Consider the following 70,816-nt stretch of genomic DNA (forward strand, 5'->3'; position numbering starts at 1 on the left):
TGTGTCGTTCTTGTTCAGGAGACCTCGCACTGCACCCTGCAGGGAACAGCTGTGATTGGCTCGTGCAGGCGTGTGGTCAGGCCCTGATTTAGTTAGCGCTTCATTTGCTTTTGCATTCTGTTGGTGGAGTGGGAAATGCGCGAATCCAAAATCCCGATCGAGATTAAATTGGTGTTAATGGTGCGGCCCCAGTCTGCATGCAGCCTGCTTACAGCTGCCACACGGATAATCTGCATGTTTGTAACGTGCACTGAGGAACCGGCCAGCTCAGCCTGGCTTCCTCTGGAGAAATAACAGGTTTTAAAAGGAAAGTGCTGAACAGAGTAAACTGTATGTGTTTTGGTTCTGAGCTTCAGGCGATGAAGTTTATGTAAACTGATAAACCTCCTGAAAGAGCCCAGCGAGAGAGAGCGCCACAGAGAGGGAGGAGTGAAAGCAGATGAAAGTTTGAACTTGATGGAAGACGCTCCCGTTAATTGTCTCGAGCTCCTTCTTCTCTCTTTCAGTCTTCGTTCGTCTGATCTAAACGCCTTCGTCTTCGGCGTGTCGTGTGGAAGCGGTGACGGACTGGCTTCACCTCTCCGTACATGATGCACCTGAAGTTTACATCATCTGATGCAAAAGATTTCACACAGTAATGAACCCTAACGTCTTTGTTTCTGTGGCAACCGTGCGGCCAGAAAAAAACTCGCCTGCCACGCAGATATTTGTGCGTGCGTGTTTTGAATATCGGCGCGTGTAAATAGCGGTGACGTGCTTATATTTCTTTACATCATCTGACATTTGAAAGTAGGAGAAGATGAACTCGCTCAACCGAACTTTGTCTGCAATCTGTCAGGATGGAAATGTGGTGATCTCCGTCAGGCTGTGGTTACATAAAGGACTGCGAGGTTCAGTAATCACATGACCCTGGATGAACAGCTTAAAACAAAAGACAATAATTAAAGGGAAAAAATCTCTGTGTGTATTCAAACCAAGCTGGAACCTCCAGTGAGCACAGACGTGGATCAGTCCCCACAGACTTTGGGTTAACTGAAGGAGATTATCTGACAACCACAGTCAGATCAGGGGAGAAAGCCTCGCCCCTCAGGGTTCCTGGGGTCTCCTTTACAGACAGGGTGAGGACCTCGGCCATTCAGACTAAAGGTGGTTCGAGTAAAGATGAGATGCCTCCATGACACCTCCTGGGTTTGGTGCTTCAGTCACGCTGTACCAAGAAGAGTCCCGGGCACAGTGGAGACGACATCTTTAAAGAGGAGTTTATTCAGCTTACCAATCAAACTGTTAGCTGATAACTTGCTCTGCACCTTTTCCTCACCTGCTGGTGAGGTTTGAAAGGGCAGGTGGTTCGCTGTGGCTTCATCCATGTTTGATATAAAGTCTGTGGTCTTTGAGGTCAAAGGGCACCAGGACTACATATCCAGACATTGGCTAGTGTCATCAGCAGTGTCCCTGCTGTGGTTCATTGGTTACTTTCTTAGGCTAAAACTGTGCATGTGATAAAATGAACATGTTGAACACTAAAAATAAGCTCTAGGAAACTTGAATGAGCTTCAGCAGAGACTGCAGCAGCCTGATCGGGGAGATTGGTGGTTTGGCCGTGGCTCTGTTTTCTTTCCTCCCGCGGCGTGACTTTCAGGACTAAATGTTTATCCGAGGCGCTGATGTTCAGAGAGTTAAATGTGTTTTTGCTGCCTGCTGCTCTGCTCTCGTCTCCTGACAAATGGAAAGTCTGAAACAGCATGGAGCGCTCCTTATGCTCAGTTTATTATCTACCTGAACACCTCTCATCCTCCGGCTTCCCTCGCTCTCCATCTCTTCCTCTCCGGCACTCGGAAGCCTCCGTGAATTTCAGTTTGACAGCGTCGTGACGTCCGAGGCCCTCTGTCTTTTCATCTCTCTTCCCCTGTTTTCTCTCCCTCACAGGAGAAAACCTCATTTTCTGTGTCTGAGCTGCTCTGCTGGCTACCTCCAGGTTTCCCTCCGTCGCTTCATCTCTTTCCTCCCACTTTCAGCGGCTCTTTAACTTCGATTTTTGCCGTCTCCTGCTGTTCAGGGCAGCATTTCTTTTTTAACCGCACACCACTGTGGAGGATTTTCACCGAGATTAGCAGCTATTTCCACAGTTTCACCATCCGCCCACCATCCAGGGATACAGCATAGTACAAGATCCCAAATTATTTTTGGGTGTTGTTAATGCAAACATGCCCAGCCCACTTACCATGGTAGGACGGCAGCTGGTGTCTGTAAAGGCAGAAGGAAACCACACATACTTGCTGTCGAGATCCCGTGTCCGAGATCACGATTGATTGAGAAGTCTATTTTTGGTAAAGTTAAACAGCAAACATGAGGAAGACTCGGTTCTGTTTTCAGAGTGTTGATCCCAGTAAAGGAGTTTTTGGATGTGCCTCACACACCATCTGTCTGCTGTTTAATATCACCCCAAACAACAGCCTCCTAAATGAAAATCATTTTCTGTAGAAAAAGGTATAATGTTTATGAATGGTGGATTAACTGCAGGCTTCTCGTGGCTGTTTATTGTATATTTTAGGATAAAACCACAGGTTGTTTGACGTTTATTGGCTTTAACCTTCATAAATCAGACAGACATTTTTTTATCTCAGTGTTAGTTTTGCAACCAGCACATGGCTCTGTAGTGTGGTGGATTACACATTCGCTGAGCAAGCTCGTTCAATTCAAGGCAAGGACACAAATCCCCTCTATAGTTTGTGTCACGAAGGGCATTCGGTATAAAACTCCTGTAAACGCCAATATGCACATCTACCTGCTACAGCGACCACCACATAGACACCAACAGATTAGCCCGAAGTACCTTTGTTAGTTTTGCAACCAGCAGATTGAAAGTAATGCCAGGGTTATACTAGATGCCAACTTTAAAACAGCAACCTGCAAGACTTCTCTGCTAGGTTCAGACTCTGAAGAGTTCTCGGTTAATTTTAGACCCTGAAGAGCTTTCGGTTAATTTTAGACTGTGAAGAGTTTTCGGTTAATTTTAGACTGTGAAGAGTTCTCGGTTAATTTGAGACTCTGAAGAGTTCTCGGTTAATTTTAGACCCTGAAGAGCTTTCGGTTAATTTTAGACCCTGAAGAGCTTTCGGTTAATTTTAGACTGTGAAGAGTTTTTGGTTAATTTGAGACTGTGAAGAGTTCTCGGTTAATTTGAGACTCTGAAGAGTTCTCGGTTAATTTTAGACCCTGAAGAGCTTTCGGTTAATTTTAGACTGTGAAGAGTTCTCGGTTAATTTGAGACTGTGAAGAGTTCTCGGTTAATTTGAGACCCTGAAGAGCTTTCGGTTAATTTTAGACTGTGAAGAGTTTTCGGTTAATTTTAGACTGTGAAGAGTTTTCGGTTAATTTTAGACTGTGAAGAGTTCTCGGTTAATTTGAGACTCTGAAGAGTTCTCGGTTAATTTTAGACCCTGAAGAGCTTTCGGTTAATTTGAGACTCTGAAGAGTTCTCGGTTAATTTGAGACTCTGAAGAGTTCTCGGTTAATTTTAGACCCTGAAGAGCTTTCGGTTAATTTGAGACTCTGAAGAGTTCTTGGTTAATTTGAGACTCTGAAGAGTTCTCGGTTAATTTGAGACTCTGAAGAGTTCTCGGTTAATTTTAGACCCTGAAGAGTTCTCGGTTAATTTGAGACTCTGAAGAGTTCTCGGTTAATTTGAGACTCTGAAGAGTTCTCGGTTAATTTTAGACTGTGAAGAGTTCTCGGTTAATTTGAGACTCTGAAGAGTTCTCGGTTAATTTTAGACTCTGAAGAGTTTTCGGTTAATTTTAGACTCTGAAGAGTTTTCGGTTAATTTTAGACTCTGAAGAGTTTTCGGTTAATTTTAGACTCTGAAGAGTTCTCGGTTAATTTGAGACTGTGAAGAGTTTTCGGTTAATTTGAGACTGTGAAGAGTTTTCGGTTAATTTGAGACTCTGAAGAGTTCTCGGTTTGGTTTAGGTTTCAAAGACTTTTTTGGTTTTGTTAGTTAATTGGTTTGTTTTTGATTTGTTTTGTTAGGATAAGATGGGTTTTGGGTTCATCTTGTCTCATTTTGACAGTCTAACAGTTTTGTAGCAGGGCCTTCGCTGATTGTTACATGATGACAGGAGCCCCTGGGCTCTAAAACACATCTATTTAAATGATAGCTGGTACCATCTCAGTCAGCTCTTTAAAGATTAACATCATAGACACAATGTATTCATGTTTGTATTTAGCTCGTTGTTTCAGAACAACATATATTTTATTTAGTTTTACTGAATGATGTTTGTCGGTGCGTTTGAGATTTCTCACTCTGAGCCTTTTTCGTTGAATACGAATGAGAGAGATTTGTTGCACATTTGTCCCTGTGTGCAGCTTTGATGGTTAACTGCACCTTTCATAGACCGTTATGAATATGGATGTGGTTCCATTTGACTTGACGAGGCTCGATTAAGTTTAGAGCACATGTCTGGATTGCAGAGACGCTGTCAGAGCAGCAGCTGTGATATTTCAGACTTGGCATAAGGAGGCTCTTCATTCAGTCCTCCTCAGTCTGCCGTGCGAGCTGGATCGAGTGCAGCAGTGTGATGTTAATCTTACACCTCCTGCCTGGTGGGAGTGGGACTGAAGGTCAGCCAGTCACGACTCAGCAGGGAGAGAGGAGTGCGTGCTCATGGTTTCCATACAGCTCCCACTTGTTCTGTGTGAGCGGGTTTGAAGCTGAGCCGATGGATTTGAAGGTATATGAGGAAGGCTAAGTTTAGCTTCCCATTATAACTCTCATCACTGTGATTGTCTTTATGTAGGAGAGAGCTCTCAGGAGGCTTCGGCGTGCCAAGCCTCGCTGCATATGTTTTACAGAATCCTCATATCTTTCTAAATGAATGATAATGAAAACTCGAGTTCAGTTTTATTTAAATGTGGTGCTTCACAGTGAGACAAAGACCCTGAAGCATCAGAGACAGAACCCCGATGATCAGACGAGCCTCGTTAACAGGAGTAGACCTCCAACAGAACCGAGCTCAGGGAGGGGCGGCCTTCCACTGAGGCCGCTGTGGCAGGTCAGGGGGGAAGACGAGGAGCTTATCATAGTGGACAGATATCATAGATATCGGAGCTGGAGCTGTGGTTCGAACAGCACCAAGTCCGGGAACAGGAAGAGGAAACATACAAAAGTGCAGCCGTGCACACCTCTGGGAACCAAGCTGAGCTCCTTGGTAGTTAAAGGTGCAGGTGTGAGCGGTCCTGATTACAGCGGGACCCTTACATCAGTGTCTGACAACGGAAACACTTTCATGTCCTTAGGAAATATATTAAATACATCTCAGTGACTCATTCACTCTCAGGCTTCGCTGTCAGGCCGAGGATACTGTAATCTGGAGCAGCAACAGATCGAACCATCAACCTCCCAGAGAACGTTGGGATTGGAGGAGATGATGGGTCTGAACAGGCCAATCACAGGCGCTGTGGTCTGCATCGCTGTGATGTGTAGTTACATTTCTCTGAACAGTTTAGTTTCACGCAGAAGCTGAAATGTTCTGCTCGTGAAACACTTCCTGTTACAGACAGAGCGCCGCGGCACATCGTGTCATAACATCTCAGGATGACGGTTAACGGCAGATTAACGTTGGTTAAAAGCAGATTAACGCTGGTTAACGGCAGATTAACGCTGGTTAAAAGCAGATTAACGTTGGTTAAGAGCAGATTAACGCTGGTTAACGGCAGATTAACGCTGGTTAAAAGCAGATTAACGCTGGTTAAAAGCAGATTAACGTTGGTTAAGAGCAGATTAACGCTGGTTAACGGCAGATTAACGCTGGTTAAAAGCAGATTAACGCTGGTTAACGGCAGATTAACGTTGGTTAAAAGCAGATTAACGTTGGTTAAGAGCAGATTAACGCTGGTTAAAAGCAGATTAACGTTGGTTAAGAGCAGATTAACGCTGGTTAACGGCAGATTAACGCTGGTTAAAAGCAGATTAACGCTGGTTAACGGCAGATTAACGCTGGTTAAAAGCAGATTAACGTTGGTTAAGAGCAGATTAACGCTGGTTAACGGCAGATTAACGCTGGTTAACGGCAGATTAACAGTGGTGTGTAACTCTGATCTCTGAAATGTTGAAAAGTCGAGACCCAGAGTTACTGTAGTGTTCCTAATAAAGTGGCAATCAGCCATAAATGTCATTTCTGATGTGAGGTTAAGATCAGTGGAGGTGTGGCCTGATGGCCTTTCCCTCACCAGCAGCCTCTGAACTCAATCGTGAACCTGTTTGACTCGGAGCCTGAATTTCCCAGCATGCTCTGCTTTCATGAACCCTGCAGTTTGAACTGGGAGACAACGGTGAAGCATTACTGGGTTTACTGGTGTTTATTTGGAGCTGCTCTCCTTCTACTATTCATGAAGTGACGGCAGCTGGAGCAGAGAGACGGATGTGAGCAGATGTGAAACGCAGGAGAGCGAGCGGCTCAGACACGACGAGAGCGAGCAAGGCCGTCCCTTTGTTCGAGCTCAGCCGCAACAATTTACATGAGAGCCAAGCCTCCTCGCAGCCGATTGGCTCACAGAGCCTCCCGCCTCATCTCGCCTCACCACCACCACCACACTACCCTCCCTCCCTCCTACACCACGCTTCAGCCAATCAGGACCTCACACACTCTGACCGGGCGAGCGAGGGGCTCCTCTGATGGAGAGAAAGTAAAAGAGGTTTTTTTTTATTTGTGGTGTATGCGAGGGGGGGGGGCTAATAGATGAGCTGGAAGGAGGTGCAGGGGACAGTTGTCTGTGGAGTGATTGTGCCCCCTGGTGGTGCTGCAGAGAAATAACCACACACATAAACGATCCCATCACGGGAACGTCGTTGATCCTGTAAGCTTTAAACACGAGACGACGATCCATGAGCTCTTTAATCAATCAATCAATTAATCAATCAGCAGCACCTTCACAGATGGCAGACACAACATGTCCTGATAATCAATTTAAAGTCAGTCAGAAGGTGAAACATCAAAGTTTCACATCAGTTTTAATTAAAATCTTAAGTGATCAGTATTATAGATTATATAATTAATCTATAAATAGATCATTTATAAAATATAAACTAAATAAAATGAAACCATGTAAATGAAGAAATGACTTAAAGAATAAAAACCTGAAAGAAAGAATAACGTGGAATAAACTGAGTGATTCTAACATTCAAACAAAGTGAATCAGAGAAATATTTTTGTCGTTTCATAAATCTGCAGCCCGTCTTTCCTGCGCTGCACTCGCTCTTCAGTGCCCGGGGAGTGTGTGTGAGCTCGGTGACTGCGACAGGTCACGGCGCTGATCAAATGCAAACCGTTACAGCGTTCAGCGCGTTCTGCACTCAGCCTCACTGCGGTCCAGCTGTCGCTCAGGATCTGCTGTCCTCGAGCGTCCAGTGAACTCAGCGTTCAGGCGGAGGCAGCGAGAACGTCCAAGTGTTCTGGGCCACGCTGTGCCGCTCCGCCATGCTTCAGATAAACACAAAATCAATCATGAGCTGTTCCTCCAACACACACACACACACACACACACACACACACACACACACACACACACACGCTGCATTTGTACAGACAGTCCAGCTGTCCACACTCTATAATTGGCTCTTCTATTTGACAACAGAGTTCAGCTCAGCACTGTTGACATAACACAGCAATGAGGCTCTCTGGGCATGAGACACACACACACAGACACAGACACACACACACACACAGACAGACACACACAGACACACACAGACACACAGACACACACAGACACACACACACACAGACACAGACACACACACAGACACACACACACACACACACACAGACACACAGGCTCGCAGAGCTCGGTCTGTGGGTCTGACCCTGAGGGGATATTTCCACGTCTGCGTCGATGATTCAGACGAGGTTAATAACCATTAACAAGTTAAAATCCTTTGATGTTTGTGTGTGCGCAGGTCTCCATAGGGAAGATGTACGAGGCCCAGAAGACTGTGGTCGATTAACAGGAGGCGGAGTCAGACAGAATTGACATCAGCGAGCAGATCACTGCCCCGACCTCCAAAACCAAGAACGCCCAGCAGCTCCTCGTCTGGATTTAAACTCTTTAATGTCACTGTGAACGGGTGGGAGAGGGGAGATGCATTATGGGAGATGTAGGAGGGTAGAGGTGGAGTTTAGTGCTTGAGTTTTGTTTTCTGGGACACACCAATCAGAACGTTTGATGAGTCACGGGTCAGCGATGATGCGTTCACTGAGAAACTGAAACATTGGTAAATAAATTCACTTTAATCAGAGTTGGAGCAGATTTTCAGTTTAAAAGCCTCCAGATGAAATAAAGATGAATGAAGCGTTCGAGTGTTTGAGTCTGAATCACTGTGTTCAGCAGGTTGCTGGTTCTATGCCAGCTGTCGCAGGTGAGAGGCGGTACACCTGGACAGGTCGTCCTGCATGTCTGCAGGCTGCAGCAGGGAGGACATGCTCCACACAGAGAGGCCTCCACCTGCTGGGAGGTGATGGTGCTAACCTCTGCACCATCGCACCTCTTCAGCTGCTGCGAGGTTAATGATGCTAACACACCGCTGGAACCGGCCAATGAGCATGTTTGAACACACCTGAGTCCAGCTGTGAGCTGAAGCGTGGTCAGTGGGAGGAGGAGGTGGAGCGCTGCTAATAATAGAGCCTTGTTGGTTTAAGAGTGACCCAGTTCCACAGAAACGTGGTGTGAGAGATCACGTTGCTCAATCTGAGGCCGCCGTTTCATCAGACGAGCACAGGACGCTCCGCGGCGGTTCTGCAGAGACGCCACGTGCACGAGCTGCTTCCACACACAGGACCTCAGACCCACGGCACGTTCAGCCAAAATATACACATCAGAGCCCAGCACCACCTCTGTCATCCTCCACCTCAAGCTCAGGATTCACATACTCCCTCTGCTAAAGACAAAAAAGCAGCCATGATTAGCCAACCAATCACCTCTCAGCCTGAGAGAGCAAGCAGCATCAACGGCACTTCCTCTAATGACCACTAGAGGCTCCAGCAGTGGGTCAGCCCCACAGACTCCCAGGTTAAAATATACACGTTTACATCCTGATAAACTGTTTTGGTCTCTAGTGATCATTAAGGCTCAACGTTAGCATTATTAGGGGTCACATGTATTTCTGTAGCACATTTCCAGACGGACGATGCTGCACAAAGTGCTTAACAACATAAAAATGTGATTAAAAGGAAACGATATAAAACAGTGATAGGACACGAAAAGAATGAAAACAATAACTAAGACTATTAAAATAAGACCAAAATGTCTGGGTCAGTGTGTTAAAAGCCAGAGCATAAAAATGTCTCTTTAGTAGTGATTTAAAGTGATCAAGTGTTTGTGCAGATCTGATATTTAAAGAGAGACTGTTCCAAAGTCTGGGCCCTGCCACACAGAAGGCTCTATCACCACGAGATCTGAGATCAGTCCGAGCTGGACCTCGTGGTTTTTCCTGGAGCACGAACAGAGAGGAGCTCAGACAGGTACGAAGAGCTCGAGCGTTAAGAGACTTAAAAACAAAAAGTAAAAGTTTAAATTGTTTCCTGTAGGAGACAGAAGCGAACACTGGGGTTATAGGCTCTCTGTTTGGTACCAGTTAGCAGGCGAGCAGCTGCATTTTAGACCATCTGAAGACGATGGATGGAGGCCTGGTCGAGACCAAAGTACAATGAATTGCAGCAGTGCAATCTGCAGGTAAGGAAAAGGTGAATGACACGTTCGCAGACGTTAGCTGGGAGGTCCGGCTTTGCCTTGGCCAGCTGTCCTAACTGAAGGAAGCAGGACTTGAAATATTTTGGATGCCAAAAAAGTCGTAAAGGTAACGTTTGAGTTTAAAGTTGAAGCCTCGTGTCCACAGGCTGCAGCAGAGGCTCATGGGTACTGTAGTGTTTGGGGCCTTGCCAGCCTGACAGACTGAGACTAAATTCTTAAATTCGCTGATTTTCCAGTGGACTCTGGCAGCAGCAGATCCAGCTTCGACTGAAACCTTCCTCCATCGCTGGGCGCCTCCGTCCGTGTTGACAGACCAAACAGATGTGCTCAGGTTGGTCAACAGCAGCAGTTCGGGAGGACCTCTGGACTTTGACCCTCGAGGCCACGGCGAGCATCAGACGCTGCATGTTTGTGCAGCGTTGCTGTGTTCTCATCAGAGCGGTGAAAAAGAGCCAGCTCTGAATTTGTTCTTGGACCTTCCTCTGATATCTGAAGTGCTCTCCATCAATGGCGTATTTTAATATCTGATTTTAAATCTCCAGCCTGTAACAGTGATAATGAAAATGATGCATGCTGAGTAAATTTTCCAGCGTGCTGATGTTTAGTGAAACGTGCACAAAGCTCCAGTCTGGCTGGACATCGGGCCTCTTCAGGCAGCGGAGAGAGGAGAAAAACTCTTATTTGAACTTATCGAATGGAGTTTCTCTCCTCTGGCAGACTTCAACCTTCAGCGAGCGCCATGATAAGTTTACGGGGTCGAGGTCAGGACTGTGGAAACGCTGCTGAGTCATTCTGTCAGCGTGGGTCTGCTGCTCGACCGCCGTGTTTATATACCGAGAAGTTTATAACTATGTCTCAGTCCATCAACCTGTTTTCAGGATTTTTGTCTCACACATCAAAATCAGTGATCATTGTTTAACTATGTGAACTCAGGCCTGTGTAAGTATCCGAGTACTGACCAGTTCAAATATAAAGAAAGTAAAGACGTCCTGTTACGGCAGAAGATTATCAGAATGTTATTTGTTTGAATTTCACTGCAACATAAAGCATGCAGAAAACCTTTAACACTAAAATATAGAAAATGTTGTTTTCATGTCATTTTCATGCTGGACTGAGTGAATCTCACAGGCTGCAGCACAAACACAAAAATATCAGAAGTTTGAACTCGAGTCTGCAGATGGTGCTCGGATTTATGTTCATTTCAAGACCCGCTGCTCTGGCAGAGGCTGATGCTTCAGGTTAAAATGCACTAATCACAGTTATCCTCTAGATATATGTTGGGAAAGTATTTGATAAATGAAATTAAAAGCTGACTGCATTCATTATAAACATTCAAGCTTTTTGCCATAAAAACGAGCCGCTCCAAAATCCTGCAGCTGGACTGTAACCGGGAGCAAACTGGAATCATTTCATGGAAAAAGGAAACTTTCAGAGCTGCGCACATCAACCCTGCAGTCTGACCACGCCACTGATCTGTGACACGAGGAACTGAAGCCCAGACCTGCAGCTCCGTCACGGAGAACATCTGGTTGTAGGAGGAACTGAAGCCAAACACCAGCTTCAAGTGGGATCTGAACCTCTGAGAGGAGGCCCAGAGTTACCCAGCTGAGCCGGCTCACGCCGACCGAGCCTGTCGCGCACTAATGAAGAGCTGATCTGACTCTGAAGTGTGAAACATGGCTGCGTGTTTGAGCTCAAACACAGAAAAATGACTCAGTGAAACTCTGAATCCAGACCAACAGATAAGGGGGAGTTTACTTAAGCTGAACTTGAACCTCAGACCCTCATAGCTGTGACCCTTCTCCAAACCTGCTGAGCCGCTCGCCTGTGTCCACAGCGGTGTGGAGGTCCCACTGTGGCAGTGGTGGGAACCATTACAAACTCACTTTCTAGAAACAAGAAGCTGAAAGCTGGATTTGAACCTTCAACCTCTGCTCAGAGCCTCAAACTGATCTGCTCTGATGATGACCCTGACTGAAGCAGGCGGCTCTTGATTGGTCCAATCTGTGTAGAAGAAGACTGAAATGATGCAGGCAACGCCCACTTTAATGTGAGCGCGACAGACGGCGCGTTTGAGAGTCTGAACCGCCTCCTGCAGCTAATTTCCCTCGGGATGAATAAAGGATTCTGATTCTGATTCTGATTCTGATGGAGAAGCTTCTATGTGGACGATCTGCACACAAACACACACAACACAAAACTAACACACATGGAAACAGAAATAACGGCCTCAACAAAGGTTGTTGGGTCCAAATAAAGCACGATGAAACATTTATGTATGAAAGAAACTCTAAATGCAACCAAAGCACAAAAGTCCTGCTGAAATAAATCAGGATGAATCTCACACTGAAGAAAAACAGAAAGACTTCGGCTTCCAGCGTCACTTTTATTTGTTTCAAAGGACACATCGAGTAAAACGACAAAACTTGACATCCTGAACATGAGCAGCTTCATTTTTAATCAGGTCACAAAAATCAAACAGTTTCATTACACTGTGACGTCACACCAAGCCCAAGCGTGACAGAAAATGCACTCAGCAGTTAATCCATCTATTCTTCAAATCAAGAGCTGGAGTCCAAGAGCGGATAGTTGGGTTACCTGTAAAAACTGTCAGCAGTTTAAAGCGTCCTCTGAGAGAAACATCTGGAACTGTCTCTAAACACATCAAAGGCTCAGTGTCAGAGGTCGGTTTAAAAAAAGGCACTAAAGGTTTAAAACCAAGGAAACAGAGGTGAGGCGTGCTGGGCCTGCAGCCTGAGACTAACTCAGCTTCACTGATCTGAGCACGGGACAGAGAGAGACAGGTGCCCAGCAGCTGGTTTACGCAGGGGTGGAGAGGTTTTACGCAGAGATGGAGAGGTTTACGCAGAGATGGAGAGGTTTTACGCAGAGATGGAGAGGTTTATGCACGGCTCAGGGGACGTGGAAGGCGGCGCTGACAAAGGGCGCGTGGCCGGGCACGCAGCGGTACCTGACGGTGTAGTTCTGCCCCTCGTTGTTGTCCCAGAACTCCCCCTCCTCGCACTTCAGGTAAACGGCGAGGTGCACGGCGGAGCCGGGGTCTGCGAGCGGCGGGATGTACACGGTGAAGGCGAAGCGCTCCCCCACCAAACCCGGCTCGTTCGCAGCCACGGGCACCGCTTGCGCGTCCATGTGGGACAGCCAGCCGTTGAAGGTGTACCTCACTCCGACCTCCTTGCCGGCGCAGCCGCTCAAGACCCGCACGTGCCCCCGCACGTCCAGCTGCGTGGCGGCGAGCCTCTCTAGGCAGACCCGGTGCCGCTGGACTCTCCGCTCCGTGTCCCGGAGCTCCGGGAGGTCCGGGAGGTCCGCGCGCAGGCCGGCGGCGAAGCTGTGGCACAGGCTGCTCAGGAGGTCCTGCTGCTCCAGGGGGAAGCTCCTGTGCCGGGACAGGACCTTGCTGGGGATCTGCGGCTCTTCCAGGGAGCTGAAGTGCTTCACTCGGGCCAGGCTCAGCCCCATGGAGTCCGCGAACTTCACGCGCTTCCTGCCCTCCTCCGCTCCGTGGGGTCCGTTCAGCAGCGCCGGGTACGCCGGCAGGGACTTTGCTCTCCTCCGGTCCCGAATGAACCTCTCCAGCTGAGACGCGTCCAGCTCGTCGTCCAGGTCTTCCTCATCCGCCCCCTCCTCCTCCTCCTCCTGCTTCATTCCGTTCTCCGTGGGCTCTCCGCCGGCGTGGATCTGAGGGGGTGAGCGGGACATGGGTGCCCGGCAGCCAGGCGGCCTGTGAGCTGCGGGCGGGTCCGGAGTCCGGCAGCTTGTATAGAGCCCCCCGCCCCCTGTGACAGCAGAGCGCGTGCAGTCCTCGGGGCGTAGCAGCTGTCACAGAGACGGGCGCGACGTCACGTAACAGACCGTCAACCTTCACCTGTTTGTGCACAAAGAACAAAACAACAACACAGACCCTCTGACGCGCGAGGCTCCGCCCACAAACACCTTATCCAGCAGTCTCTGGACACACACACACACACACACACACATACCTGTCTGACGTCATGTGGCTCAGTCAGCAGCACTGTTACATAACAGTTGTGAGCGTGCGCAGAGGATATTATTGGACCACAGGCAGACCTCAGAGGTTCGTGGAAGTGGTGGAGGTCACGATGAGTGGGGCAGCTCTCTGGGGCAGAGCGGGTCATCATCACTTGGCAGGTCGATGATTCGATCCCCGGCTCCTCCGCTCTGAACCCTGGATGTGTGTGAGCGTTACAGGCACAGGGGAAAAGCCGGTGGGAGGTGAGGAACACCTGACCGGTCATTTCTTCATTAGCTGTGTGTCCTGATCGAACCCTCTGAGCTCTGAGGCAGATCCTGGTGTGATGGTGCTGCTCCAGCAGAACTCTGGCTGGTGCCGGAGGTTCGGTCTCCAAACGAACCAATCACAGTTGCCGGAAGGCTGAGGTCACCTGACCAGGGACAGAAAAAACAGTGGAGTTGCCTGAATCCTCTGTGGCGGCCAGTTGTGGCCCCAGAGCCACATGTTTGACACCATAAAGTTTAAAAGAGGTGAAAGCTGCTCGATGAGGTCACGGAGAGCTGAAGTCCAGCTGGTCCCGCTCTGTTATGTAACGACGCTCCACGTGACTCCACAGCTGCGTCATCCAGACGGCCAAAACAAACACGTGACATCATCACCACCATCATCCTGACATCATCCCATCGTTACCTTATTAGGAAGAGCAAACATGGAGGATTTAACCTCGTGTTTAGCTTCGCCACAAATCTCTCTGATCATTTCCACAGGCTGCAGGAGGAGGAGCCTGTGGAAGTGATCACGTCTGTTTCTATAGCGTTACACGCTTCGATTGACATTAGACGGTCAGATCATTAACTGGATCTTTCTGTGTTCAGATGAGCTCCTGAGGGTTTTTAATGCTCTGAGCCTCTTTACCTCACAGGAGGTCACCAGGTCATCCTGCAGCTCTGCAGAAACGCTGACAAAGCCAGGGCTCGGTTCCCGCTTGGGATGAGGTTAACGGGGTCAGGTGGGGGCTCGAGGCTGAGTGTCCAGTTTGGTGTGCTGTGGACTGGGTGGCAGAGACAGCAGAGGTCCTGTTGTTCATCACAGAGTCATCAGTTCCTTCATATTTCAGAGTTAGAGTGACAGTAAGCTTAAGATCAACCATAGTTTAAGAACAGACAGTATTTATGAATGGATGAGAGATTTTAAAGAGAGGTATGAAGATGACACAAGAACTGATCAGAGGAACAGGTCTGATGGAGAGATGGACCCACATCATGCTCAGTGTGTAGAAGGAGGTCCAATAGTGAGAGTCTGCAGCCATCTGTGAAGCACGACGGAGGCTCTGTCATGGCTTCACTCGAGTCTACACGCTGCCGGGGCAGTAAACGCTCACCTGGATAGAAACTCTGTCCGAGCCCGGACCTCAGCATGACTGTGGGATCATCCTCACAGAGAACAGAACAACAGAAACATCCAAAGAAGAGCTCCGAGTGTCCTTCCAGAGGCCCGGAGATCCTCACAGCTCAGAGGTCAGACGGAGCTGCAGACTCTTCTCCTGTCAGGATGTTTAGAAACTTTAAATAATGCTTCAGTTTTCGGATCAACTCAGGTAAACAGATTCAGAACGACTTCCTCACAGCTGCACAGGTTAGTGATGTGTTGGTCGCGAACGAAACGGCTCTTAGAGCCGGATCTTTGACGTGAACGACGCGAGCCGGCTCCTTATCGCGAGCCGTGGTTTTTTTTTTCTTTCTCTCTCTCTCTCGCACTTTTTTCCCGCTTCACTCCGCACGCGAGCCTTGTGCTTTACACTGGGCAGAGGGGGGAGGGGCGGTAGTTACACAGAGTAGCACAGGAACAGAGCGGAGAGAGAGAAAGAGAAAGAGCCAGGGACAACAACGTCACATTAGAAAGGTATAGTAATCATCCACAACTATTTTCAGTAGCAGATGATGAAAGATTCAGAAAGTTTATTCATGCAGGTCCATATGACAGAGAATATGCATGTTCTTTTAGTTTTCATATTTTAATTTATATTTAATTGTGTTGTGGTTTGCAGTGTTTTGTGTTGTTTCACTTTAAATTTGTTGAAAAGGAAAAAGCTGAAAATGTAAATAGTTAAAAGTTGAAATGTAAATAGTTGGTTTTTGTATTATATGATTTATTTATTACATTTTATGTGGAGTGAATAAATAAAAGTATATTTACGGTGGCCCCTACAGACAAAACACATACAAACTCAAAACACGTACAAAAGACAACAGAAGTGCTCCAGGATGCTAGGGGGCAGTGGTGAGCTTTTGTTACCTCATGGCTACACAAGCCAGGAAGTACCAATGACCGGATATGGTGTGTGGTAGTAACAGGTAAATGAACTTTTGCTTAATTGCTTAATTAAAGCAACAAAACAACCTGAAGAGCCGGTTGGGAGCCGAAATAGCCGGCTCTATTTAGTGAGTCGAGCCGAAAGAGTCGGTTCTCTAAAAAGAGCCGGAAATCCCATCACTAGTACAGGTGTATTTAGCGCTGTGACATACTCCCCCACGTTTTCCCGACTGCAGGACTGCGTCACCGGTTTGTTTACTATCCCCAGGAGTGACGCAGCTGTTACATAATGGAGTCTGACTGAGCTCGCGCAGTCACACCGGCGCGTGGCTCTGTTGTTGTTGTTGTTGTTGTTGTGCGCACGCAGGTGTTTACGCGACAGCAGCTGATGTGAGAACAGCGCACGCGCTCTGCTGTCATCGTGGGGCGGGAGTCTGAAGACAGGTGGAGACAAGACCAGCGCGAGGACTCCTACCGGATACGAGCCTCGGCACCCGGGCAACAGCTCTCCTCCACAGACCCGTGAAAGTGCCACGGAGAGAGGGATGGAGGAGCAAGAGGAGGAGGAAGACCTGGAGGACGAGCTGGACGCGTCTCAGCTAGAGAGGTTCTTGAAGGACGGGAGGAGAGCAAAGTCCCTGCCGGCCTGCCCGGGAGGAGCCCACGGAGCGGAGGAGGGCAGGAAGCGCGTGAAGTTCGCGGACTCCATGGGGCTGAGCCTGGCCCGAGTGAAGCACTTCAGCTCCCTGGAAGAGCCGCAGATCCCCAGCAAGGTCCTGTCCCGGCACAAGAGCTTCCCCCTGGAGCAGCGGGACCTCCTGAGCAGCCTGTGCCACAACTTCGCCGCCGGCTTGCACGCGGACCTCCCGGAGCTCCGGGACACGGAGCGGAGAGTCCGGCGGCTCCGGGTCTGTCTGGAACGGCTCGTCGCGACGCAGCTGGACGTGCGGGGGCACGTGCGGGTCCTGAGCGGCTGCGCCACCGGGAAGGAGGTCGGAGTGAGGTACACCTTCAACGGCTGGCTGTCCCACATGGACGCGCAGGCGGTGCCCGTGGCTGCCGTCGAGCCGGGTTTGGTGGGGGAGCGCTTCGCCTTCACCGTGTACATCCCGCCCCTCGCAGACCCCGGCTCCGCCGTGCACCTCGCCGTTTACCTGAAGTGCGAGGAGGGGGAGTTCTGGGACAACAACGAGGGGCAGAACTACACCGTCAGGTACCGCTGAGTGCCCGGCCTTTGTCAGCGCCGCCTTCCACGTCCCCTGAGCCGTGCGTAAAACCTCTCCATCCTGCGTAAAACCTCTGTATTTAAAGCTGTCCGTTCGTCGCAAAGCTCCTTCCTCGCTTCTGTCTCTGACCTTCAGCTCTGGTGTCCTGCTCTCTCTGGCTCACTGTGCTCAGTTCCTGAGGTCAGGACGCGTCAAAGTTTCAGATGTCACAGCAGGAAAAATGAAATCCTGGCAGAGAAGTTTCAACTTTTCTTTTTAACTGTGACGTGGACACTGCTCACTGATGGACAGTAAAGATTCCTGAATGTTGTCACATGATTCATGTTTAGTAAAAGTAACTGAATCACTTTGGCTGTTTGCCTGCTTCTCGTGACGTCATCACGCGCCGCACTGTAAAACGATGCTGAGCCGAACAGGAAGCAGATTCTGACATGTTGAAGGAGTGTGAGAGGAGTGAGCCTGTCCTCTGCCTTCGAAGCCAGATGTTTCCTCTGTGGTGTTTTTAAAGCTCCAGATGTTTTCAGTGGTGATGCCGTGTCCTCTTCAGCCTGGATTGGTCTGATTGGAGGGTGGTGGCGTGGATGCAGAGAGGAGGTTCCCTCCTGAGCCCATCAACCACAGAACCAGGTCCGACTGTAGAGCAGCGCTGCCTGAACACCAGCAGCGGTCAGTACTGGGTTCTTCTAATAAGAGGAACAACAAGTTCTTTATCATTTTATGGGAACCGTTCTCACGTTGCTGGGCAGAGGTGAAGAACCTGTCTCCGCCTCCACTCTGGGAGGATTTTTCTACAGCAGCATGTCAGTGAGGAGCTCATCACTGCTTCTCTTTTCTCTTACTGAACTTTTTAAAAGTTTAAAATCAGTAAAATATCAACATTTATGCAATAATTATGCAAAAGATATTTATAAGCTTAAGCTGGGTCTTTGTTACCTGACGCAGGAACAAATACTCCTGTTGTAGTCAATGGTTGTTTGACCTCTGTGACCTCAGGACCTGTGAGCATGAATGAAAGAGGAGCTGAGGAGCACTACAATGACCTCCTTGAGTTTCTCAGAGTAAAGCTGGAGCTCTCAGACGCTCTGTTGCTACAGCAACCTCACAGCAGCCATGTTATTGGTCACATGATGTCATTAAAAAGGCTCCAATAGCACAAACACGGCCCAGAGGTCCTGTGCTGAGCCTCTGCTGGATGTTAGAGGAACTGCAGGTACTTTCAGCTGGAGGGTGGGGGTGTATGGACGAGCCCGGGGTTCAGGCTCATCACAGAGGTCACAGCTGAGCCTGCAGCTACATGCTAAATGATGTCACACAGTCTGGTGATGGTAGAGCGAGGCGTGCACGTCGCTGTGTAGCTCCTGCAGCAGAGTCTGCAAACTGAAATCAGCAGGTGCAGCCGCACTGACTGAAGCAAGTATTAATCTTTGCTTTCAGCTGTTTTGTCACAGATTTGTGAAATGATTTTTGAAAGAGCTCACGGATCCGGGTGCGACGCTGTAACAGGAAGCCCTCGTTGGGGTTCCAACAGGGGTTCCAACAGGTTGTGAAATTTCTTCACTGCCAGATTTTCCACAACCAACCGTCAGCAGTATCACTGCAAAGTGGAGACATGAAGGTGCAGCACAGTGAGTGGAAGTCCCCAACCCTCCATCACCGCAGCGTCCACACAAGCCGCTCAGCAGCAGCTGCGCCTCAGCTGCCGTACGACACGTACTTTTAAAGCAAGCATGTTTTATAGCGTTATTTTATATCCTGGTCACATACAAGGTTCTGGTAGCTGATTGGCCAGACTGTCCTGTAGCCATTTTCTCACTTTGGCTCCACTGTACAAGCCGACACGTGTTTCTGTCATTGGATGGTTTCTCTACACCTCAGTGAGTCTGGAGCACATGAAGTCTGCGTCTGCACAGAAAGCTGTAACAACCCTTCACATCCTCCAGTGGACCAGACTGGAGCCATTACCAGGCCATTCCCTGCTCCCAGACCTTATGTTTGACACCTCTGTTTTACAGCACGACAGCACGTGTGTGTGTGTGTGTGTGTGTGTGTGTGTGCGTTTCATGAGCATCTCGTTTACCTTTAAACCTGCAGCCTCTGAGCGGCGCAGCCTGTAGTTGGTCTATTTCGCCTCTAGGTGGCAGCATTTGTCCTTTTCACCTCCCTCTGTGGGCGCATTCACTTCCATAAACTGTTTTTATTTTCATGGCACACATTTAGTTTCTGTCCAAATGATCTCCTCGTGTCCTTCTTGTGTTGTTTTTAGGTTCCCGAGCGCGTGACGGCGTGTGGCTGCGCGTCCTCCATGTGGCGCTGCAGAGCTGTCAGTTTATCAGTGCAGCTGCTTCCTCTCAGCCTCCATCTCTGAACGCTGATGAGCTCCAACCTCTCTGCTTCAGCCCAGAGGAATCCCAGCATTTCAACAGGAAGCGACACTTCAAAATAAAAGCCGCAGCCTTTTATAACTGAGAATGATTTAAAGTTGTGTTTTCTGACCTTACCTGTATTTCTACACGTTCATCCTCCAAACCATTTAAATATGTTTCTGTTTCGATTATCCTGCATCCACCATTTCCCACATTCCACAAAACCCTCAAACAACTCTTTCCTGTGACCTCGTGTGACCTTCTGATGTGTTCCCACCACGATTTAATGAACAAGTACAGCAGGTGTAAGACGATCAACGAGCATCTGGTTGTTTGTTCCCATGATGGAGAACAGGTCTGACACTCCCAGGTTAGGATTGGAGCCACACCCATCCTTCCAGGTCGCTGCGCTCGGTCAATCGGCTTCAGCTGAGACCACAGCGGGCGCTGTTTCTGAGAGTGATCCACGAGCTGAAGCACCGACGCTGACCGGAGACGTACCTGTACAAGAGGAAGCCGAGGAAGAAGCAGACGGATGGGATCGTAGAGAAGAAGAGTGCGGCGATGACTCTGCTCTCTGAACTTCAGTGAAAACCACGAAAGCAGCAGACCTGAAACACCCCGAGCTGGAACGGCTTTCTGTGACCCGTCGCCCACGAGGTGACGGAGAGTTGAATGTTTGTGTGACAATAACTGCGTGCTTCTCCTCTGCTGATTTACAGTTGGATGTTTTTTGCTCCAGACGACGAGCTTGAGGATGATGATGAAACTTTTCTCTACTGAACACAACGTCCAGATAAACACAGAACTTTAGGGGAATCCTGGTGTTTTTTCTGCCATTTAGTGCCGGTCACATGACCCGATCATGTCTCTGTAAATCAGGACTCAAACGGCCGTGACTACGACTGGACGAGCAGAAGCTGCGCGATCCCACGGACGCTGCTGCTCGTCTGGAGATCCTTGACTCCGTCACATCCATCACAGCTGCTGCTTTTCTTTAAACAAGGCCTCGTGTTCGTCATCTGGCCTCGCAAAGGCACTTTGAATAAATCTCAGCTGGACAAACTCGACGTCTGAATGTTTTTATTCGATAATTTCCTGCAAACACAGCAGCACGAAATAAAAAATGGCAGTAAATCTGACCTCGACTGCGTGTAGACTGTACGTAGAAGATGGACGTGTGCGTCGGTCTGAATGAGTCGGCTGCGTGTAGCAGCCAGTCTCTCTTTTTAACCTCAGTAAAATCTGCCTGATGGTCTCAGTCGCAGGTTTTAGTCGTTTAGATTTTGTCCCAATTCAGGGTCAAATGATTTAGGGTGTGGCTACTCTGTGATTGACAGCGACCAGCTCTTTCTTACGCCAACATCCTGCTCCTCGTCCGCCGGGTCATACTTCCTGTCCTGGAAAAGCTTTAATAATGACGCCTGTGAGTGAGCTCCAAAGGCTCCGTTTACCACACTTTTTCTACTTTTGGGTCTCTCTGATGTCACAGAGAGGAACTTATACGGTCACCTAAGGAACAGGAGCTCCACCCACCTGTTGTTCAAACCAGCCAATCAGAATAAAGCTAGTTGAAGGTATTTTTCACCACCAGGGGGCAGTGTTAAGATAGAGGATGTGTTCACGTTTTTTTTAATTTGACTACGAAAAAAATGGTGGAAATGAGCAGAATAGGTCCACTTTAACAGGTGAGTGTCATGGCGGCTGTGACGTCACATGACGCAGTCACATGACGCGTCGTTAGCTGCTTACTGCATGTTTAAATTTTTATTTACATTCGGTTACAAACATATAAAAAGTTTAAATTATACACCCGCTGCATTTCTACACAATTTCAGAGCATGAGGATTCGCTGCGGCGCCCGTTGTCACGGTGAATTCAACAATGTAAATTACTTCATTAACATAATGCCACATCATTGGTTGATAGGTTAATCAGCATGAAATGAATTACAGGGTCATTACTGGCGTAGAGTCGGTGATCCTAGAACAGACGCTCCTGCGGGGGTGTGTCTATTTGGTCAGGTGGTCCGCAGCCGCCGCTCGTCTGCTCTAAAAACGCCACCCAACGCTGGGAGGAGGAGCCATGGCAACCTCTCACTGCTATTGGCTGTCAATCAGACGTCGGTGCTTGCTGGTGACATCACATCAGTGTGTGATGACATCACTCAGAGGAGTACATGTTGTATATCACCGTGACGATGACTGCAACCAGAGCGGGGACCAGCATGTTCGACCACCAGCTGCAGGACAGACGCACAGTTAGTGGTGCACACAAACCCACTCTGTGTGTGTGTCTGTGTGTGTGTCTGTGTGTGTGTGTGTGTGTCTGTGTGTGTCTGTGTGTGTCTGTGCGTGTCTGTGTGTGTCTGTGCGTGTGTGTGTGTGTGTGTCTGTGTGTGTCTGTGTGTGTGTCTGTGTGTGTGTCTGTGTGTCTGTGTGTGTGTGTGTGTGTCTGTGTGTGTGTCTGTGTGTCTGTGCGTGTGTGTGTGTGTGTCTGTGTGTGTGTCTGTGTGTGTGTGTGTGTGTGTGTGTGTGTCTGTGCGTGTCTGTGTGCGTGTGTGTGTCTGTGCGTGTCTGTGTGCGTGTGTGTGTCTGTGTGTGTCTGTGCGTGTCTGTGTCTGTGTGCGTGTCTGTGTGTGCGTGTCTGTGCGTGTCTGTGTGCGTGTGTGTGTCTGTGTGCGTGTGTGTGTCTGTGCGTGTCTGTGTGTGTGTGTGTGTCTGTGTGTGCGTGCGTGTGTCTGTGCGTGTGTGCGTGTGTCTGTGCGTGTCTGTGTGTGTCTGTGTGCGCGTGGCTCACCTGGGCTCTTCCTTCACAGTGGTCACCAGTGTTTCCTGTAAAACACAAAAAGAGTCAGTCCCGTGGCTACATCGCTGTTTACAATAAACCCATCAAAGGGTCAAAGGTCACTGTGATAAATACACCAGGGGGCGCTCTCGAGCTCGCCCAGAATGAGCTGCACAACGTGAACTTTGGCAAGTGTTCATCTTGTTTTTGAAAGAAGAGCTCGACATCGTGACGCGCTGCTTCGTCTGCACCTGTGGAGCTTCCTGTTGGGCTTTAGCCACGCCCCCTAACATCTGCCAGAGTTATCGGTCCAAATTCATGGGCTGCATCCTCCTGAGGACGCATTTGTAGACCGATTACGTCACAGCGACGCGCCGAAGGCTGTCCGAATTCGTAGACTCCTCCGAATGCAGCCGACAAATGCGTCCTGCTTTTCCCTGAATTTGAAGGATGGGTCGGGTGTGTCCTTCGTGGCCTACCATATCCCAGAATTCATAGTGCGGCCCAGCAAAAGTTTTAAAATTACTCATACTAATCTTTCTGGGTCACAAAATAAACTTTTAACATATTTTCAGGCGAGAAAGTAGTTGTGTAAACATCAAATATCTGCTCGGTTTATCAAGATATCGCATATTTGCAAAAGTGCTTCAACGTTTTCGGAGGCGTCTGCTACCCACCAGCTCGACAGCTAGCCGGGAGCTCGAGGGTCACTGGAGCCGCCGAGAACGGCACAACTCCGGCACATCATGTTCAGATCACCGCGGACTTTCACTGCTCGGGTTAAACAACTTAGACAACCTAAAAATGTTGTTGTTTGGCTTTATTAATCCCCCGGGTGGTTTTCACACAGCTGAATAAACGTCAAACAGAAAACTGATTAAACAGAAGTGTGAGACGGTCGAGAGTTTACTCCAGTGTCCTGTTATATTTTAGACAGCAAGGAGCAGACGGCGAGTTTATTAACTCCACCGAGACAGCGGTGACGCAGATCAGAAGGCTGGACCGTCACATTTCACAGCCGTTTACTTCCGACCTTCTGAGGACCCGGCCTTCACGGTCTACGTGGGCCGGGTCCTCAGGAGGATGCAGCCTATGAATTTGGACACGACAATCCTTTGGAAATCGGTGCCATGGAACCCTTAACTAACCAATCAGCACGCATTAGCGTTATCCTGGTGCTTTCTGGGGAAAATCAGCTTGTTCTTGTCGTATGTGAGCAGCTCTCCTCAGACCGTCACCTCTTTACATCGTCTCAGTTTAAACGACATGTTTCTGTGATCTGCTGTGATTAAAGTTGTGGCGTGGGTGTGGTGTGGGTGTGGTCTCTGGCCGTCTGCAGAGGAGGGCTGACGCAGTGAGCTCCCGGGGCGGCGCAGGGGCGGGTGAAGAGGTGTGCTGGGCTGTGATTGTGACTCTTTATATGTTCACAGTGACAGTCGGAGGGGGAGGAGAGTGGGAGCGTCTGTGTCCCAGTGCAAAACGAAAACCACAAAAAGCTCTGCTGTCATCACTCGAGTGCAGCGTCTGCAAACGCCCCAAACATGCGATCAGCTCAGTCCGACTGAAACGGCTTCACTCACCTCAGGCTGGGAGAGCTTGTGTCTGTCCTCCTGCACACAGAAACACAGAGATGACACAGGCAGCACCTCCCACAGTGCAGTCAAGTCTCACACACACACACACACACACACACACACACACACACACAGACTCAGACTCTCACACACACACACACACACACACACACAAACACACACACACACACACACACAGACTCACACACACACACACACAGACTCACACACACACAGACTCAGACTCACACACACACACACACAGACTCACACACACACAGACTCAGACTCTCACACACACACACACACACACACACACACAGACTCACACACACACACACACAGACTCACACACACACAGACTCACACACACAGACTCAGACTCTCACACACACACACACACACACACACACACACACACACACAGACTCAGACTCTCACACACACACACACACACACACACACAGACTCACACACACACACACACACAGACACACACACAGACTCACACACACACACACACACACACACACACACACACAGACTCACACACACACACACACACACACACACACACACACACACACACACAGACTCACACACACACACACACACAGACTCACACACACACACACACTCACAGACTCAGACTCTCACACACACACACACACACACACACACAGACACACACACACACACACAGACACACACACACACACACACACGCACACACAGACTCACACACACACACACACACACACACAGACACACACACACACACACACACACACACACACTCACAGACTCACACACACACACACACACACACACACACTCACAGACTCACACACACACACACACACACTCACAGACTCACACACACACACACACACACACACACACACACACACACACACACACACAGACTCACACACACACACACACACACACACACACACAGACACACACACACACACACACACACACACTCACCGGGTGCACCTCTCCGATCACCATGCTGCTGGCCATCTCTCGGGCGTCGGTGGAGTGTCCGACGTCCTCGAAGCTCTCCGTGGCGTTTCCTCCGGCCTGCTCCCTCAGCACCTCCTCTCCTCCGGGGTGCTGACACCACAAACACACACAGAGCCGTCAGTTCACCTCCTCACGCACACATTCACACTTTTAAACACACAATTTCTAACCAGTCACTCGTTAAAGTCGAGGCTAAACACAAATCCTCACATTGCTTTAGGTTCCGGTTGCGGTCGGCACGGTAACACGCTGTGACAGGCCCACGTGCACGCTCGCAGTAACACCGATGCTGGTCGCCCTCATCAAACAGAGGCGTGCGTGTCCCTCTCTGCCACGAGAAGCCGTCACAGTCGCAGAGGCTGTGAGTCAGTCACGCCGCTGCAGCTGCAGAGCCAGTTTCAGCGCTGCATGGTGCAATCAGGCTGCCCACATGCAGGCTGGGGAAACATGGCAGACATGACGTGCAGCTCGCCTCTGTCGGGGCGCCTTACAGGACCACAGCTGATGACACGCTGTAAACCTCTCTACACATGAGTTACGTTTGGGACCAGACGTCGACATGGACTGAGACTCGCCCGCGGCCTGTGATTGGACCGTCCTCCCCATCGCCTCTTTGTCTTTACCTGCGTCTCATTAATGAATGATTCACAGGTTCGCTCTGACCTGCAGTGAACCACGGCACTCGGCTCACCTCTGGACAGCTGCTATAAAACAGCTGGATCCAGAAATCGCTGCTGAGCATGTCTTTGAACTCTGAGTGAACCGGAGCAGCGAGACGAGTCGAGAGGCCTCGATCTGTTCGCTGACTGTTGGCCAACACACCCTGAACTCTGTACAAGGAGACGCCATTCATTCAGATAAGCTGTGACCAGGGAGGAGCCGAGCAGCCCGAGGGCCAGGCTGTTAGTCATAACCAAGCAAGGCAACTTTATTTGTATAGCACACTTTCAGCACCAGGCAATTCAAAGTGCTTTAGGGGCGACCGTGGCTCAGGGGGTTGGGAAGCGTATCTGTAACCGGAAGGTCGCCGGTTCGATCCCCGAGCTCTCTGTCCTGGTTGTTGTGTCCTTGGGCAAGACATTTTACCCTACCGCCTACTGGTGTTGGCCAGAGGGGCCAATGGCGCGATATGGCAGCCTGGCTTCTGTCAGTCTGCCCCAGAGTAGCTGTGGCTACAACCGTAGCTGCCTCCACCAGTGTGTGAATGTGAGAGTGACTGAATAGTGGTATTGTAAAGCGCTTTGGGTGCCTTGAAAAGCGCTATATAAATCCACTATTATTACGTGATTAAAGTGATAAAAGAAAGCATTTGTAATAAACCAATAACCAAGAAAATCATTTGTATGAAAATTAAAACAAACAGGTAGAGAGCCATAACAGGATCAGTTACTCATAAGCAAGTCTGAATAAGTAAGTTTTAATTTTACACTTAAAAGAGCTTTGCATGCTCCTGATAGTTCCAGATGTGAGGAGCATCTCCTGCTTCGCCAGGTTTAGTTCTGGTTCTGGGGACGGTCAGTAAACGAGAGCTGGAGGACCCGACTGATCCATGACAGCAGATCTCTAATGCACTCTGGTGCTAACCCATTCAAAGATTTATAAACTTACAGTTTAAGATTTTCTTCACACAAAACCAAAAACAAAATTCATATTAATTGTAACAGTTTATAACCAGTTGAAGCCTAATTACCCAGGGATGAGTAATGGATAATTAAAAGGAAAAACCTGCGTGTTGGGAAGCATTCATGTAACAAAGTGTTCTGCAGGTTCCCTCTGTGGTGGCCATCTTGTTTCCCCAGTAAAGAGGAGGCCTGCCTCAATTGCAGCTCTTTTATAGGCCAGTCTGTATTGAGAAGGCGTGGTCTTTAGAGTATTTGTGCATGATGTCGGCAAGAGACAATAAAACAATTACTTCAGTTAAGATAGAGTGAAGTCTGATGTTTCCCTCACCGCGGCCTCTGCGTAACACTGTGACTCACTAATCTGACCTTTGTGAAGACATTTGCTAATCATTAGACTTCTAACCACAACCCATGAAATGATGGACACAATATTCACAGATCAGTCCTTAATGATTAGCAGCAGTTAGCTTTGTTACGGTAAAACTTTCAATTGTATAAATTATTGTACTTTTGCAGTATTTAAAACCAGATCCTGAGGATATGAAGCCTCCTTTGTTCTAGTCACCAACATGGACTAGCGCTAGCTAACGTTAGCTTAGTCTGCTAATCGCTAACATCAATGAACGGAGGAAACTCCCCATAAAAATAAAAAATAAATGACTTCAGGGGAGATTGTTTTTAATAAGAGAGGAAACACACTCAGGTTAGCTAGCTGGCTGTTAGGGTTTGGAAGTTAGCCACTTTTGGGCTTTTTATTGATCCTCAGAACAAAGCGTGAGCTGGCTTTCTCTGGCTGATGATTGTTTTGGTTGTGAGCCGATTGTCACATTTGCCCGTAGCTTGCATGGAAGACACTGACTTCTCTGCTAACACTGGCTAACTGCTCGCTGAGCGCTGCTGAAACCTGAAACTGTGACACAAACTGGAAGTTGAGAACGTTTACTGTCAAAGTAAAAGCTCCACCGCAGTGCTGCGGCCGCCATGTTTCAAAGGGTTTGTTTGTCATGTTTCCAGATGCAGCGTCTGTTACATTACAGGTGACACAGCAGTCTGCAAGCCTAGCGACCAAAGAAATCACAAGTAAGTGGTTGGTGAATACATTTTTTCCCTAGCAACCAGTAGTTTCCAGGCAGTCAATGTCTGGCCTTCAGGTCTGCCAGCACCCTCTGGCCAACCAGTTGGAGAATAATCATTTTCTCCCAGTGACCTGAGGTTGGCAGATGGTTGCAGACTGGTCCCTAGACCTTTAGTCTCTACACTGTTACATGTCCAAATCATTAACATCATGTGACTAGCTGTCATGTGACCACAAAACCTCATAAGTCTGCAGGAAGTAAAAAGAGGGACCACCCGGGGCATGCTCATTGTCTCATCATTCAAAGCAAACATGGACAGCTGTGCAGCATGTAACTGATGCTCACCTCATCAACTCCAATCAGCTCTGCTATCCAGTGCTTATATCTGCATGTAAAGGGTGTGAACACTTCCACCAGTGGATCCAGTTTCCTGGATATTTCTGATTTGGATCAAAAACTTCCTGCTGTTCATCTTTAATTGAACAATTCCTCACATATGCTGACGTCTCCAGGATTAAATTAACAATGAAAACACATCTGGTTTAGATCTGAAGTGAGTCAGAGCCAGTTATCTCTCTTTGTGTAGTCACATGTTATAAACCCAGCCCCCCCATAGCTGCATCACTGCAGCCTGCCAATGATTCACCAGAGTCTGCAGCACAAAGCCAGAGAGCAAACTGTGGCAGAGTTCATCCAGTGAATCAGCAGAAAACTGAAGCCTGACGATATCTGAAAGCAGAGGGACGGTGTAAAGCTGAGCGGAGGTGGAGGTGAAGTAGGGCTGAACGATTATGGAAAATAATCTAATTGCGATTTTTTGCCCCAATATTGCGATTGCGATGCGATATGCGATTATTTTTTAAGGTCTTTGTCTTCTGTATTATTAAACAAAGACAAGCAATACATCATATAGTATGGCCAATACTATATTACATTAATTTTAAACCGTTCTTTCCTGGAAGACAGACCTCTGTTATGATGACATGAGGTGATGCATGAATTGATGACTGACATTTTTATTTTACTTCTTCAATCACAACAGTATATTTGAACATACACAATAGTTTATTTTTAGCTTACAAACATCTGAGCATAAAGTGCTGACAAGGAACCCTGGTGTAAACATTAAAATGAAAGTCAGTACAATGTGCATATTGCAGAAATATACATAAACAAAATCAGTGGCTTTACCACACTCAGTTTTTCGACATCTGTGAACTACTAGACAGTCATTCAATTAAAAAATAATATTAAATAAATAAAACTAATAAATAAAAAATACACACATCTTACTGATCTCTGCAGTCAGTAACATTACACATAAAGTGCAAACATAATAGCAATTGTATAAACACACACACAAACACGCCTTTAAAATTTAAAGGCGTGAAATTGGACGGTCTAGCCTTCTGATTAGCGTCACCGCTGTCTCGGTGGAGTTTAATAAACTCGGCCGTCTGCTTCTTGCTATCTAAAATATAACCAGACACTGGTGTAAATTCTCGACTGTCTCATACTTCTGTTTAATCAGTTTTCTGTTTGACGTTTAGTCAGCTGTGTGAAAACCAAGGAGGAACCCACCCGGGGGATTAATAAAGTTTTATTTTATCTAATCTAATAACTTTAATCTCAGCCAAACCGATTTACTCACGAACAAACAAAACACTGAAAAAAGCCCAACAATAACATTTTTAGGTTGTCTAAGTGACTTATATATTACGTTTAACCCGAGCAGCGAAACTCCGCGGTGATCTGAAAATGATGTGCCGGGAGTTGTGCCGTTCTCGGCCGCATCAGTAACCCTCGAGCTCCCGGCTAGCTGTCGAGCTGGTGGGTAGCAGACGCCTCTGAAAACGTCGAAGCACTTTTGCAAATATGGGATATCTTGATAAACCGAGCAGATATTTGATGTTTACACAACTACTTTCTCGCCTGAAAATATGTTAAAAGTTTATTTTGTGACCCAGAAAGATTAGTATGAGTAATTTTAAAACTTAGTAGCGGCCGCCATTGCTGGAAACTGGAGTTTGGCTGGGCCGCGCTATGAATTCTGGGATATGGTAGTAATTTGGACAGCCTTCGGCGCGTCGCTGTGACGTAATCGGTCTACAAATGCGGCCTCAGGAGGATGCAGCCCATGAATTGTATAATATAATCGCAGTATAATCGCAGCCTTTGCGGTTAGAAAATTGCACTTGATCATGTCGCGATATTATCGCAAATGCGATATATCGTTCAGCCCTAAGGTGAAGGGTCGTGGGGCTGACGCTTTGTGTGCAGCAGTCACATTTGCTGCATGCAAACTGAAACGATCCATGTTTACGGCCTTAGATCGCTCTGTGCTTCAGAGCAGCACGTTAAACCTGCAATAAACCTGCACACAGACGGCCAGGTACCACTTCATTATATCAACCATCACACCTTTTCTAGACCAATCAGAGGCAGTCGGACGCATTTATTCATTCATATGTTCAAAGAGGCCAAACCTGCCTGAGCCTGGTTGGAAGTTTCTTCCTGTTAAAAGGAAGTTCTTCCTTCCCACTGTTGCCATGTGCTGCATACAGGGTCATCTCTCTAACACTACTAAACTGGTCTAAAACTTTTATTTAAATGTTGCAGGTACCCAGAGTAACTTCACCTTAACTTAATCAAAATCAGTCAGCTCAACAATCGGAACAGAAAATTCTAATAATAATAATAATGGATTGGATTTATAAAGCGCTTTACAATGCCACTATTCATTCACTCTCACATTCACACACTGGTGGAGGCAGCTACAGTTGTAGCCACAGCTGCCCTGGGGCAGACTGACAGAAGCCAGGCTGCCATATCGCACCATCGGCCCCTCTGGCCAACACCAGTAGGTGGTAGGGTAAAGTGTCTTGCCCAAGGACACAACGACCAGGACAGAGAGCCCAGGTATCGAACCGGCAACCTTCCGGTTACAGATATGCTTCCCAAACCCCTGAGCCATATATTGATCAACTGGAAAAAAAAGTCCTTTCAGGTTTATAGTTTAATGTTTAAAAATGTAAATCTGCCAAAATGTTTTAATTAAAATTTTACATACATTATTTTATTATACTTTTTATTATTATGAAATATGTTTTTGTTGTTTTATTCCCATTTTTGTTCCAGTGAAACAAAGAAATCATCACTAAATGTCCCAACATCAGCAAACATTAGGTACAGACAGGCATTGGTCAGTGAAGCTGGTGTCTGGCCAGTTTAAAGGCTTTTAATCAATGCAAAGATCAATACCATCATTTATTGTCACTAAATCGTTTTTGATCAGAAATTGAAACTGTTGAAGATCAATTACATTTTTGACAATTTCCCAATAAAACACGATCAGTTTAAAAAAGAAAAGTCCAGGATTGACTCGTTCAGCCTGACAGTCCCACTGAACACAGACATCCAGTTTCTAATCAATAATCCTATCCATCTATGTCCAGAGTCTTTTGGTATTTCTGGGCTTCCATAGACCACAAAACCCAAACAAATCCGGTCTCCGTTGTAGCGGAGACACCTGCCCTGATTCGGATACTTCCCATCTGACCTTTGACTTATTGTTTAAGTTGGCCGGGTTCCTCTGGGGCCCTTCCTGGGACCCCTGCGATTCTGAGAAGGCTCCAGTCTGTACTGTGAAACTACAAGCTGCTAAGGATGCATCCAAAAGCGGTTTGGTTGGATTTTTCTCCCTCTCAGTTCAGGGTGTCTAGTTTCCTCATTTCCTGTTTTGGCTGATTTCCACACACACATAATACCGCCGCACTCCCACCACCCTCACCACCCAGACACCGAGCTCACCTCCTCCAGAAACTTGGTCACATCGTAGACTTTGTTGTGGATGATGATCCACGTCGATTTGAAGGAGTTCTGCTTCTCTATCTCTGCCAGTCTGTAGTATTTCACTGCCTCGGAGCTTTTCTTCTCTTCACCCATCTGTGCGACGCTGTGCGAGCGAGTTCTGAGGGCTGAGCAGCCTGTCCGAGGTTATATAATCGCAGCGAGGGTGTCAAGACAGTGAGTCCACAAAAACACACCGACATTTACCCCAGAGAGAGTCCACGCTAACTTCCAGCGTTGAGCAAACCCCAGCTGCTGAATTCACCTGAGCTCAGTGTCGCCTCCTGCTGCTGCCTCCAAAATAAAAGCCTTCTCCGGTTAGTGAAACGGACTTCTTCAGAAAGAATGGCAGTTATCAGCAAAAAGTTGAAGTATTTTATTTTCATAACCTTTACAAAATAACATTAAAGTTAAGTAACATAATGCTTCAAATGATTCCTCAAATAAGTGCCCTGATATCTATAGCTTATATATTTCATTGCAAATATGCTGGTGTACTAAACCTATGCGTTTTATTTATTTATGTCGTTATTATTATCATTATTATGCTGCATTGTGCTTTTATTATGAAATACTGCTTTGTAATTTCCGTTGTGCTCGTAGTTATTACTGGTTGCTTTATGATGGTGTCTCAAAGTTCCTGACACACTGGCGGAGACCGCCCTCCCCACCGCTCTCCTAATATGCTATTGGCTTTTCCTTCCCTCCTCCAGGATAATGGTCGTCTGTGATTGGCTCTTCCCGTGCCAATCATCAGTGAGACTATGGGCGAGGACGAGGGTAAAGTTCGCCGGAGTTCATCGGCTGTCAAGGAAACTCACTTCTCACGCAACGGTTCGGGTCTTCTCACGTAGCCCACGTACTGAGATTTTTTTTCCCTAATCTGAGCGTTTCAGCGGGCAGCCGGACATCCGGTTGTAGTCGCAAATCCCATTTGACCTGCATAACTTGGTTAATGTTATGTCATAAGTTGGCATTCAGAGTAGAAAATTTAGACTGATACTGGAGCGGCTCTACGGCGGGAAAACACGCGAACCCGAACTCAAAGTTCTTCTATTAATACAACTCATCACTATGCAGCAAAAAAAAAAAAGTTAAATCAGACTAAACATTAATCAGGCATCATGCTCCACTTGTTCTGTTAAGGAGTCGTTAACATGCATTTTATTAAATAGTTATTAATATGCAGCTTGTATACATACACATATAAACGGCACCCCATCTTCAATAGAAAAGATTTATTTCACTAAACGAAGGAGAGTGAGAGTTCCTCTTCTTCCCTCACCCATCTTTGACTACTGTTAAAGAGAGTTTTGCTAACCTTATATCTTGTATTTACGCTTTTTGAAATGCTTCTTTCTAACAAAACTATTTCCAACAGAAGATAAGTTTCATTTTGGTGTAGTGTAAGCATTAGAACAAGGTTAGTGACTGAGATATTAACTTTAAATTTAAAATTAAAACAATTCTTTAAAAAAAAGCGCAGCTCTAACTTAGCGTTAGCTGCTACTAGCCTATCGATAGCATTAGCTTTTATAGTTTTCAGGTCAGAGGCACAAAAATGTGACAGAGACTGATTTAAAACTTCAGCTTAATGTTTAAAAATGATTATTGTGTTTGCAGTGAGTTTTTAAGTGGTTATAAGGGTGATTTTAAGTAATTCAAGCTCAAACTATAAATATGGATCAACATTAAGCTATTATTTATTATTATTTATTTAAATTATAATTATATCCTCTTCTATTACCTTCAATTTTTTTATCCAACAGTTTTTTGGAGATTATAAAATTTTCTATCTGAGCATTTTTCTTCTGTGTAGGAACTTTTGACAAGTAAATATAAATTAAAGGACTTAATAGATCATTACGTTGACACAACTGTCATTTCAAAACCTAAAACGTGTCTGTTTGGTCATATTTGGAGTGAGAATCAGTTACTGTCGGCTTATCTAAAGTATATTTTGTCTGGTTGTGTCTTATGAACCTCACAGAAGCTCTTTGAACTCATGTTATGACCCTTTGATGCTAACCCTGGTCATTTCCCTGTGTCAGCAGTGTGCAGGATGAGCAGCAGCCACCAGTCCCTGTATTTCCTCAGTCTTCCTGACCCAAAGCAGCTGGTCTGCGTCACCCTGACTCTGCAGGATGAGGGCGAGGAGCTGAGGAGCAAACAGATCAGGACCTGCAGGTGAACGGTGCAGAGGACAGGCCACCGTTAGTGTCACACCACAGCAGACAACCAGAGCTGAAAGTTAATTTAAACATGTGAAAGGTTCATTTATGCACATCTGATGAGGGAGGACAAGTGTGACGCAGGTGTTCAGGCACTGATGAGCCAGTAGAACCTTAAATGATGCACACGTGTAAATAACATTGAATGTGTGTTCTCACAGGGAGCTGGTTCTGCTGTTCTCTGATCTTCTCGCTGCTCCTGCTCTGGACTCCTTTGCTGATATCACAGTGGTCATAGCTGTAAGGAACACACACACGCACACACACACATGCACACATGCACACGCACTCCTACACTTTTAAGCATCCACCTTTAAACCCTGATGTCAGTTTGCCATATCAAACTAACACTGAGACACTTATTGCTGTCGTTTCCCTTATGAAAGTGCACAAATGCCATTATTAAGAAAATGTTGCATAGTGTAATTAGCTGAAAAGTTATAAAATAAATTTCACTTATTTGAAGTTAAAAACACTACAATGATCCACAGTAGCTTGTGCTTTCTCTGAGCCTGAGCTCATTTAAGGTGGACTGCGGCTGATTGGTAAATCCTGGCTACTGCATTCCCCGTGTTAAAGAGGAAGCCGGCACTCCTGATGGTGTTGAGTGAGAGAGTTAAACAGGTTTTAATTTCAGTTAAAATTTGAGCCCCAAAGCACTGAAAAGACGATAGACTGGGTTTATAGAGTAAACACACTGCTTTCCTTCATGTGTGCTTTTGCTTCTCTGTAAAACTCACTGTTAGTTCAGCTCGAGCCAGGATGACAGAACGACAGCGTTGGGTTGGCTGGCTGACAAGTGGTAAGAAGGTCAGGTGTCCCCTGGTGGACGCTGTCCAGTCCGTCTACAACCGCAGACTTTGCTTCACAAGGCAGACTGGTTATTGGTGTTTGGACCCCTCCAGGGTTGAACTGATCTTATTTCTGGATGAATTTCTTGGTGGAGGGTTCGATGGGCTCAGGATCAATGTCTCTGCTTTTTCCTTATGATGTGGTTCTGTGGCTTCATCGAGGCTCGACCACCAGCTCGCACTGGTGTAACTGTAACTCCACCCTTTTCTCAGCTGGAAAGGGTGGAGGGGGAGAGGGATTGATGCAGTGATGCAGAGCTGAGTGTGAAAGCATATCTGTGGGTATACCTGCTGTTCCACGGGCACCTGTGACCACGAGCTGTGGGTTTTGGACCAAAACAGATCGCAGATATGAGCCTCTGGGCTCAGCATTAAAATGACTGTGAGGAGTTTGGCCTGTTGGGAGGGGCTCAGGGTCAAGAAAGGGACTTCCTGCTTTTATGTCAGAGCTCCTGATGTCGTTTCTATGTGTGAAGCTTCAGCCGCTCCTCTGGTCAGCTGCGGTGCTACGATGTCTTTGCTGGTTAGATTGAAGTTTGACTTCAATCTAACCAGCTGCCCCTCTGTTGGTCTTCCTTGGTCTCTTGTGTTCTGGGGGCCTCTGGATGTGATCACACCCACAAACTACACCCTTTTTGGCTCCTACCTCAAAGCACACTGTGTTCTGTTGATCTTATGTGCTGTACAATAATGTTTAACATTTAGTATTTACTGTCATATTCCCATATATCATTGTGATGTTGTTTATTCTATTACTCTTGTTCTCTTCTGCTTGCTTTCTTTTTTCTTTCTCAGCAGGTGATCCAGGTGATTGATATATGCATTTTTTTTCTCTGCCCGTTCTGTTGGTTTTTGTCTTCTGCCCTTCTCCCCCGTCCCTCTTCTCAGCTGTTTCTCTTTCCCTCTTTCTTTCTCCCCTTCTTTCCCCCAGTCAAGTCTGTCCCGTATTCAGTAAGTGAAAATAAAATAAACAATAAAAGGTGAATCAAATAGACCATTACGGCAAGGCTGGGATGGTCAGTTTGGTAAAGTAAATCCGTTGGGCATCTTTCTTTGCCTTTAGACAACAATTCTGATGCAAAAGAGCCAAACGGGACAGGCAAAAAAAAAAAGAAAAAAAAAGAAGTTTGACTTGATGTAGCAGAAGCTGTTTCTCAGCTCTTTTAAAAGCAGCAGTGGTTGTTTTGTTTCCTTTGGCGTGTGCGTGATGTTTTTGTGCGGGTGTAGCTTCGGGAGCTTCAGGTTTCTGACTGTTTTATAGATTTTGACTCCGTAAACTCGACAGACCGCACAAGTCGACTCTGTTAGCTGCTTCAACGCCGCACGCACATATCAGGCTCTGCACGCCACCTTAGCCCGCACACACGCTACAGGCCTTTACACACACACACACACACACACACACACACACACACACACACACACACACACACACACACACAACAAAGGCACTCACTCTCAGAGCAGATAGTAATCAGTCCTGACAGATGTGATTTGTCCCTCCTGCTCGCAGTGATGAGTGTTTCTCAGAGCAGCAGCCAATCAGGAGATGTGACTGACAGATAACAGCTGCTCAGCTTCAGCCAATCAGCCCTGTTTTCTTTAACAAAATGACACAATCGAGGAAAAGTGACACCAGAGCCGAGCTGTCAGAGATGCTCTGCAGCCTCAGCTTCCCCACGTGCACGTGAGTGCACATGACGTCAGCCGGTCTTCAGCCTGCCAAAGACTGCGCGATGTGCCCTTATCTCGTCCACTCACCGTTAACGATTGGACGTCGTATTCTTACCTTGTGCGTGATTATTAGCAGAGTTTCCTGTAGCACACAGGTCTGCTCGACGCTGTGACACACAGTTTACTTGTTGCTGTTTCCTGTGCAACATTTCACACCCGCAGCTTTTAACAGAAGACCTCTGATGTGAAACATGTTGCAAAAGCAGCGACGGGTCGCTGTTGACCTGGTGGATGGTAAAAGCAGAAAACAGGAGAAACTCAGTGTTGTGGTTGGAACGTGCACATCTATTAGATTGAAACGCTGATGCCTGACAGACAGCACTGTTACAGCTGCTCGTCTCCTTCTTTGCTTTTTCACTCTGTGCGTGGCTCACATACACGATTGCGTGCCGACACCTCCCAGGCAGTGACACGCAACCTAAATAGTTGTTCTGAATTCCAGACATTCCTGGTATGGCTGCACACACACACACACACACACACACACACACACACAGAGCGGTAAAGTGCTGTCTTTGTGAGGACGCTCGTGCAGACCCTGGTTGTAACCGGAGGCCTGAGACCCTCACTGTGACAGTGGGAGCTGTCCACAGTCAGCAGCTCAGCGCGGTCCTCACTGAGACACACAGACCCGTAGATTGTTCCAGGCTAAGATAAACACTTGCCTCACGCTCTGCTCTCCTTGCTTCACTGACTGTAGATCATAAATAATAAACAGTAATGACACTTTAACTCGGTTTCTGTTAAAGTCGAGCTGCTCTACTCCATGTTTTAATTCTGGACTTGACTAGAGTAGCTTTGCATGAATCAAAGGTCAGAAATAATCCTTCTTTATCTAAAAGAGGGGCTTTGGTGCAGCTCCTCTAAGGCTACCCACCCTTTTCAGACAACTCATGTTCTGATTGGCTGACGGTGGGGGCCGGTACGCAGGGAAATAAATCCCAAGGACATGAAATCAGTCAAATGTGAAAAAACGTCCAACCAGAATCAGCTGATTTATTTAATTCAGTAACTTGAATATATTCAATGAAGTCATGAAAAATGTTTTGTATGAATATTTTCATTAAGACGTGCAGGAGATTCATATTTCAGGGCGGAGCTTGTATTTGTGTTATTCTGTCCATAACCTGCATGAAAATACCCCAATAAAACAACACAGGCTAGTTTGTGAACTCAGGTCTGAACGTCTCAAGCTGAGGACTTGAACTGTCGCTGAGCAACGTAACCCTGCTGTCACTGATTTTACTGATCAAATTAAGCTCCCTGTGCCGTACTGAGTAAAATCTGACTGTAGACAGAGACCATAAACTCATCAGAAAACAGTTTGAGCAGAGGAGTCGCCCCCTGCTGGACACTACAAAGGTCTTTAATATGAGCTGCAGCTCCTTTGGGACCAGTAACAGCTGAAGAAGCAGCAGTTCAGCTCTGGAGTGGAGCTGCTCTGCATCCCTGCGTCACACCTGCAGTCATGACCTCATGGCCGTAGGTGAGGGCTGGAACGTCTCAGTACACACACGCCCACCTCTCCATCTCACACACCACCTTCCCATCGCTCCTACTCCCAGGGCAGAAATCCCACCCAAAGGGAGGAACTGGCTGGTTTACAGAAGTCTGCCATAAGCCCGCCTCCTCGGGGGACTTCTGTTACTTCCAGGCTTCTTTTTTACTGACAAACTGTTTTTTTCTAGCACCACCTCACCCTCACTGTCCTGTTCCTGCAGACCTCGTTCTTACAGAACGGCATCCTCCAGGTGTTTGGACACAGACACCGTCTGCAGGTGGGACTGGAGACCTGGGTGAAGTCCCATAACTGACACTGTTCATGTTTATTCCTGCTGTTCTTTCTCTGTTGTACTTGATGAAAATGTAATCTGTGTGTGTGTAGCTGGGCTCTCCTCAGTCTGTGCTTCCAGGGGACCTCCAGCGTTGCCTGTCCTACTCTCTAATCAGCAGACTGTCCCCCAGCTGGAACAAAGTCGGTCTCTTCCTCGTCTCAGGTGCGACACGTGTGGAACAACTTGATTTGTTCTTGTTTAATTTGGGCGAGTGCAGTCTCGTTTGATAAGGTTGCATCTCTAATGGGGCTTTGAGAGAATGAACTGTCCCACATCAGGTTCATTTTCCAGGTTGCACCAACATGGTGTAGTTCTGGTTATGGCCCCTTCTGATTTGATCCATTTCAGTCACAGTGTTCACTTATCACTCGTCATGACAGCGAGATAATCTTGACGTGATTATCGGTGTTGACACCTCCCAATGCAAACAGGCCCAGGTCTCCTGCAGAGCCGGGAAAACGAGCCGTTATTTGTACAACCTGGCCTCAATGTATTCGCTGCTGTCACTCAGCACGTTTGCAGCCCAAGGCTGAAGTGACACAAACGTTCACCTTCCACGAGTCTGAATAAAACAAAGAGTTTGAAGTCAGAGAGAAATGATGGAGCGCACAGATCTGACTGAAGCAAAAGCAGCATGTTGTAACAGCTGCTGAATAACACGTGTTAGTCTTTGCTCATCACCACCTGAGACTGAACCGTACTGCTGTGGTTCAACTCATCAAATATCTGCCATGTGTTAGTGTGATAGAGGCGAGCAAAGTGTGATCCTTTTGTTTCCTGTCAAACTGCAGCTCGCACACATGAGAGTCCGTGCAGTGACGAGCTCTGTCCTCTCTGTTTGTTTCCAGGAAAAGACTTCCTGACTGAGAGCGGGAGGCTCAACGCTGTCAGTAAGTTTCACCCTTTACCTCCTCCCAGTGACCTGCACACAGTGACACATTAAACATTACTGTGTGTGTGTGTGTTAGGCGTGGAGCTGAGTGTCACTGAGGCCCACATGTGTTTCAGCATTGAGGCCAGCGCTGTCCGACTGCCCCTGACCACCGTAAGACAACAAGAACACCTTTATGTAAATGTCGTGAGTAACATGGCGAGCTGAACAGACCGAGGTTTGCTGCCTCTGTGGCTTTTATAAAAACCACTGAACGTTTTAACTTGACCCTCACTGCTGCGATTTAAACTCACACTTCAACTTAGTTTGAGTTAAAGTTTATTAAAGAAGAATAAAATGCTCAGGTCAAGTCTTCCTTCACAGAAGTGCTGTTAAGGAGGAAAAATGAGACTGAAGCAGGATGTTTGTGTTTCAGCTGGGGGACTTCGACCTGCCCCCGCTGGTGCTCCAGAGGTTATGCAGTGACCCTGACTTCGTCGTCGACCTGGCCTCCACCGCAGGAGCCGTGTGGTGTCACGTCCTGCCCAGGTACGATGACGCCACCTGCTGGACAAACTCAGGCAGCACCGAACAGCCGCTGCTCATCACTGTAAAGATTTGGATGAAATGTGACCTCATTAAACTCCTGCTCTTCAAAGATAGTATCACAGAACCGTGCACAGACTTTTATATCATCGTTTTTGGGTCAAACCAGAGGGTAAGGGAACATTTGTGAAGACATCCTTCATGTCGTCAGAGAGGTCGTCACGCTGGTGAGCGTCTCCACGTCCTCAGCTCGTACCTCCTCGCCTCCATCAGCTAATGAGATGCTTTCACACCGTCCAACCGACAGTCTCGCCGCCTGTTTGCAGATCGCTGGTTCTGGAGGCCTTTAGAGCTGTCTTGGTGACGTTAGTGTCAGCTTCTCCTGGCAGCAGAAGCTCTCAGACTGAGGGACGTTCACAGCTGGTCTGACTGACGCCGTACGATCGTTTATCTTTGCAGCAGCTTCTTCTGTCTGCACAGCAGGTTACAGCAGTTTCTGTTTACCGTAGGCGCCACGTGAGATGGCCTCTGATTGGTCTCTCAGAGATTGCCACAACTTTAGAACCAGCTGATGAATGCCGCGCCCTCATTCTGCCCGAACAGCTGAGCTGTCGGAGGATGGACCACCTCTGGGCTCTGGCAGGAGAAGCTGAGGGTGTGAACAGAAAAAACAGATCTTTATCAGCTTGTTTAACAAACAGCAAACCTGTGAGCTGCCGGCTCACAGCCACGTTAGGTTGTGATTGTCCCGAGGTACAGATGAGCTCACAGTGAGACGCAGCTTCACTTACATGGAGCGAAATGTGAGAGTGTGTATGTGCAGCAGGTGTAGGGTGGGTGTGTGGTCACACAGCAACGCTGAGGTGTCGTGCTCACGGCTTTTACTTTCTAATCACACTCAGATGTAACGTGGGCGTCATTTTAAAGGCCGTGATTACCTGACTGTAGTCAGCAGATCAGTGTGTGCTGTTAGTGTCACGGTCGTTCTCTTCACCTGTGGGTGCTGTAACGTTAGTGGGTGTTATCCTGGCTGTGAGCAGCAGGTGGAGCTGCAGCTCTGTGTGATCACAGCTGGGCTCTGACGGCTGCAGTGTTCATTGACAGGCTGGTTTGTGTCTCTGTGCTAGCATGAAGAAAGGTCAGGTCATCTTCATCAGCCGCCAGCTGCCCAAGCATGGACCGTTCAGGAGCTACAGAGACCTGCAGAAGCACTGGAACCGCATGGTACACACACACACACACACACACACACACACACACACACACACGGTCTCAGCCTCTTCTTAAACCCAGGAGCTGAGTGGACAGATCTCCTGTGGAGCACATGAGGCTGGCATGGCAACGTGACTCAGACTGAATGTGAGGTTACTCTGAGGCAGGAAGCAGAAAAGCTTTAGAAACACGGAGGGGAATGACAGTAGTGCTGAAAGGTGCACAGACCACTCTGCTGGAGTCAGAGTTCTGCTCACATAAAGACCTGCATGGACCAGAACACGCTCCAAAGAAATTTGGGACTTCTGAATAAATTATTGTGTTGCAGACGAGCACATTATAAATGGTCTGGCTTACTAAACCAAAGTAGATAAAGCATTAAATGACAGATATTTATGTCCACCTTACCCCGCACATCCTCCTCATCACACCAACCCTCTGCATGTGCTCCTTTGCTCCACCCTGAAAAACAGCACAGTTCCAGTTTTTGCGGGTTTTCTGCAGTGAGTCTGAGACTGTTAATTACAGTCCACAGTCTGAGTATGAGCTCTCCAACCTTTAACTTCATACTGGGAATATTTACAGGGTTCATAAAGGTGGCTCCAAGTTCTTTTTGATGATGTTTCTCAGCAGTGTTTGAGCCATCACAGTTCCATCAGGAGATGCAAATTACCTACTGCTTTTTAAATAAAGTTAAAAACCCAACTAAATCAGCTTTACTACGACACTGCAAGCGTCCCAGTCTAAATGCAAACGCAGGTTTTTGTTCCTTGACCAGCTCTGAGCAACAGTATCAGTACGATGGGATATATCACAGTTTGAATAAACTGCAGGAGCTTCATGTCTGATGCTGAGGAGCAGACACGAAGTTTGATCTGTTTCTGTGTTTTCCAGTATGGCTACAGACTGCCTGAGCTGGCAGAGGATGAGGTGCTGTACTGCAGCGTCTACTTCAGGCTGCTGGGAGAGATACTCTTCAGGTATCCTCAGAGCCGCATTAAACCACATTTAAATCAGTGTTGTTACAGTGTTTGTCAGATGGCAGGTAGAGATGAACAGTACGATATACTCAGAGTTACATGCAGGAGTAAAGATGAGCCTCGTGTTTTACTACCAACAAGGACAGAGCAGCAGCATGAACCATCGCTGCTCTGCAGTGAGAAGGAAAATCTCAAATCTGATAAAGTTTTCACCTCTGTCCTGAGCAGCTACCCTCTGAGCTGCATCCGCCTGCAGCCGGTGCAGCGTTGTCCTCGGGTCGACCTGCAGGGGGCGCTGGGCGGCTTCCTGTCTGACGTCAGGCACACACTGAAGACTGTGTGTGGCTTCCCTGCACATCTGAGCAGACAGCCCTGTTACCGTGCAGTCCGGCTGAGCAGCGCTGGATCTTTACAGGTACACACACACACACACACACACACTGTGTATAGATGTGTGTTACGAGGATAATCTCACTGTGCTGCAAACGCTTCGTGGCTCTGTCGTGTGGCGGTCAGCCGTGAGCTGTTCAGCTTGTAGGTGCAGCACTTTCTGGCCCTGCTGCATCCAAACTGACGTCAGTAATAACATTTGTAAGCTACATCTGGTCGCCTGCTTTTCAGTGGAAATATCACAACTCAGTGCATGTAGGCACTGGCTGTAGCACAAACCAACCATGAGCATGGCGTGGTTGCTGGGATTTTCCTGTGAACCATGTCTGGGGTTTACCGAGGATGGTATGAAAATGAGGAACTATCCAGTGAGCTCTGGTTCTCTGGGAGAAATCAGAGGTCACATTAGAATGGCAGTAACTCAAGTAACTAGTCATTACAACCAAAGTATACAGGAGAGTATCTGGAGAAATCCAGATGTAGAGATGGCACGATGCCACTTTTTTATGTCCGATACCGATATCATACATTTGGATATCTGCCGATACCGATATGAATCCGATATAGTGTTTTTAACCAATAAAACTGTTTTTTTAATATCTTGCTGCTATTCTGTTAAACCTGTATGTAAAATACACTGCTCCCAAAATATTTATAATAATACTGATCAATCTAATAAACTTAAACCTGCACCATCCTCCCTATTCTGCTAGTTTAAAGAGCACTTAGCAGAAATATTACGCAACCAAACTAATGGGGTTGCAAACTCCCAGCAAAATAAAAAAGAGAACCACCCCCACCCTCAGCCTCGTGATGCTTAATCGACATGATCAACTTTAATTTAATGCACATGTAAAAAAAAAGCACAGAAATCAATTATTTTTCCACAATAATTAAATAGATTCAACCTCTTTCTTCTACAGAACTGCAGACTGCACAGATGGAAAAAGTACTATAGCTTACTGGGGTATATTAGACTTAACAGTTACTATATACAGTAATGGACTTCTATTCGTTTTACATCAGATTCAGATAATTATTTATTAAAAGCTCGACATTTTAAATGAGAATAAGAAAGAAAAGTATGTCTTTGTGCCCCCTTTTCCCTGTTAATGCCCTATCGGCCCCCCTGGCTAAACTCTGCTAGATCCGCCCCTGCACAGTTACAGCCGTCAGCTAGAAAAAGATCCTCGAGTAGAAAGTAATATTAAATAAATTCTAACAACAGCTGATCAAGCTTAAACGTGCTGCTGTTGTTCAGCCGCTGGTTTCCTCTTTCTGGTGCAAAGTGGGCCAAAAACAAACCAGAGAGACGGACTCGCCACAGAAAAGCAGATCAGCTGATCAGTTTCATGATTGAAGTAGCAGCCGGAGAGGGAGAGAGATTAGTTGTTAAGCCTTAGGCTGGAATGCTTTACAAACATTCAGAGGTGAACTTACACACTTGCTTCACTTCTCTCTGGGAAAACTTCCTCGGAGATGAAATGCAGGGTTGGTAGCGAGGCTCCAAATGCTCCACCAGACCGCCGACAGGTCTCGCATGCCACAGCCGCTCTATCATGTGACGCATACTTCTCAGACGTGCTACGGTTCTGAGCTGAGTTACGCCATGTCACAAGTTTTGTGAGGTGCTTTCGTAATATTTAATGGATCGGATTACATTTTTTATTTCTCTCCGATATCCGATCCAGTAATTTAGGTCAGTATCGGACCGATACGTAATATCGGATCGGTCCATCTCTAGTGTAAACCCCATGAAAGCATGGACTCATCCTGCCTTTATCAGCAGTTCATCCTCCTGATGGTGTGCGGGATATGTTTTGAGCACACTTTGGGACCCTTGGTACCATCTGAGCATCATTTAAACCCCACAGCTAACCTGAGTGTTGCTGCTCATCATGTGAACCATCTTGTGATGCTTCTTCCATCAGGATAATGCTCCATGTGTCAGAGCTCAGAGCATCTCAAACGTGAACCTGAGTTCACTGCCCTCACACGGTCTCCACAGATCTCAGTCCTGTCACAGCTCCGGGATGTGATGGAATTCACATTCTCATGGATGCGGGCGGTAAATCTGCACCAACATGATGCTGTCGAGTCAGCGTGGACCAAAAGCTCTGAGGAACGTTTCCAGCTCCTTGTTAAATCTGAGCCACGAGGACTTGAAGCAGCTCGGACAGCCTGGTGTTCCAAACAGAGTATACCTCACAGATCTTTCTTTCATGGCCTGGCGAGCAGGTGTGAGTGTTGGTGTGGGCAAAGCAGTGATTTCTGAGCGTTCCCACCTTGTAAACTCTCCACAGGCAGTTTTATGAGCGCTGAGGAGAAAGAGGAGGAGAACAGCGTCTCTCCGGATCCTGCGAATAAATTTTCATGATACAGATGTCAGAGAGAAGGAGAAAGAAAAGTCCAGAGGTCTCATATAATATAAGAAATGTGCTTTCACTCAGCAGCCATAGAAAGGTTCGGCTTTGTGTCCCTGAACAAAGAAATTATGTATTTTCTTTGCAGAGGAAGAAGATAACTCGACCTGTTAACCACCGTTCCAAGGCCTTGTTGTAACGAAGCAGTTAGAAAGTGTTTCATCATCTTTTTAAAAGACTTTCTTTAAATAAAAATCAACATTTTTTAATCCTCCCCGAAAAACCTTTCATGCATAGGAGTACAACAGGTAGCATATCTGCCTTTAAGCTTGAATAAATGTGTTTTCTGCACAGCTCTTTCCTTTCACACAAGTCAATAGATGAAGGGATAAAGTGCAATAAAGCAGGTGGGATTAAAGTTATTTCTCATTTTGTCCTGCAGATGATTCTTATTCACAGGCTGCAGCTGTGCGAGCGATCGATTCAGCGCTCACAGGGTGAACTGAAATATTTATGCTGCTTCTTATTTCCATGTATAAGACCACTGATCCCATCTGTAGGCTGAGCCGAGGCTGGAACTGATGCTCAAAAGGATCGTTTATTCACCTTTAGAAAGGTTTCTCCTGACCAGCACCCACCCATCCCTCCACCCATTTAACCATCCATCCCTCCATCCATCCCTCCATCCATTTAACCATACATCCATCCCTCCATCCACCCACCCATTTAACCATACATCCCTCCATCCATCCATCCACCCACCCATCCATCCATCCATCCATCCCTCCACCCATTTAACCATACATCCATCCATCCATCCACCCATCCATCCCTCCATCCATCCATCCATTTAACCATCCATCCATCCCTCCACCCATTTAACCATCCATCCATCCCTCCATCCATTTAACCATCCATCCATCCATCCCTCCATCCACCCATTTAACCATCCATCCATCCCTCCATCCATTTAACCATCCATCCATCCCTCCATCCATTTAACCATCCATCCATCCATCCCTCCATCCACCCATTTAACCATACATCCCTCCATCCATCCATCCATCCATCCATCCATCCATCCATCCACCCACCCATCCCTCCATCCATCCATCCCTCCACCCATTTAACCATACATCCATCCATCCATCCATCCATCCACCCATCCATCCCTCCATCCATCCATCCATTTAACCATCCATCCATCCCTCCACCCATTTAACCATCCATCCATCCCTCCATCCATTTAACCATCCATCCACCCATCCCTCCATCCACCCATTTAACCATACATCCCTCCATCCATCCATCCATCCATCCATCCATCCACCCACCCATCCATCCATCCATCCCTCCACCCATTTAACCATACATCCATCCATCCATCCACCCATCCATCCATCCATCCATCCACCCATTTAACCATCCATCCATCCCTCCACCCATTTAACCATCCATCCATCCCTCCATCCATTTAACCATCCATCCATCCATCCCTCCATCCACCCATTTAACCATCCATCCATCCATCCCTCCATCCACCCATTTAACCATCCATCCATCCCTCCATCCATTTAACCATCCATCCATCCCTCCATCCACCCATTTAACTATCCATCCATCCTTCCACCCATTTAACCATCCATCCATCCCTCCATCCATTTAACCATCCATCCATCCCTCCATCCATTTAACCATCCATCCATCCATCCCTCCATCCACCCATTTAACCATCCATCCCTCCATCCACCCATTTAACCATCCATCCATCCCTCCATCCTTTTAACCATCCATCCATCCCTCCATCCACCCATTTAACCATCCATCCATCCCTCCACCCATTTAACCATCCATCCATCCCTCCACCCATTTAACCATCCATCCCTCCATCCATCCATCCATCCATCCATCCCTCCATCCACCCATTTAACCATCCATCCCTCCATCCACCCATTTAACCATCCATCCATCCCTCCATCCATTTAACCATCCATCCCTCCATCCACCCATTTAACCATCCATCCATCCCTCCACCCATTTAACCATCCATCCATCCCTCCACCCATTTAACCATCCATCCATCCCTCCATCCATTTAACCATACATCCATCCATCCATCCATCCCTCCATCCACCCATTTAACCATCCATCCATCCCTCCATCCATTTAACCATACATCCATCCATCCATCCCTCCATCCACCCATTTAACCATCCATCCATCCCTCCATCCATTTAACCATCCATCCATCCATCCATCCCTCCATCCACCCATTTAACCATCCATCCATCCATCCCTCCATCCACCCATTTAACCATCCATCCATCCCTCCATCCATTTAACCATCCATCCATCCCTCCATCCACCCATTTAACCATCCATCCATCTCTCCACCCATTTAACCATCCATCCATCCCTCCACCCATTTAACCATCCATCCATCCCTCCACCCATTTAACCATACATGCGTCCATCTCATCCCCAGGTGGTTCTGGGTTGGTTCATCGGGGTGTGACTGTTAGATTGAAAGCTGGTATGAGTGACTGAGAATGAGATCTTCATCTCTGCTGCTTGAGAACTTTGAAATTTCATATTTGAGAACAGGATGGAGGTTTGGGTGTGACTTCATCAGGGGTGTTAAGATGTTAAATCTGCAGCAACACTTACTATGAAGAACCATTTTTGTAATTGGATCATTTCTGTCATTATCAACCTAATTCGATATTTCAAACATTAACACATTTCCCAGTCCAACATTTTGATTATTCCACTTCACTGAGGTCTCCTCTTCTTCCTCAGATGTTGAATGGTTTGGAAATCAACCTGACCACCTCCTGCTCCATCAGGCCGGTCCTCACCCAGCTTCCTCCACCCCCTCCTCCACCCCAGCCTCTGCAGCCTTCAGCCTGGACCCCTCTGTCCCAGCAGGAAGGAGCTCAGGAGCTTCTGGACAAAGGACGTGGCTTCAGCGGGAGACTGACACAAACTCAGGGGTGTGGAGGCAGAGACTGGCCTCCGTCTTCCTCCATCTCCTCCTCACATGCTGCTTTTTCCTCTTCTGACTCCTCAGATCAAGAATCACAACCTTCCTGCTCCTCCTCCTCCTCCACCTCCTGCTCTTCTCTCCCAGTCTTCCAGCCTGCTTCCTCCTTCATCTCTTCCCACTCCTCCTCCTCAACTCCCTTGTCTGAAGCGGCATTGAACCCTTCTCCCAAACTTGTTCCAGTCTTCAAGCGTCCATCGCACCGCGTCACCATTTCCCTGCTGCGTCCCCAAAATCAGAAGCAGCTGGGTGGAGCTGTGGAAGGGTCAGCGAGGGTGACGGTGCCTTCCTTTAGGAAGGAGATTCCCGCCACTGCTCCTCGCCTTTCTTCTTTATCAGCTGCTCCCCCCCCAGTTCTTCCTTTGCCCATCATCCCTCACTTCAGCCGCAGCACTGCGGCTGCTCACCCGCCTCCGGCTAACATCAAGCGCGTCTCCAGCCTCAGTCCTGTAACAAAGTTTAAACCGAGGATTATCATCCCTCCAAAGCCGGAGATCAAGACCGGCTCCAAAACCACCCTGAAGGTCAGCTCTGAAAGTGACGCTGTCACTGGCTGCAGAGATGAAACACAGACGTCCTCTGAAACCTCAAACAATGAAACCTCCAAACGCAGCACGAAGGTGAGTCTTCCTGAATAAATACCATGGTGGTGTCACTTTTTTAAAGAGCCTACAGAAGATGAATTTCAAGTAGAGTTTGAGTAATTCTGCTGATTGGCTCACAGACAAACAGCACTGAACCTCTCGCCTTTCAGAGGATCCCAACAAAAAAGCCACAAACATCTGTGTGATGTGTGACCTTTAGGCCCCACCCCTCCACTGAACTCTCAGGTGTTTCCTCACGCACCTGTTGCTGTGCTTCTTTGATGTTTCAGAGAGTTTCTTTTGACCTAAAGACGAAGAAATCCAGAGCCGCAGTTGGAGACGTGGACGTGGAGAATATGGTCAAAACCAATCAGGTCAGAAGATGAACTTCCTGTTTCCTCATTTCCATTTCTCTGTTTTTACTTTCTCCTTCTTTTCTGACCTTCTCACCAGTGCACACATGAGCTGAAACATGAGAACAAACCCTCACATGTGACCAGTTAACAACAAGCTGGATACAAACGTTTCTTGTTATTGGGGAAGTGTGAAGCACAAACAATTAGCGTCTTCTTCTTAGTGGTGTTTGATTTGTTGGGGCTGTGTGGAGGAGACTTCACAGTCTTAAAGCTGTCATCAGACCAGCACAGAAACTAAAGCCGGAGCAGATTTTACACACGACAACAATCGGTTTGGGTTGGAGTGGACTCTATATTTACAACAGCTTTAGCATTTCACCTACTTGCTGTTCTCTACCAGACTCCATTCAGAAAAACACAAATTTTACCTCACATAAACATGGGTGGTGTCTACCTACCTCTACTTGTTTAACACAAACCAGTTAACTAGTTTAGCTACTTTCCCCATCATAACAGCTTATGGTTCAAAGTTTGCATTGTCAGGGGGCGTGTCTTCGCTGATTGACAGCTAGATGGTGAGATAGGTGGACCTGTGAACTGTGCTAATGCTAGTTTTACCTGCTGTGAGGTTAATGTGCCCACAGACGTGTGAGCTCCAGTTTTGGACCGCCCTCCATGTGTTTTAAAGCTGGAGCTGCTTCTCCGGTCTGTCTGCCGTACATCGGCATGTTGGGCTGGTAAAGTTTGCCGTCTAACTGACCTCGCAGCCTCTGTCTGTGCTGTTTATGAAGCTGCAGGGCGAGGAAGAGGAGGCTGATGAATTTCCACTTGTACTGTATGTACAGCTTCAGCTTCCTCATAAACATCCTTGAGGAGGACCGTGCACATTACTGTGATGTATTAAAGTACGTTGGCGTGATGAATAGCAAACACGGCATCCTGCACTGTCTGCCTCAGTTTCCTCAGCAACGCTGCTTCACGGGAGGGCGAGGACTGTTAAAGTGATGAATGGGCAGGAGGAGGTGGGAGCCCGGAGGGCGCCGAGCACATTAATAACAACATTCATCAGTTTTACAGCCCCAACCTGCAAGTTTTCAGGAACAATACGCCGCTTACATTTTCACTCTTATTTACACACTGCCAGCACATTGTTCACAAAAACAGCTCCGTTACACCAGCACGGGGGCATTTTCACACATTTGAACCTGTTTTCAGTCAGTTTAAAATCCAGTCCAGAGGCTTCAGTGATCAATGTTTCATAGTATCTGAAGATATTTCAGCCTTTGCACACGGTCACACTGTTAGATTAGATCATCAATCTGATCTGTGCTCTTTCCATGGGGAGTGAGAGGGTTTTATTGGTGTTCAGACCTGCTGGGACACACACAGTTTCAGATGTGTTGATCTTAAGGACAGAGCTGCACATCAGTGCCCTCTTCCCTCCATCTAACTTTTGTGAGTTTGAACTTTTCTGGGGATGAACGTGTGATGATGAGGTGATGAAGAGGCAGTGAGTTGTTGAACGAAACGCACAATTTTTGAGGTTTTGTGGGTTTTTCTTCCATGTTTGTAGTCCTTGCTGTTTTCTGCTTCACTTCTTTACAAAGCAAAATCCAAACATTGGCATAAAAAAGGATCACGCCAGCTCAGTAGAAGCACAATAGAATGCTCATGGTTTTATTCATGTGGAAACATAAACGTTTGCTCAAACAGTAACTGCTCCGAGATCTCTGTAAGACTGAAACAGTCTGACGTGAGCTCGTGTGCATGAGAAAATCACTGATCATATATTCTGATGTTTAACTGAAGATTTAACAAAATCATGAACGACTGACCTGCTAGTGACCAAAGCAATCACCACGAAGGTTCAGCACTCGACCCTCTCCCAGCTGTTCCTCGCACCCTGTGGTTGCCAAATGGTTTTAAACCATTAAAATGGGAATAGATCTACTCTGTGTGCAGGCTGACTAGCCCAGTAAATGACATCATTAGTGTTCTGACAATCGTTACTGTGTCACTGGTCGGTGTCAGACTTACTAATCAAATTTTAGTTGATGCCCAATGCTGGTAAATTACTGTCCGAAATGTTATGCAGCCATCTGCCACCAGGTGGCGCATCATAGCTGAGAAACACCCTAGAGTCTCAGCCTGATCTTAACAGTGTTAGGAGGAGGTTGTGGATACAAGTGGCTGAAATGGGCTTTTTCTGGAAGGTGGATGGTCTCTGCCGTAGGGGTAGGGTGAGGTCCAGAGTGCAGCTACTCCACATCGATACGACGCGGCTGAGGCCGTCGCCTCCTGGGTCGGGGGTTCCGGCCTGTGCTACCAGGGGGAGGGCCTGTTGTAGACCCGGCACACAGAGATTACCGGCTTCACTGCTGAGAAGCAGAAATAAATAACTGGATGATTTCTTGTTTTGTAATTTTAGAATTAAATTTTCAAACAGCGTGCGTCGTTCATAGCACACGGCACAATACGCCACTTTGCAGTCGCAGTTTGTTGGTTAGTTTGTCAGAGATGACCTTATTAGTGACACGTGTGTGACCTCAGACAGATCCAGGAGTGTCTGAGAGGTGCAGCGAGCACCTGGACAGCTTTAACACCTCTGGCACTGGAGGAGACGGGAAATAAGGAAAACTGGTGAATTGGGTGGGAATGACTGCTGACGGGAACGTGACGGCACATCCGTCTTCATTACGCTCGTTTTCCTTCCTTCCCCTCCTCTCATCGCTCTTCATCTTCACCCGTCACTCCTCGTTCTGTCGCTCGCCCCTCGTCGTGTCTCTCGCCTCGTTCACCTCTTCCTTCTTTCTGTCTGCAGTTGTCCAAGCTGAACTCTGCGACTCTGCTGCTGTGGCTGAAAGCTCGAGGCGTGAACGTCAACGCCAAACACAGGAAGGAGGAGCTGATGATGAAGGTCATGAGCTGCCTGGCTGAGGCCTGAAGCACACACTGACTCACCCCTCGCTGCATTTACTTAATAGAGTTACTTTGGAGTATTAACGCTGCGCTAAGCTTTCCTTTTAAGAATTTGATGTAAAATCTTATCAGCCGGGACAGATGAGAGCTTCTCATCCTCGCTAATTGAGATGCTGAACATTTGCCAACGTTAGATTTTGGTGTCAGATGAAGTCACAGCGGGTCCAGAGGAGGACCTTTGATTAAATGAAAGCACTGTTGGAAGCTTTCTCTTCCATGTGACGCCTTCACTCGTGTTCACTTTGCTTTATTGTTCAGGTTATTAACTGTAAAACTGTTCATTCACTGTGTGGAAGGTCCTCAGTGTTCCTACAGCAGCTGGTTCTGAGTCTTTTACCTGTGAGCCTCTAAAGAGCCACAGGGAGGTTTTACAAGCTGTTCACAAAGGTCATGTCTTCACAGAAAGCACCAGCGTTCTGCAGCAGGTGTGTTTGTTCTGGAGCTGCTCACCACTGTTCACGACTGCACTGTAATAATTCTTATTGAAGGTTTGAGAATAAAAACGAATTATTAACGAGAGTGCATGTTTGTTTTTTACCTTTGTCTTTTAAAGGTTTGTAGCTGTTTGCAGCACACACACACACACACACACACACACACACACACACACACACACACACACACACACACACAGATGTGCTCGTCCTTGTGTGAGTTAAGATGTTTGGGGCTTTTCTCTCATCATGTATGAAAGCCGTCAGATTCGTTGTGGTGAGCTGGGTCTCGTTCTGACTGCAGAGTAAAGAATATGCAGCGTTTGTTTGTGTGTCAGCATTTTACACAACATCACAACTTTCTGCACAACAAAACAGGCGTCGTTCACGTGCACATCTGTCCAGCAGAGAAACATCTGTGCTGTTCTGCACCGTTTGAAACCACATCAACATGATGGGGGCTGAAAAACAACCTGCTGGGAAAAATAATGCAGTTCCTCTGACGCCCACCAGAGGCTCCAGCAGGGAGTCAGTCCACATAGACGGCCTTGTTAATAACAGACCGTTTAAGTCTGCGCTGCGGCTTTGGACATTTTATTTTTGCACCAACCTGTGTGTGTGTGTGTGTGTGTGTGTGTGTGTGTGTGTGTGTGTGTGTGTGTGTGTGTGTGTGTGTGATGCTCTCATACAGTCCAAACTAGCAGGCATGACCTCATCCAGATGTGATCATAAAAAGGTTGTAATGGCCTGAAGCTGAAGTTGTTTTTGCTGCATCCATCTCTTATATACAGTCCATACTGACAACATCATGAGTGAGCAAAGTGCAGAGATCTGAGTGTTTGTGTGTGTTAATGACCATCACTGAGCCTGAGGCTTCACAGCAGAGCGTTCACTCGTTCCTCAGGTCTGTGCAGCGTGTAAAACAGTGAAAAATGGTTTCAGTGCAGAATGAATCAAGAACTATGATGAAGGCAGACTCCTGCAGGCGGACATGATGTGTTCGTGCTTACATGTATACTTTATAAATCCCTGGGAACGACTTAAACTAATCTCTGTCCTCCAGTTACAAACACACAGAGCTCGGAGGACAGCTGATGATGATTGAGGGGAAATATTTGCGCAGTGTAAACATCTTAAAGCTCCAAGTAATGAGGCAGACATGGAATCTGCTCCAAACTGTAATAATAAAACACAGCAGCATTCGTTATTGGAGGAGATCGGTGTGTGTTTGTGTTTTGGATATCAGCTTCCAAATGTGCAGTGAAAGTAAGGTTGTCAAAATAAACCTCCGTCTGCCAGAGCTGCCAGAGCTGCCAGAGCGGTGGGTTGGACTGTTTGTGGGAACGTCCTAAAGCACGCCTGCAGGCGGGGCGCTCCTACCTACACAGACCCGATCCATGCGTCCCGGGGCTCACGGTATACAAATATTGCCGTCTAATGTATAAATGCCAACACACTGCAACCCATCGTGATTACTGACTCGTGTGACTCGTCTGCAGTGGAGGACTCTATTCTGCTTATTTTCCTATACAGAAGCAAGGTTGTTGAGCCTGTATGTCATTTGGTGGTTCAGTTGTCGTCCTGTAAACTGATTTCAGCTTTAGCTGGTTTATCACCGTTAATCACAGCCTGACAGATCGCTTGTAATTGCCAACCTGAGCTCATTCAGTTGCACTGATAGCAGACGGTCTCCATGCTTTATTGTTATCTCGATGCACTGCAGTCACAGATCTGGTCTGTGTCTTAGTAGAAAACTCATTGCTCAGAGGTCAAGAAGTTTTAGCTGTGCCGTGACCTCTGACCTCGTTTCCTGCTGTGGCTGCAGGGTGAGTTAGTCACATGGTTGATAGATGTTTCCTGTAAAAGTGTTTGTCTGTCGTTGCGTCAGCAGACACCTGTTTGTATCGTGTGAAAAAGCCCACGTCCAGCTCAACCCAGAGCTTCCCCACATTTCTGTGCCTGCTGTTTCCCACAATGCATTCTGATACTCTCCCCACCAGGAAACTCTATCCTGAGCAATGGCACATTTGGGACGAGGTGGAATTCCATTATTTTAGACACGCTGTGAGTGTGTGTCCAGTCAGATTCCCCGGAGGTGAAATCACTGCTGTCAGGCGTTCCATCATTTTTCACTCTGTTCAGCCTCTGCTCGATCCCCCGAGTCAGACCTGACCTGCGAAAGGATCCAGCACACACACGCACACACACACACACACTCTCACACACACACACACACACACACACACACACACACACACACTCTCACACACACACACTCTCGCACACACACACACACACACACACACTCTCACACACACACACTCTCACACACACACACTCTCGCACACACACACTCTCACACACACACACGCTCTGTGTGTTTACATATCAGCTGACAGTTTGAAGCAGAGTGTGACAGAAACCTCTCCAGCTTTAAGAGCCTCTTGAGTCTGAGAGACTAAACTACAGCGAGAGTGACCTCGCTGATGGACCTGGAGCTGAAACCACATCATCGTCAGCTGTTACACTCGCCCTAAGTGATGTGGTCTAATGCAAACGTCACAGCAAGCCTTCACACTCAGATTCAATGATGTGCATTACATATACAAAACAGATGAATGTCCCCACAGCATGAGTAATACGAGCACACACACACACACACACACACACACACACACACACACACACTGTAATGACTCTTTTGTCTGAGCTGTTTGAGTTCAGGTAATGATGGTGATAAATGATGATAATTACTCTGTACTACATACTTGGTGCTGCAGTGTTTGACTCCAGGTCTGACTGATTTTTCTTTTTAAGGCTTTCATCCAGCATCGTCTCCTTTTTCTGAGAACTGCAGCTCCTTTCTACCAGGAAATCTTTTCAAGGCTGCAAGCCTGTAAAGAATAAGAAGGCCGATGCGCTCGAGCTCCGACTGAAGCAGCCTTCACTCAGAGTTATGTGTAGTTCGGGACATAAAAGCAGCTCTTCGGGTTGACTTGGAACAAAAGACAGTAAGCACTCTCTGTCGTAAAGCCGTAAAGTTTAGTGTCTCCATCCATAAAATAAAGAAACTCATTTAAATCTGGGCACCTGCCCTCCTGACGCTAATGTGTACTCCCCTTTGTCTGAATCTAGAGATACGTGAAGTCCATTTGCACTTAGTAACCTTCAGTCTTATTGGACATCAGCAGGTCAGCTGCACAAAGGTCAGATTCAGCGTGTGCATGTAAGCAGAGGAAGCAGGCACGCTGAACAGGTTCAGGTTTTTGTACCAAAGGTCAGGTGGATCAACATTACCCCAGAACCTGAGCTCTGGTAGCTCTGTGCTGCCTCAGAAACACACACAGCTCCACAGTTTGTGCTATGCTTCAGCAGTGGTAGGTTTGATTGGTAAACGCTGGGACTGCCTCCTCTTTTGCCTTAAATCTTTGCTGCAGAGAGGAGAGAGACCGAGTCCAGATCCAGAACAAAGACTGCTCTGTTTCTGCAGCACAGAAACCAGAACAGGGTCAGAGTGATGGATAACTCTGTGCTTCCCAGTGTCCATGTGAGAGGCAGAGGGAGGGGATTTATTGCTTTTTATTCAGAGGTAGCGGTCAGTGAGAGTGTCTCCATCCAAAAGGTTGAGCATATTAAAGCATAAATGTCTGTGAAGGTTAATGAGCAAAAGTAGACGAGGTGAACTCGGGCTCGTTAAAAGTTACTCTGATATGAGAGGAACCTGCACAGGGACAGATGTTAACACCTCACTGTTGAACCCTGCTATCAGCTCTTAGCACATAAACCATCCTGACGTTTGTCTGTAATTACTCTTCCCAGTTACAGTTACACGTTAGTCGGGCCATGAAGTAAAGGTCGCCATCCTGGCAGGCTCCCTTCTACACGGCCAGCTAGTAAAAATCCAAACTATTAATTATTTTATCTTGTTTACTGTAGATACAGGTACTGTTTTTATTTAAAAGTACTGTTAGTTACCTGATCTCAGCTAGACTAGAGCCAAAGTAGAACCATGTAGTTGTTGTAGCACCGTTGTATCCGCGGTTTAACCTGACGATAGCCGTCAGAACGTCACATCTCCATGTGTGAGGAGCTCTATCGCATCAAAAAGTGTAATAAAAGGTTGATGTTTGTGTTGTACTCAGTGGGCATTTAAGGGAATAAACTGACTGATGTTGCTGTTTAAGCTCCTCCATGCTGCCCACAGTTGTTGGTCACCTGCAAGCTGCTTTGCAACCCACATCTATCCTGTGACTCTTAAATGAAGTCAGAGCACAGGTGTTGAACTCCAGGCCTCGAGGGCCGGTGTCCTGCAGGTCTTAGATGTGTCCGTGATCCAACACAGCTGATTTAAAGGCTAAATGACCTCCTCAACATGTCCTGAAGTTCTCCAGAGGCCTGTTAATGAACTAATCATGTGATTCAGGTGTGTTGACCCAGGGTGAGATCTGAAACCTGCAGGCCCTCGAGGCCTGGAGTTCGACACCCCTGAGTTAGAGGAAGCAGTTCTTGATACTCGAGACTTTTTCTGCCTGTGAAACAAATGCATTGGGTGCTACTGTTATATGATAAACTCTGGAGTAAGTGAACGAGAAAGCAGCCCGTCCTCCGTGATGGAAATGTCTCCGGGAACTAGCTGCAAGGCTCTTTCACATCTGCCCGGCTGAACGGTGCGCTGTGAAATAACGGTAAATGTCAGGTTGTGTGTCTCAGCCCTGACGCCGCACGACTGACAGCACACAGTCGCTGGCAGAGGACCATAGAGACTACAAATCCAGGTTAATGCACATGTGGGGCCCGGAGGACCTTTACAGGGTCTGCACACAGTTAGCAACTTGAACCCGTCTCTGAGGAAATCCGAGCTTTCCTCAGAGACGGGTTCAAACTGAGGCTGTGTGCAGAGGCATGAAGCTGGATTTATGTAAAGTCTCACATGGAGCAGACTTACTGTAGAGTTTATATCTGTCCAGCGCCAGAAAACCCTCTAATTAAAAACCTCCTCCGCCCTTCTTTCTTTCTGGCTCCCTGTGAAGCTGATTAGCCCGAGCTCCTTCACAGCCCAGTGGTTATCATCTTTCCTCTCTGCTCTGACTCTTTTTCCTGCTGCTCATTACTTTCTGCCTTCTTTCTGATGTGAAGGCCTCCGCTGCCACCGCAGCAGCAAACAGTCGTTAAAATCAGGTCCACTTCACTTTGATCTCCTCGTTTACCGTCCACTCGTCTCAGTGATGTTCCCTAATGTTCAGGGAAAGCATCACTTTGATTTTGCAGCATATTCTTGTGTGTACGTCTTGATTTCTTAGACTAAACACTTTGCTCTCCCTGGTAGATGCTTTAAAGTCGCTGCAGGTTGTTTGTTTTCAGGACACGGTGTTCAGATATTTACTGTAAACTGAGGTTAGATCTGAGAGTCCCTCATAAATAATAATGCCGTCCCGACCCAGAAACAGAGCCGAGGTGGTCGGAGACGGGACGTCCCGACTGGTTTCCAGGTTTTCCTCGCTGTGCCAATCTGCTGCTTTTGTCCGCTGACATTTCAGTCTGAGTCGTTTCAGTCCTTCCTCCAGGCGATGACTTTGCTCCTTCTTTTATTCAAAGAGCACTTTTTCTTTCCTCCCAGACAGCCGACCTGCCCCCTCCCCCTCGGGCCTGAAATGGATTCTTCGTCCTCTTTTATTCCCTTTTGCTCCTTTTTTCTTTCTGTTTATGCAGACGTAGAAAAGGAAAGCAAGCGAACAAAAGAGTCCCTGACAGTTGAGGACAAAGAGAGAAAAGTCTGTGTGGTGCTTCTAAAACGTCTCCTTTCACCAACGCTGTGTGTGTCCTTGGGCTCCACCTACATGTCTCATTCATATCTTGGCCTTCCTGGAAGTTTGGATGTCATCTCTTTGATAGACGCACCTTTAATATCAGGAGTGTGTTTGTATACGTGGGCAGGTCTTTAAAGGCTTCTGCTACAGTTGTTTTAGGTATTCAGTGCACAGATCCACACGTTTGGATCTAAAAGGTGCGCTCGCTTTCTACATCCTAGGAGTTTGTGTGTATTACATAAAGTAAAACATTAGCAATAAATATTGTACTAACATATAAAATGACTGAAGCACCTTTGCTCTGTTATTTATATGTTGCTGGGAGTTGTTAAAAACCAACTTTGCCCATTAAAAATAAAAGCCTGAAATCTGGCCGATGTTTCCGTCAGAGAGCTGAGCTCTGTCTAAAACACTGAAAACTGAATTTTTCAGTGGCAGAATCCAGCTTCTAAACCCAGTAACGAGCTTTTCTCTGATTCCTGCCCAGTCAGCCGGTCACCTCGGGATCAGACTGTCGTCTGCTGAGGTTTCTGATGATGAACAATCGTTTCAAACCATCTAAAACTAAACTCACTCTTTTATCTAAAGCAGCTGGAGTTTGTTCGGTTTCACCATCAAACTCTTCACTCACATCCAGCCGATCATTTTACAGCGATCGAGGAGATCCACTGTTATCACCATGGAGCCTTACTGCCAGTCCACCAGGTCAGACACGAGGATGCTGCAGCAGAAATCACACCAACAAAATTAACAAATACAAACTTGTATGAAAACACCAGGAGAACACAGCTGAAAGCAATCAAGGAAGACGAGACAAGGGAAGTAAAACTAAACACAGCACATCCAGGATCAGACACGTAAGGACGTAACTAACCATGGAAGCATCCATACAAGCCAGTATCAGAGCAAAGCGTGTGATAAACACCAGCCCATCAAAGCTTGAAACGGACAGATGTTGCATTACCAGCAGGGGGAGATAATATATTTAAAAATATTTAAAGCTGAGAAGTCAGTAATGAGCAAGGAAAATATGAAGTATGTTTCAGGAGCAGTGAAGCTAGGATTATTTTCATGTTGACCTGAAATAATGTCTCCCTCTGCTGGTGCTGCAGCGTACTGCAGCCTCTGCATGCGTGTCCTTTTCATACTTAGAGAGGCAAAGCATGAAAGATGAGAAACCTGGTGGAAATCTTCCTTAGAGTGTTGGTGGGTGTAAAGAAGATCGTCCATCTGGTCAGCACTTTGAATTTGACTGGTTAAACTATCTTCAGCTGGAGCTCCAGTCTGCTGTTACTCTCTATTAGCATGCAGAACTGTAGAATATCTCTATACCAGGTGCAGGTGGTGCAATCAGAGCGTGCTCAGTCTGCTAAGCGCCTGGCATAAAGATGAAGCTCTTTAATTGCTGGCAGGCTGACCTGCTAATCCGAGGCCTGTTTAAAATGGATTTAATCACTTCTTCACTTCGATTGACTTTGTCTGGAAGCTGAATCCCTGCTCGCCCTGCAGAAACTCGAGCTGAAGAATTAGAGCACATTTTAATAGATGCATGAGTGCACTGCATGAGCTTTGCCTTTGGATGCATTATTGTCTGTGATTTTTACTGTGGAACAAAGCCGTGAGCCTCACTAACGAGCATCCGGCTCTTCATTATTCATGTGACTCCTCGGATTGATTTCCTCTCAGCGATCGTGTCTCTTTATTTTGGGGAAGAGAGAAGCGGAGAGGAGAAAATCAAAGACATTCAAGCGTTTTCATCTTTGCAGTTATTTTCTCTTAATCAACCATTCCCAGCTGTGAAGCTGTGCACATCATCACTGGCCTGAAGAATTTCCCAGTAGACCTTTATTTGTATGCAAAGTTCAGTTGCCTGAAAAGTCACGATTGGACTTTTTTGTGTGTTTCTTAAATGTGTGGTCAGGTTTGGGGAGTGTTACGCTGCACTAGTCAGCAGGTGCTCTCACACTGTGGATGGAGCTCTCTCGCTCTCACTGAAATGGTCACTTCTTCCTTCACAAAGCAACACGATATGATTGTGTGTTCAAAATGTCTAAAACCCAACAAGTATGTCTTTACTTTTGAGTCTCCCTTCATCAATATGTTTACAGATATTTGAGACTGTTTTACTTTATTGTGTGGATGCTTTAAGCATCCACACTATAGCTAGGTTTCATTTGACGTAGACGTGACGTCGACGTAAAGCGCGAAATTTGACTGGCGGTCGGAAGTGAAAAAGATAAGCGCAAAATCACAGACAGACAGTACGCAAAATGCCTATGTCCTGTTGTGTTTACGGATGCTCCAGTAGGTCGACCAGAGAAACTGATAAACGGTATTTTAGGGTACCAAAAATAGCCCAACGAAGAGGAGAAAAATGGAAAATTCTAACTGAAAAACGTAGGAAAAAATGGATTTTAAATTTACGTTTACAGTCGGGAGGAGCAGAGGCTGCCAATGCCCGTGTCTGCAGCGACCACTTCGTCAGAGGTAATGTTATGTTTGCAAACGAACTTATTAGCATTAGGTTGTCGTTAAATTCTCGTTTACTTAGTGCTTTTAAGTTAGTAGTCTAATATTGACTTGATTGGGACTATAGGCTGCCCAAGTGCTTTGGATGACGAAGAGTCGGAGGACTGGGCTCCGACGGTCAATCTCGGCTACGAACGAAAACCCAGATCGGAATCAGTTCTCAAACGAGAGAAAAGAATGAAGCTTAAGGCAGAACAGCATCGATGTGCAGAGGCGATTTTGGATATGCAACAGACGGCTGAGAGCCCGGATTTGAGCCTAGTGACAGTGGAGAACAGGCTACTAACCCTGCCATACAATTGCAATGAGCTGCAATCACTTCTCCATCCTCCTTTGCAATTACCCAAGTCTTCAGAGGTGTCTCGTTAGACCGCTGAGAATGGTTTACCTTGAAACAAACAACTGTCACTCTAACGAAGTCCTAAGGATGTGGCATGTTTGTTGACGTTAAAGCCGCTACCGCTAACTGTTAGCGTGTTTAAGATAAAGCAATATAAGAACAAACACTCACCCTTGCAAACACCAAACTGTATCCATCACGGAGACGTTTTGTTCCAAGGTTGTGGACCCACCCGCTGACAAAAAAATTGTACGCCTCCAGACTCTTGAAAGCTTTCATTTGCTGCCTAGTGTAGTAAGAAGTCTGGAGGACCAAGTAGTTGGTGATATCATTTAACAAGTTTATCTGAGGGACCCTCAGCATGTTCAGCATTTTTTCAGCTGTCCATTTTGCTTTTCCAATTTTTCTGTTTAAGTTATTACTATTGTGCTAAATCATACTATTTCTGCTATTTTATAAGATTTGTGCCAAATATAGTATTTCTGCCAAATATAGTATTTCTGATTTTTATAGGATTTTTGCTCAAACATAGTATTTCTACTAAATGTAGTGTTTATGCTTAATCATACTATTTCTGCTTTTTATAGGATTTGTACCTAATATAGTATTTCTGCTTTTTATAGGATTTGTGCTTAATATAGTATTTCTGCTAAATTATAGTATTTCTGCTTTTTATAGGATTTGTGCTAAAACATAGTATTTCTACTAAATGTAGTATTTATGCTTAATCATAGTATTTCTGCTTTTTATAGGATTTGTGCTTAATATAGTATTTCTGCTAAATTATAGTATTTCTGCTTTTTATAGGATTTGTGCTAAAACATAGTATTTCTACTAAATGTAGTATTTATGCTTAATCATAGTATTTCTGCTTTTTATAGGATTTGTGCTTAATATAGTATTTCTGCTTTTTATAAGATTTGTGCTTAATATAGTATTTCTGCTAAATGTAGTATTTATGCTTAATCATACTATTTCTGCTTTTTATAGGATTTGTGCTTAATATAGTATTTCTGCTAAATTATAGTATTTCTGCTTTTTATAGTATTTGTGCTAAAACATAGTATTTCTACTAAATGTAGTATTTATGCTTAATCATAGTATTTCTATATATTTCTGCCAGGTCCCCAGGCAGCCAATCCTCTGTGAGGACTTAGACATTCAAATTTTCAAATCAGGGCCTGCACGGCTTCCCAGCCAATCATATATGTGTCCTGAGGCATTCAAATTTGCATATTGGGGCCTTCATGGTTTCTAAGCCAGCCAATCATATCAGGGCTGAGGAATTCAAATCCACAAATCAGGGCCTGCATGGCTTCCCAGCCAGCCAATCATATATGTGGTCTGAGGCATTCAAATTTGCATATTGGGGAATTCGTGGCTTCTAAGTCAACAAGTCATCCATGTCATATATCTCTAAAAATTCACATTTTAATGATAAATTGTCAACACTGGAAGATTCCCCCATCTCTTCTGAACAAAACGGTGTAAGAATGACCGTTCTAGCCCCTACGGTTAGGAAATTATGGTCATTTGTTTGAGGGGAGTCGTCACTATGAGAAATAGACTGCAATAATCCTGTGCCTCTCTGTGCTGCGTGCACCTGTTTTGGCGGGAAAAAGTGCACAGCCACTCTGATTGGTGGATTCAAATTCAGCAGCTCCCAGGCTGACTGAGCTAGAAACTTACTTCTCTCTCCCTGTGTGTGTGTGTGTGTGTGTGTGTGTGTGTGTGTGTGTGTGTGTGTGTGTGTGTGTGTGTGTGTGTGACAGAGAGAGAGAGAGAGAGAGAGAAAGCCTTTTAATGGGATGACCTCATTCTAAGATTCAAATTCAATATATTTAGACTGGTTGACTGAATTGGATCTTGTGTGTGTGTCTCTCTGTGCATGTGTGTTTCCTTATGTGTACATATTTCTGATTGTGTGACTCATAGATTTTTTTGCTGATTTTTTCATTTAACAAGTATATTTGAGGGACCCTCAGCATGTTCAGCATTTTTTCACCTGTCCATTTTGCTTTTCCAATTTTTCTGTTTAATACACTGTCACAGACCAGTAATTCATATTCATCATTTATTACAATTCTGCAAACTTTTATGATTTTACCAGCTTTTCTAATATGGACCTCACATTCTTGTTAACACTCCATGGCACAAATACTCTTCCCTTTAGGCTCTGTGTATGTGTGTGTGTATCAATATTTCTCCCATTTTAAAGTATTACTCCTCCATAATTGTATTTCTGTTAAATCAAAGTACTTTTACTACATCTTAGTACTTCTGCTCAATCATAGTATTTCTGCTAAATCATAGTATTTCTGCTACTTTTTGGTACTTGTGCTAAATACAGTATTTCTGCTAAATCATACTATTTCTACTATATTATATTTTTCTTTCTAAATATAGCATTTCTGCTATATAATTGTATTTCTGCTATGTTATAATATTTGTGCTAAACCAGAGTATTTGTGCTGAAACATAGTATTTCTGCCAAATGATAGTATTTCTGTCAAATTATAGTATTTGTGCTAAAACATAGTATTAATTTAAAATTACAATATTCATAGTTCATCACAGTGTCTCCTGTAAATCACAGTATTTCTGCTATGTTGTATTATTTTTCTAAATCATAGTGTTTCTGTAATGTTTAGGTATTTTTGGCTAAATATATTCTTTCTGTTATCTTATACTATTTCTCCTAAGTTCTTGTATTTTTGAAAATTTATCATGTTTCTGGTAAGTTACAATATTTCTGCAAAGTTCTGCTATGCTATTGTATTTCTGCCAAGTATTATGTTTCCTCTAAGATATTGCAGTTCTGCTAAGTTATTCCATTTTAGCAAAGTTCTTTTGCTTCTGCAAAGTTTTTACACTTTCTGCAACTTTTCAGCGTTTTCTGCTAGTTTTTGCATACAGCTTCAGCTTTAAAGCATCCACACTGCATTTTCGCAGGAAATGCAAATTTTTCTAGTTTGGACCTGAGTTTAGATCAGTGTGACCAAAATCCAGCCGAGTGCTAACAAAGTTAGCTGCGTGCTAACTGCTTGTTGCAGTGAGTAATCCTTGGATGTCAGCTGGCGTGTCAGCTGTAGAGATCATTTGGGCTGGAGAAGCTTAAAAATGTGCAGCCATATTTGAAAAGCTGTTTCCTGCTACGGCTCAAACTTTGCTGGATTTTCAAACCAAACAATCAGGTTTTACTGAGTTCCTTCAAAGACAGGGGACTGCAGTCAGCTCTGTTAATGACCTCATTTAAACCAAAGCACATCCCAAACTTACTGAGCTGCTTTGGATTTAAAGTCACTGTGTTACTTGTGTAAAGTCACTAAGAAGACTTCAGAGTTTATATCCGAGCATCAAAGCGTCTGTGTGGACCCTTTGAAGTTTTATTTTATCAGTGATTCTCTGCTGTTTCCTGGAAAGAAAACCTCTGAGGTTTCACTGCCGTTTGCTCATTATTCCTCCTCTGTTTCTATATTTTTAATATCTCTCCACACACGCTCTTTGTCCTCCGTCTGCTCTCACGGTCTGTCTCCTTTACTTATCCTTCGTCCCCGTCCTCCCCCGTCCTCCCCTGTGTCTCCTCCCCTCTGTCAGGGATGTTCATCCTGCCGTCCTCAGAGCTCCACGATTAAACTAAAGCTTCCTATTGGTGTGGATATGATTGAAACACTTTCACTGACATTATCTAGCACCGTAATGGCAGCCACAGTGTCACACTCGTGTGTTGGACACGCTGTAGTTAACGACCAGCTGTACTCAGATCCACAGCTCCCATCACAGAGAACTGATCAGCCTGCTCCGATCCAAATAACGTCAAAGATCGAGGCGCCAGGTGTCCTTCAGCAGCACAGCACCCAGTTACAGCGTACAGGGTCACTGCTGTGAAGGGCTTATTGTCACCAGCACACAATCATTTCCTCCTCCAATCAGAAGGATTTAATTGGAAGGTTAAACCTAAACGAGCGTTTTTTATTGTCTCATTTCCACCTCAGTAGGTTTCAGTGCCTGAGGACTTTCTGGGGTGTAATGCTAACCTGCGCTTTCACTCTAACCCCAAATCTGATCAGCTCGTTACAAATGTAACCATCACAGTTACAGTCAGGCATTACATGTAACTTTAGCTACATTTGCAACTAGTTGGTTACCTTTTATTGCCTGAAAGTGTTAGGGTGGTCGTCGACCCAGAGCTTTCTGTTTTGCATTATTATTGAACTTTGATTTTGATATTATTTATCATTTCTAGTCCTTTGGTTTCTTTGTTACTGTTCTGTTTGCTGGTTTCTGTTTGTGTTGCATAGTTGCTCCGTCTCCCCTGCCTGCTGTGTCCCCTTGTCAAGTCCGTGTCTCTGTCTTATGTTTCCTGTTTTACTTTGAAGTCCATGTCTCTGTGTTATGTTTCCTGTTTTACTTTGAAGTCCGTGTCTCTGTGTTATGTTTCCTGTTTTACTTTGAAGTCCGTGTCTCTGTGTTATTGTATGAGGTTTTGCTTCCCTTGTCTCGTTAGACCCAGCTATGTTTTCTTACTGTCTCTCATTCCCTGATTGCTCCCTCTCTGTATTTAAGTCCTGTGTTTTCCTTTGTCTATCTCCATCATCTCACATGTTGTGTTCGGTCTGCCTGCAAGTTTAGTTTCTGTATTCCCAGTTTAGCCAGGTTTCAGTTTTTTTGCCATCAACCATTAAAGTTGCATTTGAGTTCACCTTTTTACTCTGTTCGTCTGCACTTTGGGCCCACCACTCCTGCCTGCACAGCCTTCACATGAAAGAAAGTGTCTTATTTGATGACACCTGGGAGTTACAGCAGCCCTCCACCTGCTAACGTGGTCACAGTAGGGCTTAATCGGGCCGATTTTGTTTTTGGGGACAGTTTTGCTGCAGCTGCTCGAGGCACTGCCACACGCAGCAGCAGACTAAACGGTACCATAGGGTACCCTGAATGTTTCAGACTCATTTGCGTCTGATATTTAGAAAGTGTGAGAAGCCTTTGTGTCATGTTCTTTCAAGTAAGCTTGTTTCGTCCGGTCACACTGTCTATGCAAGATCTATGAATCAAATGCAGGAACACATCTGCTGCTTGATTCATTTGTTCCTGCTGCAAAAATCCACCGAAAGCTGCAGAAAATGATCCCAATATTTCCCATGAAATTCTTCTGGTGGCCTCACAGCGGGAACGTTCGTCATTTATTCAGCTTTAAGTGAAAATAGTCCGGAAATAATAGCTTAATAACAGAAAGACTAAACTTCTGCAGCACAATGAGGTCTGCCTGCCTCCTGATGCTGCCTGATGCTTCATGCCATCTGAGCTTGTCATCACTGAGCACTAACGATCTGACCGACGAGGAGAAAGCTGAGGTCGGGACAAACCAAAGCGTATTTCATGCCCGCCAGTGCGAATCCCTCCAGAGATAAAGTGTTTCTGCAGCTGCTGCACATTAAACGGCAAACAGGCGCTAAGGATCTCACGTCCACAGGTGCTCCTGCATCTAACTGCACACCTCCGGGTGGAGCGGTGATGGTGCTGCTCAGCTCTGTCTTCTTTGGAAAGTCAAGCTTCGCTCTGGTTCTTTTGAAATTCTGCATCTTTGGATGCTGGAGGCGCGAGTTTAAAACCGCCCTGCGTGTCTTCCCCCTGCTCTCTCGGCCTCAGCCGTCCTGATAAACACCTGGTAACACCTGGTAACACCTGGCCAAAACACGGGTCTCTCGACCTCTGCTTTTCTACACACCAAAGATGACTGAGCGTTGTGTTACATCTCTGTCAGACGACTCTCTGACGTTTCTGTGAGAACCTCTGGTTTGGAGCCTCCAAACCAGAGGTTGGAACATTTTCATTGTGTTTAAGCTGATTTTGGAACTTCAATGTTTCCAAATGAGAGTTTCTTTAAATGTTTCTGCAGCTCTGTGTTGTTTATATGAACCAATCACGGCTTAGCAAGGAAACAATATGCTGACCCGGTCTGAGCATGTGCAGTGAGCAGGTGGTTTATCTGATGGGAAGACATAACTGCCTTCATCACTCTGGAATGTGAAACCGCTGCTGGCCAATGAGTGCATCAAGTAAAGGTTACACACACACACGCACGCATGCACGCGCGCATGCACACACGCACACACGCACACACGCAGTGGTTTTGTGGGTTTTGGGCAGATCTGCTCTGATACGAAACCAAACCTGACTGAAGCGTCTGTCGTTACAAAGAACGTCTGTGTTGCTCTCAAGCCTCGACACGTTGGACTGAAACAAATAGAAAACTAATTCCTCTCCGGGGACGAGCGCAAACACAGATCAGGAAATAAAGGAAAAATCCAGCTGATGTCATGCTCGGTCGGCTCCTTTTACGGTAAAGTATTTGTTCTACAGTTTCATGACTAGATTTTAAACAGAGGACAGAAAGCTGTGGTGAGAGCTGGAGCATCGAGTCCTAATACTGGAGATTTTAATGTGCCTGAACTGAAAGAATAAACTCCAAATGAAACCGAGCGAGTGAAAACGAGTCAAACGACCATCCCGAGCGGCACATGAACCACAGTCTCCTGAGACTTACTCCACCTCAGGAGACTGGGCCGTTATCTCTCGCCCTTTACTGATAACAGCCTCCCCGAGGCACCAGAGGATGCTGTGTATGTGTGAAGAGAACAGCACAGTGCTGGTTTCCTGTTCCACATCTGACCTAAACTCATCACAGCTGAGCTCAGGGAGCAGAATTAACCAGCGTCTGCATTCAGGTGTCAGCTCTCTGGTCTGCGGCGATCTTTTCTGACCGCTGCTTGGATCTAAAGCGTCCAACACGTGTGATTGGATATAAAGAGAAAACTGATTAATTCTAACAATCTGGAGGCCGTCGCAGGTTCAGCAGCGTGACAAACGTCCTCCTCTTCTCTCGTCTGCCGTGTGGCTGAATGTTCCCGGCTCAGCTGATTAATTAAAAAGCCGGCAGGAAGCTGAACTCTGCTGCTGGAGTTTGATTAATTAAGAGGAGCGAGCAGATGAAAGTGGAGGCCCGAGGCTTGCTCTGGATCCTCTGCAATTAGCCTTTTCTGTGGATCAGAGGAGCCGCCGCTCTCCTCCTTCAGAGGACACCATTACTGCCACGTTCACCAGGAAGTGCTTCAAATCACAAACTGTGGTTTGACCTCAGGCCTCTGCATCTGACCTACACGTTTTGTCTCCGCCATGAGCCTTTGGGTGTGTAAGAGGCTTCCTTTAGACCTGGGCAGTCCTTCAGAGGACTTCCTGGTCTGTGGCGCAGGGCCCTGCTGCTCTGGCTGGATGCTTGGTCTCGTCATCCTGCAGCAGAATAAATCTGGGAGGAACACAAGTCTTGGTACAGTTGTGTAGTTGGTGTTACAGCTTTAAACTTTATGTCAGGGGAGGCCGAGAGCCGAGCTAACTGAAGTAGTTATCTCTGAACATATATCTCTATAAAGTCTGTAAGAAGGTTTCCATCTGCAGCGTGCTCCTGAGAGAGATTGCATTTGCCAAACTGTAGTTGTGAAACCATCTTTTCATTTTAATCTGAGATATCTGACATCCTGACTCCACCAGAAGCCGGCTGAGTCTCCCGGCCTCAGTTTTCAGTCCAGCTGGCCTCAGTGTGAGGCTCAGTTTTATTTCCTCTCAGCGATGCAGTTAAATCCCTAAAAACATCCAGTTTAAGTCCAACAATGAAGCTTTAACTTCTGCATGGAAAAAAAAACGTACTCAGAACACTGAGTCCAGACTTCTGATCTGAAGTAAAAGTTCTGCTTAAGTTTCCACCGGACACACACACACACACACACACAGACACAGACACACACACACAGACACACAGACACAGACACACACACACACACACACACACACAGACACAGACACAGACACACACACACAGACACACACACAGACACACACACACGCACACACACAGACACACACACACGCACACACACACGCACACACACAGACAGACACACACACACACACACACTGGTGCACTGAACCGCTGTCTCGGACTCCCGGACCATCAGCACCGGCTCCCCTCAGGGCTGTGTTCTTTCTCCTCTGCTCTTCTCCCTGTACACCAACTGCTGCACCTCCACCCACCAGTCTGTCAAGCTAATCAAGTTTGCAGATGACACCACCGTTATTGGACTCATCTCGGACGGGGACGAGTCTGCCTACAGGAGGGAGGTTGAACGTCTGGTGACCTGGTGCAGCCACAACAACCTGGTGCTGAATGCCCAGAAGACAGTGGAGATTATTGTGGACTTCAGGAAGCACACAGCCCCACTCCCCCCCATCATCCTGACTGACACCCCCATCACCTCTGTGGACTCATTCCGCTTCCTGGGTACCACCATCACCCAGGACCTGAAGTGGGAGCCCACCATCACCTCCGTCATCAAGAAAGCCCAGCAGAGGATGTACTTCCTGAGGCAGCTGAAGAAATTCAACCTGCCAACACGGACGATGATGCAATTCTACACCGCAATCATCGAGTCCATCCTCACCTCCTCCATCACCGTGTGGTACGCTGGAGCCACTATCAGGGACAAACAGAGACTGCAGCGTGTTGTGCGCTCTGCTGAGAAGGTGATTGGCTGCAGACTCCCATCTCTGCAGGACCTGTACGCCTCCAGGACACTGCGGCGTGCAGCCCGGATCTCAGCTGACCCTTCTCACCCTGGACACAGTCTGTTTGACCTGCTCCCCTCAGGCAGGAGGCTCCGGTCCATTCGCACCAGAACCTCTCGCCATAAGAACAGTTTCTTCCCCTCTGCTGTTGGACACATGAACAATAACCGTATGACTGTTCCCACCACTAACACATGACCCTACGCTGTGTTCACTGCATCATTCCATGTTTGCACTGATCACCACCTGCACTCATGTATATATCTTTCTACGTAGCACTCTTAATTCTTATTCTCATGTATATATCTCATGTATAGCTCATGCACATATCTTTCTTTCTACATAGCACTTTAATTCTTATTGTCTGCACTGAAGCACCGCAGCAATTTCCTAATGTTGTAAACCTCAACATCTGGCAATAAACCCATTCTGATTCTGATTCTGATTCTGCAGCAGGCGTAGTCTGCAGGGTTAAATGAGCCGATCAGTGGATGGTGTCTGATGTAAGGATCTGTGAGGGAGGAGCGAGCGCCACCAGGCTCAGGTGTTCTCTTTGTTCTGACTGGATCCTCTGATAGACGAGCACAAAGTCGTCACACGGAGCAAAAGCTCTTCAAAGCCTTTCAGAATCAGGTTGTTTCTGTGGCATGAAGCTGAAATCGTCTCTCCTGAGCTCATGAAACAAACTCTGATGCGTGCACATGTTTCTGCAGGCTGAAGCCACGTGGCTCACTCAGTGTTTCTGTCTCTGTTGTTCACGGCTTTAAGCAGGAATTTAGCAAAACTTTCTTCTTGAAAACTCGTAATAATAAAAATCTTGTCGTGGATCTCGTTGAGTCCATCGGGGTAAAGTGTGACTGTCTCAGGCCACCAGGGCCTCGGTGTGGGTCAGGGTGGTGAGCTACAGCCCGAGGCGGCTGCAATATTACACCAACTGTTAGTTTGACCTTCTGGCTTTAAAGGGTCAGGAGTCCCACCAGTAATCACCCCACTATGCTCACTGGTTGACAAACCACTGTGGGAACTTTGAGGGCCAAGACACTGGCATCCATGTGCTTGAAGAGCCGAATGATTAGAAATAAAAACAAAAGCTGCTGCCTACTGCTGAGCGTGCAGCTGTAAACTCCAAACATCTGGAAACCATTGCCTATTTCTTCACTGGGAAGTCTGTACTAGCATCAGGCCTCGCCGTGGCGTCACCAATCACCCTGCACTGACTTCAGAAACATCTGGAGGCATCGTGGACATCAAGGGAAGAAGGACAGATGAGAAATGACGTGCAAAGGTGGCTGAAATAAAACAGACTGTAGAGCTCTGACTGCAGACTCAGTTAAACCTTTTTAAAACCTCCAAACTGATGTTTGAACATGAAATCGCCCAAACTGCACCTCAGATATCTGACAGGAAGCACTTAAAGCGCTGAGCAGCGGTCTACATGTAACAGTGTAGGTCTCACTGTATATGGCCTGTATTTGTATAGTGCTTTTCTAGTCCCTAAGGACCCCAAAGCATGCAGTCCTTAGCTTCAC

At 46.6% G+C, this 70,816-nt stretch overlaps 5 protein-coding genes across 15 annotated transcripts in view; 3 read left to right on the forward strand and 2 right to left on the reverse strand.

Moving 5' to 3' along the window:
* The window catches only part of lyrm4b (LYR motif containing 4), a 44,946-nt gene extending 36,595 nt beyond the window's left edge, over positions 1-8,351 (forward strand). Inside the window, exon 3 of the mRNA XM_085469157.1 lies at positions 7,955-8,351. Within this exon, the coding sequence (XP_085325283.1) occupies positions 7,955-8,002 (48 nt within the window). The 3' untranslated portion in view covers positions 8,003-8,351. The remainder of the gene's footprint in view (positions 1-7,954) is intronic.
* Positions 8,352-12,116: 3,765 nt separating this feature from the next.
* LOC146702378 (protein phosphatase 1 regulatory subunit 3G-like) lies at positions 12,117-13,668 on the reverse strand. Its single transcript, XM_085469140.1, has one exon. It carries the CDS (start codon positions 13,465-13,467, stop codon positions 12,658-12,660), a length of 810 nt encoding a protein of 269 aa, XP_085325266.1. The 5' UTR covers positions 13,468-13,668; the 3' UTR covers positions 12,117-12,657.
* A 2,447-nt stretch (positions 13,669-16,115) lies between these two features.
* Positions 16,116-20,713, forward strand: LOC146702379 (protein phosphatase 1 regulatory subunit 3G-like). Of its 2 annotated transcripts, none has more exons than XM_085469142.1 (2): positions 16,116-17,267; positions 19,544-20,713. In XM_085469142.1, exons 1-2 carry the CDS (start codon positions 16,600-16,602, stop codon positions 19,557-19,559), a joined length of 684 nt encoding a protein of 227 aa, XP_085325268.1. In that variant the 5' UTR covers positions 16,116-16,599; the 3' UTR covers positions 19,560-20,713. The 2 variants fall into 2 exon arrangements, with proteins under 2 accessions (XP_085325268.1, XP_085325269.1); XM_085469143.1 differs by having other exon boundaries at positions 16,117-17,320.
* A 682-nt stretch (positions 20,714-21,395) lies between these two features.
* Positions 21,396-31,786, reverse strand: cyb5a (cytochrome b5 type A (microsomal)). The gene is made up of 5 exons (XM_085469155.1): positions 31,545-31,786; positions 24,998-25,126; positions 24,011-24,040; positions 22,443-22,477; positions 21,396-21,885 (listed from the first exon to the last, which is right to left on the reverse strand). The coding sequence occupies exons 1-5, from the start codon at positions 31,677-31,679 to the stop codon at positions 21,807-21,809; spliced, it is 408 nt and encodes a 135-aa protein (XP_085325281.1). The 5' UTR covers positions 31,680-31,786; the 3' UTR covers positions 21,396-21,806.
* Positions 31,787-31,837: 51 nt separating this feature from the next.
* lg9h18orf63 (linkage group 9 C18orf63 homolog) lies at positions 31,838-52,077 on the forward strand. Of its 10 annotated transcripts, none has more exons than XM_085469095.1 (15): positions 31,838-31,900; positions 32,297-32,417; positions 33,635-33,770; positions 33,976-34,054; positions 38,088-38,177; positions 38,285-38,396; positions 39,083-39,124; positions 39,203-39,312; positions 39,542-39,654; positions 40,779-40,875; positions 41,758-41,843; positions 42,072-42,258; positions 47,396-48,259; positions 48,514-48,597; positions 51,401-52,077. In XM_085469095.1, exons 2-15 carry the CDS (start codon positions 32,348-32,350, stop codon positions 51,521-51,523), a joined length of 2,193 nt encoding a protein of 730 aa, XP_085325221.1. In that variant the 5' UTR covers positions 31,838-31,900; positions 32,297-32,347; the 3' UTR covers positions 51,524-52,077. The 10 variants fall into 10 exon arrangements, with proteins under 10 accessions (XP_085325221.1, XP_085325215.1, XP_085325216.1 ...); XM_085469089.1 differs by having other exon boundaries at positions 31,844-31,900; positions 32,297-32,442; XM_085469090.1 differs by lacking the exon at positions 31,838-31,900 and having other exon boundaries at positions 32,189-32,442; positions 33,638-33,770.
* The last annotated feature ends 18,739 nt before the right edge of the window (positions 52,078-70,816 follow it).

The sequence above is a fragment of the Copadichromis virginalis genome, linkage group LG9 (assembly GCF_057382275.1).
Source record: "Copadichromis virginalis isolate Kocher_CV1m ecotype Utaka linkage group LG9, C_Virginalis_male_GT1.1, whole genome shotgun sequence".
In the NCBI taxonomy this organism is placed as follows: Eukaryota; Metazoa; Chordata; class Actinopteri; order Cichliformes; family Cichlidae; genus Copadichromis; species Copadichromis virginalis.

Coding starts and splice junctions, on each gene's coding strand:
- LOC146702378 (XM_085469140.1), bottom strand. CDS start 13,467: ATGTCCCGCTCACCCCCTCAGATCCACGCCGGCGGAGAGCCCACGGAG.
- cyb5a (XM_085469155.1), bottom strand. CDS start 31,679: ATGGGTGAAGAGAAGAAAAGCTCCGAGGCAGTGAAATACTACAGACTG. Junction 25,127..31,544: donor TGACCAAGTTTCTGGAGGAG/GTGAGCTCGGTG, acceptor TTGTGGTGTCAG/CACCCCGGAGGAGAGGAGGT. Junction 21,886..22,442: donor ACTGTGAAGGAAGAGCCCAG/GTGAGCCACGCG, acceptor TCTGTCCTGCAG/CTGGTGGTCGAACATGCTGG.
- lg9h18orf63 (XM_085469089.1), top strand. CDS start 32,301: ATGGTCGTCTGTGATTGGCTCTTCCCGTGCCAATCATCAGTGAGACTA. Junction 39,313..39,541: donor AACACCTTTATGTAAATGTC/GTGAGTAACATG, acceptor TTTGTGTTTCAG/CTGGGGGACTTCGACCTGCC. Junction 42,259..47,395: donor GCAGCGCTGGATCTTTACAG/GTACACACACAC, acceptor CTTCTTCCTCAG/ATGTTGAATGGTTTGGAAAT.
- LOC146702379 (XM_085469142.1), top strand. CDS start 16,600: ATGGAGGAGCAAGAGGAGGAGGAAGACCTGGAGGACGAGCTGGACGCG.